Source organism: Pituophis catenifer, unplaced genomic scaffold, assembly GCF_029215685.1.
Source record: "Pituophis catenifer annectens isolate HBS135680 unplaced genomic scaffold, rPitCat1.0.hap2 SCAF_16, whole genome shotgun sequence".
NCBI lineage: Eukaryota > Metazoa > Chordata > Lepidosauria > Squamata > Colubridae > Pituophis > Pituophis catenifer.
The window spans coordinates 19,386,661-19,457,856 of NW_027256896.1; the positions used below are offsets into that span (position 1 = coordinate 19,386,661).

Here is a 71,196-nt window from a genome sequence, read left to right on the forward strand (position 1 = left end):
AAGAAACGGATGCAAACAACCACTAGACAGCCTACCGTGTTTCCCTGAAAATAAGACCCTGTCTTATATTTTTTGCCACCAAAAAAGGCACCAGGTCTTATTTTTTGGGGGGGGATGACATCCATTGTCTCACCTCACTTGCGCGCGTTGCCCCCGGCCTCCTTTTTGCTGCCCAGAGGCCTTCAGGAACGTCTTCTTCTGCAGCCGGCAAGGCTTTCCTGAAGGCCTCTGCAGCCGATAACAGGGAGATCGAATAGAGTAACAGAGTTGGAAGGGACCTTGGAGGTCTTCTAGTCCAACCCCCTGCCTAGGCAGGAAACCCTACACCACTTCAGACAAATAGTGATCCAACATCTTCTTAAAAACTTCCAGTGTTGGAGCATTTACAACTTCTGGAGGCAAGTCGTTCCATTGATTAATTGTTCTCACTGTCAGGAAATTCCTCCTTAGTTCTAAGTTGCTTCTCTCCTTGATTAGTTTCCACCCGTTGCTTCTTGTTCTACTCTCAGGTGCTTTGGAGAATAGTTTGACTCCCTCTTCTTTGGGGCAGCCCCTGAGATATTGGAAGACTGCTATCATGTCTCCCCTAGTCCTTCTCTTCATTAAACTAGACATATCCTGTTTCTGCAACCGTTCTTCATATGTTTTAGCCTCCAGCCCCCTAATCCTCTTTGTTGCTCTTCTCTGCACTCTTTCAAGAGTCTCCACATCTTTTTTACATGGTGGCGACCAAAACTGAATGCAGTATTCCATGTGTGGCCTTACCAAGGCATTATAAAGTGGTACTAACACTTCACGTGATCTTGATTCTATCCCTCTGTTGATGCAGCCTAGAACTGTGTTGGCTTTTTTGGCAGCTGCAGCACACTGGCTGGCTCATATCTAAATGGTTGTCCACTAGGATCCATCCGGAGCTCTATTAGCAGCTACAGAGGCCTTCAGGAATGCCTTGCCAGCTGCAGCAAAAGATATGGGCGGAGGTGTGCGAGGCTTGGCTGTAACTATCCGAAGGTAAGTAGTAGGGCAGCTCCACCCCTCCCCGATCCCCACCCTAGCTTAATTTTTACCTGGTCACCCTGGAGTGGGCCGGGTCTTAATTAGGGCTTATTTTGGGGATAGGGCTTATATTGGCTGCACATGTAAAAATCAAACCAGGACTTACTTTCTGAGCAGTGGTGGGTTCCTCCTGGTTTGGTCCGGTTCGGCCGAGCCGGTAGCAGTGACGATATGATGTCACCGAACCAGTTCTCCCCCCCCGCCCTCCCACCCCCCCCCACCCCCCCACGTTATTCTTACCTTTTATTTGGTTCCCACCCCCAATCTATTGCTGCCTCCTGAGTCCCAGCTGATGACTAGAGGGAAAAAAACTGTTTAAACTCTTGCCGCAGGGCTTCAAAGGGCCATCCTACTGCTGATCAGTGTTAAAAGCAAACAAATGAGTCGGGTCGTAAGTGCGAGGACTGGTTGTAAGTGCGAGGACCTTCCAGAAATGACTCTGACCAGCTAGCCACGCCCACCTAGTCACATGACCTCCAAGCCACACCCACAAAATAAGCCACGCCCACAGAACCAGTAGTAAAAAATTTAGAACCCACCCCTGTTTCTGAGTAGGTCATATTTTTGGAGAAACACAGTAGTTATTTACGGTACAATTCTCTCTGCCATCCTTTAGATAACTCCCAGAATCTCTTGTCATCATGGCCACCGGCCAGAGAGGGAGTGGCTGGGAACCATGGGCATTGGGATCCCTGGACATTTGAAAGGTTGCGATCAAAGAGGGGAAAAAAAAAACCCGACAGTCCTGAATGCCTCCCAATCAACTCACCACAACCTCCTCTTCGCTATCAGCCGCGCAGGGAACCTGCCGAGCCAAAAAAAACCACAAGAGAATATTAAAGCTTGACAAAATCTTATCAACAACGTCAGTGCAGGACTTTAATCTTCCAGCCCACGACTTCTGCAAAACATCCAGCCAGCTTCCCTGGAACCACTCCAGGGAAAATTGACTTGGCATGGCCGGCCGCAGAAGGACTGATCTATCTTTTGTTGCAAAGGTTACCTCTACAAAGCATTGTCAAAACATTACAAAGAGGCGGGTGCCGTAAATAGTTTTTTTATTATTATTTTTTAGAAGAACTGGCTCCAGAAAACCCTAACCGCCATTGCATTGTCATGAAATCAAAAGACGGGGTGGGGGGTGTCCATAAAGTCCCATTCAAACCCACCCACCCCCCTTTCTCCATTAACACAAAGCTCCGGTGTTTTGTTTTGTCGAGAACAAAAGCGGAGAGATACAAATACGATCAGGGAAGGGAGGAAAAAAACTGATTAACAGGATTGCAAACACAGAGAGGGTTGATCTCTAGGCAGCTGAGAAGTGGAATCAGGCACCGGGATATCCACTAAACTAATTAAAACAACAACAGGTGAGTTCTCGACTTACGGCCACAATTGACCCCCCCCCAACATTTCTGTCGCTCGGCGAAACAGTCGCTAAATGAATTTGGCTGCATTTTACCAGCTTCCTGGCCACCGCTGTTAAATGAATTCCTGCAGTCGTTAAGTTAGTAATGCGGTTATTAAGTGAATCCGGCTTCCCCACTGCTTGTCAGAAGGTCGCAAAAGGGGATGGCGTGACCCTGGGGGGACAATGCAACTGTCATAAATAGGAGTCAGTGGCCAAGCGTCCGAATTTTGATCACGTGTCCATGGGGATGTCGCAGCGGTCATAAGAATGAAAAAAAAAAAAACCAGTCAGAAGGGCCATGGTAACTTCGAACGGCCACTAAACGAATCGTTGTTAGGTCGAGGACTGCCTGTATTTTGGTATGGCTTTCGTTGGTGCCAAGCAGGAGGTTGGGCTTGATGACCTCAAGGGCTCTTTTCAACTCTGCTGATTGAGGAACTCTGAAAGAAATCACTTAGCACTCTATTCCCCCACCTGGGGGAATAGAGAAGAAGTAGTCCATGATCCAAAGGATTAGATCTTCTGAATAGAATAGAATAGAATAGAATAGAATAGAATAGAATAGAATAGAATAGAATAGAATAGAATAGAATAGAATAGAATAGAATAGAATAACAGAGTTGGAAGGGACCTTGGAGGTCTTCTAGTCCAACCTCCTGCTTAGGCAGGAAACCCTACACCACTTCAGACAAATGGTTATCCAACAATTTCTTAAAAACTTGCAATGTTGGAGCATTCACAACTTCTGGAGGCAAGTTGATCCACGGATTAATTCTTCTCACTGTCAGGAAATTTCTCCTTAGTTCTAAGTTGCTTCTCTCCTTGATTAGTTTCCACCCATTGCTTCTTGTCCTGCCTTCAGGTGCTCTGGAGAATAGCTTGACTCCGTCTTCTTTGGGGCAGCCCCTGAGATATTGGAAGACTGCTCTCATGTCTCCCCTAGTCCTTCTTTTCATTAAACTAGACATACCCAGTTCCTGCAACCATTCTTCATATATGTTTTATCCTCCAGTCCCCTAATCATCTTTGTTGCTCTTCTCTGCACTCTTTCTAGAATCTCAACATTTTTTTTTTTTACATCATGGCGACCAAAGCTGAATGCAGGATTCCAAGTGTGGCCTTACCAAGGCATCATAAATTGGTATCAACACTTCATGTGATCTTGATTCTATCCCTCTGTTTATGCAGCCCAGAACTGTGTTGGCTTTTTTGGCAGCTGCATCACAAGGCTGGCTCATATTTAAATGGTTGTCCACTAGGACTCCAAGATCCCTCTCAAAGTCACCACTATTGAGCGAGGTACCACATATTCTGTACCTGTGCATTTCGTTTTTCTTGCCTAAATGTAGAACCTTCCTTTTTGCACCATTGAATTTCGTTTTGTTAGATAGCGCCCAATGTTCAAGTCTGTCAAGATCCTTCTGTATCTTAAGCTTATCTTCTGGAGTGTTGGCTACTCCTGCCAGCTTGGTGTCATCTTGTTAGAACATCAAGTCCAGGGGTTTCTTGCTGGGTTCCCCAAAGACTTTGGAATTTATTGCTTTCGTTCTTATTTCATGTTGTTTTCTGCTTGAAAACTGCTGGGTCTCCTACCCCTCTCATCTGCCGTGCTAACTTCATCATCGGCAAGCCGCTAATTAAATTCCATATTTACGATTGGAGAATAAAATCATTGGACCCATTTAGAATAAATTTTTATGACTTCACACTCAGCCCGCTGACTCAGCAAGCGGAGACAATGCTCGACTATAAGACTTTATGGGAAAGATTAAATGACATTAAAAAGAAGGACCAGAGGGGACATGATAGCAGTCTTCCAATATTTCAGGGGCTGCCACAAAGAGGAGGGGGGAGGCAAGCTATTCTCCAAAGCATCTGTGGATAGAAGAAGAACGAAAGGATGGAAACTAATCCAGGAGAGAAGCAATCTAGAACTGAGGAGAAACTTCCTAAGAGTGAGGACAATTAACCCGTGGAACAGCTTGCCACCAGAAGTTGTAGGTGCTTCATCACTGGAGATTTTTAAGAAGAGACTGGACAGCCATTTGTCTGGAATGCTCTAGGGTCTCCTGCTTGAGCAGAGGGCTGGACTAGAAGACCTCCAAGGTCCCTTCCAGGTCTTTTATGATTCTGATTCTGACATAAGAAATGACAGGTCCAAAATCTCACCCTGTTTCTGTGCAGTCGTCGTCTTTTTTCCCAGTTCTGGGAAGCAACGATCAAGTGAGCATATTCTTTCGACAGTATAGGTTGTCCTCATTTAACGACCGCAGTTGGGACCTGTGTTAAGTGAAGTGGTCGCTAAGCGATTTGACCTCAGCTTTCCTTTGCTTTACAGACCTATTGCAGGCTTAAGTCACACAGGGACTTTTTCATCACCATCATCCCTGCAAACAGTCACTAAATGAAGCAAGCACTAAACGAGGACTCTGCCGTCTTGCCTAAGAGCTCGATTATTTATTTATTTTTATTTATTTGTTGGGACTTGTGTGCTGCCCTATCTCCACAGGACTCAGGGCAGCTCACAACAATTAAAACAGAACAGACAATATTGTCAGTCGTCTCCATGGGTTCGAAGCCTATTGTTATTCCAAATAAAAATGATGCAATTGGGTTGCAAGCACAACACCCAGCTTTACGGAGAACCTTTTCTCATCGGAAAGAAAAAAGAGTCAGGTTTCTAGTCCTCATGACGATCGAGAGCTGCAAGAAGATCTGAGTGATACCCAGCAAATATCTCACAATACGAAGTAGACCTGGGGAGACAATCAGCCAAGGAAAGGGTCTCTTGCTATGCCTGGTGCACTTCCTCTTTCTTCGCGATGAACAAGCGTCGAGTGAAATATGCAAATAATAAACAAAACATTGAATGGAACTTTTTTCGGCAGAATTTTTGCTCAACTTCTATTAGCATCAGATGTACGCTTGGAAACTTCTCATTCTGGGCGACAGGATGAGCCTGTTTTGCAACTGACTAGAGACCAATCAGGGACTGTCTTTTAGGAGGTTCTGAAGTTGACCTAATGCTCAAGGACAGTGTTAAATATGCTCCTTAATGTCCATCCAAGACTTGTGCCAACAGCTCTTGAACCTTCCTTTGCCAGGGTCAACAGCAAAACAGGCATCGATCCAATTGTCCCATTCCCGCTCCCCCATTGAAGTGTCTGCTGTCTCCACTTCTTGCTTGCTTGGTCCTACCAGAAGACCTGCCAACGGGTTTTGGAGTCCTTTCATCATGGATCAAGAGAAAAGGGAAGATTCTCAAAGACTAAGTGGATTTAAGCTAGCTTGGTCAACCCAACAGAGGTCTTCAGCTGGATCCTCCAAGTTTCTCCCTTTAGTTTAGAGATGGTCATCCTCCAGACATCCTTCTTCTCAACCCACAACCCATTGGCAGCGCTTGGATGTCCCCCTTAGCTCTTTTCTCCCTTAGAGGTGAGGAGAGGACTTCTACCAACACTTCCTTTCTGCTTCTCGCAGGAGGAACTGTGGTGAGAGCCGTCTCTGAGCCGAAGAGAAGGGGAAGTGAGGCAGGCTGGGCCTGCTATAAATAGGCCCCAGGTCTGCAAAGGATCGCAAGGAGAGTAGGCGGGTGTTTCCGGAATCATGCTGCATTGCCCTACGGTGTCCTGTGCCTCGGAGGGACACCCACAAGGCAGGAGGAAAGGCAGAAGTTGGCAACGCTTGCAGGAGAGATAAAGAAATCTGTGGAGCAGCTGGTGAAGGTGGCCTTCAAGTGGCCCAGAAGAAGAAGCTGGGCATCCTTGGCTTACGGGACTCAGCGATTCCCAGACTTCCAGTGGAGTTTGAAGGTAGGGTCCTTGAGTTCTTGAGTTCCTTGAGTGGCTTCTCCCCGGTGGAGATTCGGGGGGCGGGGGGGGACGGAAACACTTGATCTTCCTTGCCTCATTGTATCATGGTGAAGAGATCCGGTGACACAATTCTGGGGCCAGTGGTGCTGTCTGGATATTTTGACTTACCAACCGATCATTCTTTGGCCGTGGTCATGTTTGCTGGGGGAAACGGGAATCAAAGTCTCAAGTCCTACTCTTCAGTCTTAGCAAGATGGGAAGTTCTTCAAACCTCACCGTGGAAGGTGGGCGAGATCTTGCTGGTGTATGATCTTGCAGGCTCAGCAAGGCAGGGATCCATTGCTCTCCATGGATCTGGTCCATGTGGTGAGTAGACATGGCCGAGGGGATTTTTCTTGGCAGAGAAACCGGGGTGGGCAATCTTTGTGAAGGTGGCAATCTCCCTTGGCTTCTAAATGCAGGCAGAAGGTGTCCTTCCAAAGAGTTGGATGGCTCTGGGTCAAAGGGATTAGGCAGAACCAGATCCAAATGTGTTGCCCTTTTCATGTTAATTTCATCCACCTTCAGTTCTTTTTATTCAGTGCAGCTAATAGCTTGCTCTTCCTGTGCTTCGCTTGTTTCCTTCGCGTGTTGATAAAATGCAATCTGACCACAATTTTTGAAGAGGCTGTGATAGATGGAAATGGCAATTTAAGGGGGGTTTTTTTGGGGGGGGTCTCCTATGCGCCTTGGAGGAAAGGCGCCATCTCTGCAGGAAAGATGGACAGCCACCATCCCTGAGGTTCTTGAGATGAAGTTCCTCAAATTGATGTGTGTTTCTGATCTGGAATTGCAATGGATACCATTTAGTTTGACTCCTAGTTGGTTAGTTGGCTCCACGGAAGGTTGACTTGTCTCCTGACCTCTTGACGTTCCCATTGAGCTGTGTTGAGTCCCAAAAGAGCTGCAGAACCCAAGATCAGATCTGGGATGTGTACGGATGTCTATAGAGATTCTCAAACATCCAAGTTATGTTTGTCCCAAAGGTGCTTTTTTTCAAGAGGAAACTGGATTTCCTTTGTTTTCCCTTGAAGACAGTTTGCTTCCCATCCAAGGAGCTTCTTCAGTTCTGACTGAACTGAAGTCACAATTGAGGAAGCTTCTTGGATGAGAAGTGAAATGTCTTCAAGGAAAAACAAAGGAAGTCCAGATTTCCTCTTGAAAAAAAAGCACCTTTGGGATTTTAAATTGATTTTAAATAAATTTAAATAAATTTATAATCAATTTAAATAAATTTTAAATTGATTTTAAATTGGGTTGTTTTAATTTACGGCCAAAATATTTAATTATTTTAAATTGCTTTTAAATTTTGTATGTTCTGTTTTTTTACTCTGGCTGTTCACCGCCCTGAGTCCTATTGGAGAAGGGCGGTATAGAAATGGAAACAAACAAATAAATAAATAAATAAATTTGGGTGGATGTAGTCCTCCTGGTTGAAAGACCTATGTTGGCCAGATGGACTTACTCAAAACATGCATCAGAAGGGCACAAAAGTTGGTTTCTGCTACACAAAACAGATAGAGATGTTATAAGTGCCTTGTTAATGGTTTTTTTTAAAAAAAACTTATTTTAATTTATTAAATTTATATGACTTCCCCTCACGGACCAGGCAACTTCTGAATTCCAGAATTTGATGTTGCGTGTTCCTGCAGCAACTGGTTTTCGTTTGCTTCTGTGTTACATTAACATAGTTTGAGCTGTGCTGCATTCTCAGAGTTTTAATCTAGGGATTTCCCAAGTAAATAAGATAAGAAATTAGCTGTGAGAAAGCCAAACCTCACCATCTTGGCATCTGGCAGAAAAAAAAACTCAGAGGACGAAAGGGGAAATTAATTAATTCTAGAGTCTTGTTTCTGTATCAAATAGCATCCTTTTGGTTGGTTTTGTTTTTTCAGAAAAGTCTGCATGGATTTCAAAAGCATAATTTTCTATATACCCTTTTTACTGCTAGCATAATTCCTACACACCCCGTCCTTTTGTATGACAACAGCGAGGTTCTGTGTATGTTTGTAAGTTTACATGTGGATAGATGAAAGCTGTAATTAAATGTGAACCTTTTATCTTCTTGTTTGCAACTCCTGAAATCCCTTTAAATTGAGGCACTCAAATCTCTACAGTGAGCTATTAAAATTATTATCCTATTAGCTTAATTTGCATGCCGGAGCTAATTTTAATCTTGAAAATACCCCAGATCAGATCTGAAATCTTGCTTCTCTTTATTTCTCTGCCTGTGGCTGCACATTCTCATGTTATATTTTTCCCAGGCGCTACTTCCCATCCTGTAAAACAATTTTTCCCCCCTCTTTTCTCCTATATAGGCTTAATCGGAGCCTGAGTGGCGTAGGAGACTAATGCCTCCTACTAAGGCAGCATTTAACATCCAATTGCCTGCAATTACTGCGAGTTCAATTCTCACCAGGCTCAAGGTCGACTCAGCCTTCCATCCTTTCTAAGGTGGGTAAAATGAGGACCCGGTTTGTGGGGGCAATAAGCTGACTTTGTATAAAATATACAAAAGTATGAAGGCTATTGCTTAACGCACTGTAAGCCGCCCTGAGTCTCCGGAGAAGGGCGGCATATAAAATAAATAAATAAATCAGAAGGATTGAATTTAGAGTCTTTTAAAGGAAGGGAAGTGACATCACCGGCATCAATTAGTGTTTCTTGACCTTGGCAACTTTGAAGAGGGTGGACTTCAACTCCCAGAATTCCCAGGGAATTGCCAAGGTCGAGAAAAACTGAATTAGATCATTCTTCAAATGCAAGTTGTATAAAGAAAGAGTGCAGAGAAGACCAACAAAGACGATTAGGGGACTGGAGGCTAAAACATATGAAGAACAGTTGCAGAAACTGGGTATGTCTAGTTTAATGAAAAGAAGGACCAGAGGAGACATGATAGCAGTGTTCTGATATCTCAGAGCATTGTCACAAAGAAGAGGGAGTCAAGCTATTCTCCAAAGCCCCTGAGGGCAGGACAAGAAGCAATGAGTGGAAACTAATCAAGGAGAAAAGCAATTTAGAACTAAGGAGAAATTTCCTGACAGTGAGGACAATTAATAAATGGAACAACTTGCCTCCAGAAGTTGTGAACGCTCCAACACTGGAAGTTCTTAAGAAGATGTTGGATCATCATTTGTCTGAAGTGGTCTAGGGTTTCCTGCCTAAGCAGGAGGTTGGACTAGAAGACCTCCAAGGTCCCTTCCAACTCTTATTATTCTAAACATGCATGCTGATATTGCTTCCCCCCACATTTCATGGTAGCTTCTGCTGGATGTCTACACACATGTCGTGCGGGACACATGAATTCAGGTAGTCCTTGATTTACAACCATTCATTCAAAGTTACAACAGTACTGAAAATTGTGACTTATGTCCAGTTCTTTCATCCAGTTTCCGCTATTCTTCTTCTTTATATCCTTTCTCCAAAAACGGATGGCTTTTAAGCATCCATCAAAGCAAGCTTTCCACTGGAGAGGTTATACGGTTGGCAAATCTTCTCAGTCCATTTTCCTTCTGTTGCATTTTGAGGTGCACAATAGAAATTGTTCTGCATTCCTTCTTCCCCTTGTTCTTCAGGCATTTCACAAATTGTCTACGGAGGTCAAAATGGGCCTAATAATTTCATGGGGTTTTCAGTTCTAGGAATCCAGATTTTTTTTTCACTTGACTTGAGTTGACTTGACTTGAGTTGACTTGACTTGACTTGAGTTGACTTGACTTGTCTTGACTTGTTTTGACTTGAGTTGATCTGACTTTCCATCAATACTAACCCTAACTTTGCTGTGGCTCAACCAGGGTTTCTCAACCTTAACTATTTTAAGATGGGTGGACTTCAACTCTCAAGTCTGCCTAGGGAATTCTGGGAATTGAAGCCCACCCATCTTAACATGGCCGAGGTTGAGAAACACTGAGCTTAAACTACAGCTCCCATCCATCACAGTCAGCGGCAAATGACACTAAAAAGTTGTAGTTCAGCAAGATAGCGAAAGGCTCAGTTCCCCCAGGGGTTGGGGTGCTCACATAAACCATCATTCAGGTTTGGAATTCTATCTTTAACTGGGCCAGGCTGAGTTGAAGTTGAGTGAACCGGAGTTCAAACTGCCCTTTTTCACAGTCCAGCCTGAGGATTTCAGCTTCCATCTTAAGTAAAGCCAAGAGAATTCAGCATTTTTGTCAGAGTGGAAATCTCAAACTCGTGCGCGATAGTGGTGCCCTGTCAGTCGGCAGAGTCTTCTCATCCTGACAGGTGAAGGAATAGGCTGAAAATGGGACTTTCCAGTTGTATTATTGCTTGCTGCAGATTAGCAAGAGAGGAAGTTCAGAGCAGAAAAAGGCTGGATCCCATCTCCTCCACCGTACAATTTTCTCGGCAGCCTTTTTAATTGCTTCTCTTTCCTGCGGGCAAGGTGACAATTCTCCCTCTTCTGGAAGGAAGTTAAACGTTCAGTGCGTTTTACAGGTGGGACTTAATCCCTCAGGAAGAACAAAACCCGTTGAATTCTAGTGAACCTCCTTCTGGATAACGGCAGGTATTTTATTCTTCTCCCCCACCCCTTGAATTTTACATTTCGTTTTCAATTTGGGTTAACGGCTGGTGGGTTTATATTCGGGACATTTGCATTTTATTAGGGGAAGGCGAGCTGCTCGGAATACAGAAACCATGGAAAGTTGTGTGTGTTTGGAAAATACGTGTGCAAACACACACATACACACGGAGGGCATCGATAGAGATTATCTTTGGGGCTTAAAGTCTTTTAAAAAAAAAAATCTCCTTTGTTTTCAGTTCAATTCCTGGTCACTTATTAATAGATCTATGTTGTTTTCATAAAGAGGAGTACAGAAATGGTTTGCTCCCATTTTCCTAGTCCCTATGATGTCCCTATGAGAGATGCAGTGGCTCAGTGGCTAAGGCGCTGAGTTTGTCAATCGAAAGGTCGGCAGTTCAGCGGTTCGAATCCCTAGTGCCGCGGAACGGGGTGAGCTCCCGTGACTTGTCCCAGCTTCTGCCAACCTAGCAGTTGGAAAGCAGGTAAAAAAAAATGCAAGCAGAAAAATAGGGACCACCTTTGGTGGGAAGGGAACAGCGTTCCGTGCGCCTTTGGCGTTGAGTCATGCCGGCCACATGACCACGGAGACGTCTTCGGACAGCGCTGGCTCTTCGGCTTTGAAACGGAGATGAGCATAAACTTAAAATCATGAATTATGGCTGCATCTTTTCTTCCCAGGGGCTATAGGGGTGGCTATAGGTTCGGAGCAGAGTTTCTTGGAAGCAGCATGTGAAAAAGCTGGGATGATCTCCTATACAGGCCATGATTTCAACTTTATCTGGTTTGTGTCTCCGTGTGTGTGTTTGGTGTTGCTACTCGTGTCCCCGGTGAATGGGATCAGTCGACGATCGGAAGATTAATGTCAGAACAGAAATTTGCTTTGCTGGTTGGAACTGAAGAACAGGGCTTGGCACTCGGCTCTGGATTTTAGATTTTCTTGAGAGAAAAAACAAATAGGGGCTTTTTCACTTCCCAAATATAAATTTAGTTGCTCTGGCTGGCGGCCGTCCAACCACTCCCTTGCTTGCAAACAGAGAAGAATGGGGTGTCAGAAAGCTTGAACCACAGTGGGGGGGGGGTTGAAATCTGATGAAAAGTAGCCCATTCCTGTCTGGGATTTCTTGTCTGAATTCACGGCCTGAAAGTTTGGAGTTTTGTTATTTTTTTTTTGTTTACGACAGCTTCAACATTCTCTCCTCCTCCAAAGGTTGAACTTTCCATATGGTGGGGTTGTGGCGGGTCCTTATGTTCATTAAGAATAGCCTCCTCCAAATAGATGCTCTTCTGGTTGGTTGGTTGGTTCATGTGCAGATCTGAAGTATCCCAGGCTGAACAAGATTACTTCAACCTACCTTCTTTCCTTCCTTCCTTCCTTCCTTCCTTCCTTCCTTCCTTCCTTCCTTCCTTCCTTCCTTCCTTCCTTCCTTCCTTCCTCCCCCCTCCCTCCCCTCCTTCCTCCTTCCCTTTTCCTTCCTTCCTTCCTTCCTCCCTTCTTCCCTCCTCCCTTTTCCTTCCTTCCTTCCTTCCTCCCTCTCCTCCTTCCTTCTTCCCTTTTCCTTCCTTCCTTCCCCTCCTTCCTTCCCTCCTTCCTTCCTTCCTCCATCCCTCCCTCCTCCCCTCCTCTCTTTTCCTTCCTTCCTCCCTTCCCTCCTTCCTTCTTCCCTTTTCCTTCCTTCCTTCCTTCCTCCATCCCTCTCCCCTCCCCTCCTCCCTTTTCCTTCCTTCCTTCCTCCCTCCCCTCCTTCCTTCTTCCCTTTTCCTTCCTTCCTTCCCCTCCTTCCTTCCCTCCTTCCTTCCTTCCTCCGTCCCTCTCCCCTCTCCTCCTCCCTTTTCCTTCCTTCCTTCCCTCCCCTCCCTTTCTTTTCTTCCTTCCTTCCCTCCCTCCTCCCTTTCTTCCCTTCCTTCTCTTCCCTCCCTCCCTTTCTTTCCTTCCTCCCTTCCTTACCTTCCTCCTTCCTTCCTCCCTTCCTTCCCTCCCTCCTCCCTCCCTCCTCCCTTTCTTCCCTTCCTTCCTTCCTTCTTCCCTCCCTCCGTCCCTCCCTCCCTCCTGATTTTGCTTCTGATTTTGCCAGCCCCAGCCCTTCCACTTCAGGGGCACAAGCAGGCCAATGACATCCTTTTATTGCACGCCCAACATCTCGTGCCCACCAAGTGAGGCAACAGACCCAGTTGGTCCAAGAGCAGGACTGTCTCCTGCTGATCCTGCTTCTGTCTGATCCTTCAGAATAACATTCTTCTCTCCCCTTTAGTGACATTGAAACCTGGGGAAGGTGAAACGTGAGGATGGAACACAACCATCCAGACGTCTGTAGAGATTCTCAGTCCTCCAGGTCCTGGTTGTCCCAAAGGTGCTTTTTCAGGAGGCAACTGGACTTCCTTGGTTTTTCTTTTGAAGACATTTCGCTTCTCATCTAAGAAGCTTTTTCAGCTCTGACAAGATAGAAGCTTCTAGGATGAAAAGTGAAACGTCTTCAAAAGAAAAACCAAGGAAGTCCAATTGCCTCCTGAAAAAGCACCTTTGGGACAACCAGGACCTGGAGGACTGAGAATCTCTACAGCAGTGTTTCTCAACCTTGGTAGCTTGGAGATGGGTGGACTTCAACTCCCAGAATCCCCCAGCCAGCAACGCTGGCTGGGGGATTCTGGGAGTTGAAGTCCACCCATCTTCAAGCTTCCAAGGTTGAGAAACACTGCTCTACAGACTTCTGGATGGTTGTGTTCAGACACAGGAAGCTTCACAGCTTCATCTGTTGGTGACTTATTTGCACAGCAGTCCTCTTGCTTCCTTGTTACGAAAAACAGATAAGCAGGATTTGGGTGGCTGCCCAAACCTCCCTTCCTTTCATTCTCCTTTTTTCAAAGTCTGTGTTAGATAAACTGGAGGTGTCATTGCCTGACATTTTACTCACTTCCTCCGTCGGCTTCATTTTGCTACGGTGGCCAGTTTCCGGCAAAGGAGGAGCTTGTGAAGACCAGAGCAAAGTTATGAATGATTTCCCCAAACTTATTCATCAGCCAGAAGGTGCCGTCACAAAGCTGAGCAGGCTGGTGTTTCGTCTTTACAACAACGATTGAAAAAACCAGACACACATTTTGCAGAAAGAGATTTTTGTGCTCGTGCTGTCTTGCTTTTCTGATCTTGTGAGATCCTGTATAATTAGTCTCTGGGTACAGAACTTGGAGTGAATCCTGGTTTCCTTTAGCCACGGTTTGTTGTTATTGTTGTTGTTGTTGTTGTTGTTGTTGTTGATTTCTGACTGGCCTCTAGTATCCTCATTTGTTAAGAAAGGAAGGGACCAGGGATGGGTTCTAATTTTTTTACAACAGGTTCTGTGGGTGTGGCTTATTTTGTGGGCGTGGCTTGATGGTCATGTGACAATTATTTAGGATTTAGCAGAGGTACTGGTCTACCAGGCTTTTAACTGCTTGCAGAGCTGTACCTATCTACCCATTTATTTTTTGCAGGCACTGGTCTACTCATGTATTTTTGCAGGCACTGGTCTACTCATGTATTTTTGCAGGCACTGGTCTACTCATTCGTTTTCTTTCAACACTGATCAGCTGTAGGGCGGCCCTTTGAAGCCCCGCGGCAAGAGTTTAAACAGTTTTTTCCCTCTAGCCATCAGCTGGGACTCAGGAGGCAGCAATAGATTGGGGGTGGGGCCAAATAAAAGGTAAGAATAACGCGGGTGGGGGGTGGGGGGGCAGAACCAGTTCGGTGATATCAGATCGTCACCGCTACCGGCTTGGGAGAACCGGGCCGAACCGGGAGGAACTCACCACTGGAAGGGACGATATGAAAGCCCACGCCGAGATATAGCCAAGATCGTTAATCTGCGGCCATAAATCGGCCATTTTTGTGTGTAAACTTCCTGATAGTTGCAGACATTGCTGACCGTGATTGTTTCACACCAATACAAGTCCCTCCCTTTTGCACCTTGCAGGCAGGCAGAGCAATGCAACTGTCAGTTTTCAATCTGCCTGATTTTATGATCATTTTTGCACACGTAGCGGTCCTTAAGTGAGCCCATGGTAAACTCAACCAAATTTCTGGCAAAAAAAAAATCATAAATCACAGTCACGTGATTGCAGGATGCTGTAAACAGACATAATTGTGGGTCAGTTGCTGCCAGCATGACCATGGGGGGGCATCAGAACTTCAAATCTGGGTCATAAGTATCTTTTTTGAGGTCCATCATAACTTTGAATGGTCGCTAAAGAGCTGGTCATAAATTGGGGATCATCCATATTCCTCTTGATGGAGTAGAGTGCTTCCAATTACCAATAAAGGGGAATATTTGTAACTCAGGATTGAAATGAGGAGTCATTGATGCTCTCTGAGCTTGGTTGTTTTCTTGCAGACATTTTATTACCCAACTAGGTAATATCATCAGTGCTAGAAGGGGGTGGATTTGTGGAGAAGAGGAGGAGGAAGAAGACTGTGGGCACCTTAGTGCTCCCTGACCTTGGTTGTTCTCTTGCAGACATTTCATTACCCAACTAAGTAACATCATCAGAAGGGGGTTTGCTCTCTGTCTCCCTTCTAACTGATGATGTTACCTATTTGGGTCATGAAACATCTGCAAGAAAACAACCAAGCTCAGAGAACACCAAGGACCCCACAGTTCCTCCTCCTCCCCTCCTCTTTCTCCTTCATTGTGCAAACCTCAATCCCTTGTACCACTGATCATGTTACCTAGTCGGGTAATAAAATGTCTGCATGAAAACAACCAAACTCAGAGAGCCCCAAGGACTCCTCAGGATGCAAACTTTCCTGCAAAATTAAGATTATTTTGTACAATAATTCTGTTGTGGGGGGCGGGGAACAGTAAACTCTTTGTTGCTGCTACAATTTGAACATTTCAAAACCTGCACAGGTGAACCCTGTCCTTTGTTCCTGGTCAGCCCACATGGCTAACTTCACATCTGCAGTCAGGAAAATGGTGCCAGGAGGTTTCCATGATTCTCGGGCACTTGAGACAGTTTTGTGTCATCCCTGAAGTGGCACTCAAATCAGAGGCTGTGAGAACAAGTGTGATAAAGCCCATGTATGTTGTAGCTATTTAAAACTCTCGTTGTGGTCGGTTAAGGTGAAGGCAGGTGAGGGTTTGCAAAAGAGAAGGAGGGAGAAAAGGGGAGTGAGATGGAGACAAGTGAGGACTCGAAGCTGATCAGACGAGATGAAGATGAGCAGCAGAAGGATGAAGCTTCCCTTAAAACACTAAAGTATCTGGCTGGCATCTTCTCAAACGCTTTCATTTCTTCTCTTAAAGTGCCGAATAACAATTTTGTACTTGTTTTGATCGCCGAATGACAATTTTGTATGATTTTTTGATTGCCAAGTGACAATTTTGTATGTGTTGTGATCGCTGAATGACAATTTTGTATGATTTTTTGATCGCCGAATGACAATTTTGTATATGTTTTGATGGCCGAATAACAATTTTGTATATGTTTTGATGGCCGAATGACAATTTTGTATATGTTTTGATGGCCGAATAACAATTTTGTATATGTTTTGATGGCCGAATAACAATTTTGTATAAGTTTTGATGGCCGAATGACAATTTTGTATATGTTTTGATGGCCGAATAACAATTTTGTACAGGTTTTGATCATGTTGCTGTTCCCAGTTTGCAGGGAACTGGGGAAATTGTGAGACCACCGATTTAGCTAAGCAAGCCCTGACAAAATCATCTCCCTGCTCCAGTTTTCCTAAATTTCTGTGTAATGTGCAAACATTCACTCTATTTTCCTTGGGTTTAAGGACATTAATTTCCAGAGCCATTCCCTTTATTTGCACCATATAGGTAGTCCTTGACTTACAACTATTCATTTAGTGACTGTTCTAAATCACAACGGCCCTGATTTATGACTGTTTTGTAGGGTCTCCTCCTTGGGTGGAAGACTGGACTAGAAGACCTACAAGCAGTGGTGGGATTCAAATAATTTAACAACCGGTTCTGTGCCCTATGATTTCTTCCAACAACCAGTTTGCCAAAATGCTCAGAAAATTAACATCCGGTTCTCCCAAAGTGGTGCAAACTGGCTGAATCCCACCATGCCTACAAGGTCCCTTCCAACTCTGTTAATCAGTTAAAAAAAAAATATGCCCATGGTCGCATGATCAAAATTTGGATGCCTGGCAACTAGCTCATATTGATGACGGTTGCAGTGTCCTGGGGTCATGTGATCACTTTCTGTGAGCATCTAACAATGGGGAATCAGATTCATTTAACAGCCGAACAACCACAGTGATTCACTTAACAACAGGGGCAATGTTTAAATGTTTAATATATTATAATATTAAGTTTAGAGAAATAATGTGAATATGAATGTGAATGATGTGGCAAATGGTGAAAGATGTTGCACAGAGAGTTTGTACCAGGGATGAAATGCTCCCGATCTGGTAGCGATGGCTGCGGGAGGTTCGGAGAACCAGTAGCAAACATCCCTGCGCCCCCACCCCCCATGCCCAGCTGAGCCGCGCAATCATCAGAGGCCTTTTTTTTTATTTTTAAAAGCATTTTTTCTACAACCTCTTCGGCTGAAAAAATGCTTTTAAAAGTATTAAAAAAAAAAAGCCTCTGACGATCTCAGCTGAGTTGCCTGATCGTCAGAGGCTTTTTTTTTTTCTTTTAAAAACATTTTTTCTGCAACCTCTTCGGCCGTTTTAAAAGTAAAAGAAAAAAAGAAAAGTTGGCCACGCCCACTCAGTCACATTACCCCTCCCCCAAGCCACTCCCACAGAACCAGTAGTAACAAATTTTACATATCACCACTGGTTTGTACCCAGATGACACACTGCATAAGGAAAGATAGAATGTTTATCTTTGTCACTGAAAAATAAAAAAACTTTTTATATAAAAAACAACGACGGGGCAAGAAAGCTCATAAAATGAGGCAAAACTCACTGAACAACTGTCTCGCTTAGCAACAGAAAATTTGGGCTCAAATTGCGATTGCTTTCTGTACACTCACTACAAAACATTCTAATTTTCAAGCCCAAACGTAGTATCGTGGCATACAAACAACCCTTCCATTTACATCCCCAATCTGGCATCGCAACATTTCTTTTACATTTACCCATGACTATGTTAAACAACCATAAGGAGACATTGCACGTCTCGTCTTACTCTCTGGGACAGGTTTCTGCTAAGCCCTCACTTAGCCTCATGCCTGCATTATTTCGATCATCACAGCTTCCAGCAGCCAACATTCAACCCCCCGTGGATGCAAAAACCTTCCATAATTCATCATTCATCTAAAGCCGCAAATGGGCCGTCCTTTATTATAAGCCATGGTTTGCTGGATAAACAACAGATGGCTGGCTCTGCAGCCCTGTCGTTAGTTAACCCCTGTGTTTGTGGCTAGGACAATATAGAAGCCAATACTCAGATCCAATCAATTCTGGCTCGTTGGGGCATCGATCCAAAGAAAACAGCCGTCCTGTGGGGGAGGGGGAAAATAGCTATTAATAATTTGCAAAAAAAAAAAAAAGTGTGGTGGATTTTGTAAGATAACCAGCTGACGGTGAGATGGGCTTTCTCCTGGAATGGATGTCAGCACCAGCTATAATTACTCTGTCTTACGTTTCACTTATTTGTAACAACTACAGGGCTGGCGCGAGGCTGCTTAGCATCACCTCCCCAATGCTTATGACCACAGCTGCATCAACAGTGAATATATTTTCTTTGGCCCTCGGTGATCTTCCTTGCCTCCATTCACTTATCTTCATGATTCTTTTTTTCTCCTCTGTGTAAATGCCAACACGGTGCTCGCTGCAAGCAAGTGTGAGTTGCTGGCCTGTTTTATTTCTGGGAGGGGGGGGATTCCTGCACCTGTATATAGACAGACTGTCAGAGCGGTGCCAGGAAGAATTGACTGTGAGAGACAATTTAAGAGGAAGTTCTAATGTTCTAATATCCTTTTCACCTTCTCTACTAACCCTTCTTATTAGTATTATGATGATGATGATGATTACTCTGTTGGTTTGCATGTACACTGAGAGCTTCTGCACTAGAGACAAATTCCTTGTGTGTTTAATCATACTTGGACATCAGCGAGATGGTTGTTAAGTGAGTTTTGCCCCACCTTACACATCTTCCTTGCCACAATTATTTAGTGAATCTTTGCAGCTGTTCAGTTAGTAACGCGGGCTCAGTTGTGGTCGTACGTCGAGGACTACCTGCATTAAATTCAATGCAAGTTACGCTCGGTCAATTCTTTTTTCATAAGCCTTCTTCTGGACAAGATATTTTATTTATTTTATTTTAGTTAGTTAGTTTGTCAAACATGTACGTGATAACAGGTATAAGTATAAACATGGATATGAATACAGGAAATGGGTACGAATAAATGGGGACAGTAGGACAGGGACAGAAGGCACACTGGTGCGCTTATGCATGTCCCTTACAGACCTCTTAGGAATGGGGTGAGGTCCACAGTAGATAGTCTAAGGTTAAAGTTTTGGGGGTTTGGGGAAGAAACCAGAGTCAGGTAGTGCATTCCAGGCATTGACCACTCTGTTGATGAAGTCGTATTTTCTGCAATCAAGTTTGCAGCGGTTTACCTTGAGTTTGTATCTATTGTTTGCCCGTGTATTATCACGGTTGAAGCTGAAGTAGTCATTGACAGGAAGGACCTTCTTCTGGACCAAAACTGTCCTTCCTTTTCTCTACATCTTCTTTTAGGCAGAAGCGTGGAAAAATGGACGAGTGCCTCGAAACCCTGAAGGATGAAGAGGAAGCTCTGTGGGAGAACGTCGAATGCAATCGTCATATGTTGACCCGTTACATCAACCCCGCCAAGCTGACCCCGTACTTGCGCCAGTGCAAAGTCTTGGATGAGCAAGATGAAGATGAGGTCCTCAACTCCCCGATGCTCCTCTCCAAAATCAACCGAGCTGGTAAGACGAATCACCAAGCTCAGGGAGAGCACCAAGTAACCATTATATCAGTGATGGTTAACCTTTTTGGCACCGAGTGCCCAAAGTGTGTGCACACACGAGCCAAAGCATGCATGTGTGCTTGAACTCCCAAAATGCAATGCTAGCACCTCCCGCACATGTGCCCCGCCCTGTGCATGTGCCCTGCCCCACCACACATGCGTCCCACCCCACTGCGCCCCGTTTTGGCTTCCAGGTTGGTGCAGGTTTTCCAGACCCAAAATGGGGCGCTGGGGGGGCCTATTTTGGTTTCCAGGTTGGTGCAGGTTTTCCAGGCACAAAATGGGGCACTGGGGGGCCCTGTTTTGGCTTTGCAGGTTGGTGCAGGAGGATTTCCAGGCCCAAAACAGGGCACCGGGAGGAGACCTCGTTTTGGGCCTAGAAAGCCTCCTGCCTCAACCTGCACACACACCCCTGTGCATGTGCCCCATCCCCCATGCATGCAGAGATCCGAAGACCAGCTGGCCAGCGGGAGACGTGCGATGGAGCTCGGCTGGGGCGACGGCTGGCGTGCCTGCAGAGAGGGCTCTGCCTGCTACCTATGACACGCATGACATAGGTTTGTCATCATGGCACTATACCAAACCAGCTATCTCCAGAAATATTAGCAGCACAATGTATAATGTTGTAATCTTAACCAGCCTGGTGGGGAAAAAAACAAAACCACAAGTTGGAGAGATTGAGCTCCACAGAGTAAGAGTTTCAGACTGCTTCACCAGCCTTCCTTGGAGACCCAGTACTTATTCTCTCTTTAGCTAAGCCTTTAAAGGTCAATTAGTTTATCATTCAGGTTTTATTACAATTGCCTTTATTTTATTCTTGGAAACTGTAAAAGCCACCTTAAATGTTAATTTTTAGCAGAAGGACAGCATATCAATTTGGTGTTTAAACAAATGGTATTAAATTCCGGAAGGTTTATATGCAGAGCATCGGTTCTGCTAAATGTTATGCATAAGGCTTGTTCTGTCTTGCCTTGATATTCTTCAGAATTATTTTTTTAAAATGGTGTATTCTTTGGAGTTGTTTTGGCTAGTGTTGGGAAAGGTAATTTCGCAGCCTGCATTTCAAATATACATACATACATACATACATACATACATACATACATATTCACGTGTTATACAGCTGCAGCCATTCTTCTTGTGCCACTTTTGCGTCGTCTTATCCCGTTCGTAATTTTGGTTGTGAAAAGTGAAATTCTCAATTTTAGTAGCCAGACCAATGTTTGTCCTTGCTGTAGGTCGCCTCCTGGACATCCTCCATACAAAGGGAGAGAGGGGCTATGTGGTTTTCTTGGAGAGCCTTGAATTTTACTATCCTGAACTCTACAAGTTAGTGACAGGAAAGGAGCCTACACGGCGTTTTTCCACTATCGTTGGTAAGTGGGGTTCACTACTGGAGGAGTCTGTTGTTCCATACAATCAATATAAGACAGTGATGGCTGGGGGGCAGGGGCAGGGTGGGTGTGGCCAGCTTGACGTCACTCATTGAGGCTCCGTTTTCAGCTGTGACCACCTTCTTCAGCCCTCTGCCAGTGAAAATGGAGTCCCGGAGGGCCCCGCGCAGCCCTCACAAGCTCCATTTTTGCTGGCAGTAGGCTGCAGGAGGCCGTCACTGCTGAAAATGGAGCCTGGGAGATCCTGAGCTCTGTTTTTGTTGGCAGAGGCACTGCCGGCCAGTCCTTTCCTGTTTCCAGGGCAGTCCCGTGGGCCAGATCTAAGCACCCTGCAGGCCGGATCTGGCCCATGGGCCTTGAGTGTGACACCCCTGATCTACAGTTTGTTTAGATCAGAGTGTTTAGCCCCATGTTGATCGATTGAACCCCTACCGCTACTCACCACCATCAACCTGTTGTGATGACTTACGTTGTGCTAGTTTCTTTCTCTGTTTTCATCGTAGTAGAAGAGGGACACGAGGGTCTTACTCACTTTCTGATGAATGAGATCATAAAGCTGCAGCAGCAAGTCAAGACGAAGGACGCTCAGCGCTGTGAGCTCTTGGCCAAATCTCGTCAGATGGAAGATGAGAGGAAGCAGCTGAAGCTCAACAAGATCGAGCTGCTCACGTTCCAGGAGAGATACAACAAAATGAAAGACGAGAGGAACAATTACAACGACGAGCTGATCAAGGTGAAGGATGAGAACTACAACCTGGCGATGAGGTATGCCCAGCTCAGTGAAGAGAAGAACATGGCCGTGATGAGAAGCCGAGACCTTCAGCTCCAGGTGAGAGGAACATTGGATTCCCCCTTTGCATTAGGTGATCATTTCATTCGTGGCCCTGAGTCCATGTTTTTAACAAATCACCAGTATTTGATTCATATATCAACCTCAAACAAATAAAGCACTTTGTGATTTAAATGGCATCCTTGAATGAATGGGTTGACAGGCCAGATTTGAGGACATCATGTAGGAGGCAGTAGCAAGAAACCTGCAGCTCTCCAAATTTATAATGATGATGATGTTATTCATTTAATCATGTCCAACTCTTGGTGATTCTATCAGCCAGGTCTCTCCACATCTTCTCCCCTGTACTACTTCTTTGAGTTGTTCTACGTCCTGGCTGGGGTCAGCTTTGATGGTGTCCAGCCACCATGTTCTTTGATGGCCTGGACCAACATAATCTCAAACCAACATAACCAATGGTTAGAGATCTTCGGAAATAGTGTTCAACAGCAACTGAATAGAATACGACCTTCTAGACTAGAAACTAGAATTTTTCACAGCTGGTGGACACCCAGATGGCTTGGATTTCAGCACCTGGGAATTCTGAGAATTGTTGTCTCCGTGCTTGATTGTGAAAGTTAACTTGGAAGAACTCTAGGATGAAAAGCTTCATCTAGCTACTAATGGCGTGCTTGGGGTCTCTCCTGCATTCTTAGCCCTGTTAAGTAATGTCTGAAACAGCTTTAAATTGACTCTGTTGTTTCTCCCGCTTGCTCTTCACTAACAAAACTGTTGTTGGAGTCATTATTTCTGTCTCTGCAATATGTCTTATAGAAAATTAACCAGAGTCCTTCATTCTGGCTTGAAAGCACCGGGGATGGCTTAGGGAATTCGATTTGGAGTCCATCTCAACAGATGGAACCGAGGCTGTTGATGACACCATATGGAGCAAGGATTTCTTCTGAAGACAGGGCGTACTTGATGACTTATACCTCTTTGTTTATCTTGGCTCTCTGTGGGGCTACCTTAGATCGACAAGCTGAAACACAAGTTGAATAAAATGGAGGAAGAATGCAAGCTGGAGAGGAACCAGTCTCTGAAACTCAAAAACGATATCGAAAACCGGCCGAAGAAAGAACAAGTTTTGGAACTGGAGCATGAGAACGAGATGCTGAAGACCAAAATTCAGGAGCTGCAGTCTATAATCCAGGTGACCGTTTCTTTTTTCTGGCTAATATCTGATTATCTACGATATAGCTTTGCAACTTAGGATAGGTGAATACAGGAATTGGGAAGGACAGTCAACCTTAACCCAACCCTAACCCAGATTTCTGCTAGCTGCAAGCTACCATTGACCTGAGTGCAGAGTTTGTGTTGTCAGCAACCTGCCTATCCAGCAGCTGAATCCGATAAGGAGGTGGCGTGGAAGTCAGGGTCAGCATCAAGGCAATCTGAGAGTGGGAAGAGGGAACGGAGCTGGCAGAGAGAGAGAGAGAGACAGAGCCTGGGCCGCCCATCAGCCCTCAGATGGAGAGTCAACAGCCCCCAGGTCTGGAGGTGGCTGATGAGCAAGAGGAGGAACAGCTGGCACGCAGATGCACAGAAGGGAGAGGAGAGGAGAGCAGTGGAAATCTATGGGCTGATCCTTGGGATGGAAGAGCCACCGCTGCTAGCGAAGCCCCACCCTAGCTCTGGGGATCAAAGACAGGGGGCAGAGATGAATAGGTGTGGCAGACAACTATTCATCTCCCTGCCGGACAGACTTGTTAGCCTGCGGTGAGATAGAGAGAGACTTTTTGCTGGGGCTGCTGGCGCTTCTAATAAAGAGAACATTTATTTAACTACAGAGGGTTTGTCGTGTTTGGGAGCCGAGTCAGAACAGTTTGGCAAGAATCAGAAAGTTGGATAAGAATAGGAGAGAAGCAGAATTATTGCTTTGCTGGGCAGGACTCACAGATTCTTCTTAAGGAAAAAGAGATGGCCACATGGAGACCGCCTCCTGAGTTAGAAACAATCCCCCCCACTGATCTGAGGGTGCAGAAGTTCAACAACATCCCCGTTCCGCCATATTGTCACCAACACAGCCTTTTCACTCTCCCTTCTGCCAACTGTCAGTCTTCCCAGGAGATGCGTTGAAAATAATAATTAGGTAGATGGAAAGTGTTAGCTTGACTAACTTGAATTGAATCACTGGTTGGGTATAAAGCAGCGGAGAAATAAAGCAGGAACTAATTGGAGCAGACGTAGAAGGTCGCCCGTGGGGGCCATAAAAGATAGGATGTTGTCATTTTAGAGGTTTCCTTGAGAGTAAGTCCCGCCTTTCTATTTAAAGGTTGGACAACAGGGGTGCTATTCAGCAGGTTCTGACAGGTTCTGTAGAACCGGTAGTGGAAATTTTGAGTAGTTTGGAGAACCGGTAAATACCACCTCTGGCTGGTCCCAGAGTGGGGTGGGAATGGAAATTTTGAAGTGTCCTTCCCCCAGGCGTGGGGAGGGAATAGAGATTTTATTTATTTATTTATTTTTAAATTTGTATACCGCCCTTCTCCCTGAGGACTCAGGGTGGTGAACAGCCAAGTAAAAGCATAAACTGCAAACATTAAAATACAATTAAAAAGATATATATAAATTTGGCCCCATGATTAAAAACAATAATAATAACAATAATTTTGCCATATCCTTCAACTGGAGTGGGGTAGGAATGGGGATTTTGCAGTATACTTTCCTTTGGGAAGTATACTTCCCACTCAATCTCTACCTGTTCCTGCTTCTTTACTACAGGCTGGGAAGCCAAGATTGCCAGATTCTGACAAAGCCATTTTGGATATCCTAGAACACGACCGCAAAGAAGCTCTTGAGGATCGCCAAGAGTTGGTCAATAAGATCTTTAATCTCCAGGAAGAGATCCGTCATGCGGAAGACCTCCGAGATAAGGTAAAATGCCACAGTCTTTCGGGATGAGGCTGATAAGCACCCACCTTTATCTCCCTTGACACACTGCCAAAAACCTAATTGGCAAAGCCACACGGAGCGCAGAGTCAAAACGGAGCTTCAGAATTTAAACCGACCAGAACGAACAAAGTTGCTTCCTACAAAGGCTCATGTCCCTTTGCTCCTCCTTTATGTCTTATGGGAGGGACCAATCACCTCCAAGCCTTACTCCCGAGTCGCCCCTTTTGTCTTAACTGTTATTGCCTTCTGGCAGCTCTGCGCATGCGCACACTGGGAACAGGCTCCTCCTGTTCCTCTGCCTCACTGACGTCAGACTCTAGAGGCTCCGGAGTCTAGACATAACTCCCAGGTGGCCCTGGCCCCATCTCTGCCTCCGATGCAGAGTCCTCGTCCGAGCCTTCCCCAGACTCCAGGACTGGCCCATGTTCCTCCCCAGCCTCCTCACTGTCTGACTCTGCTGCCAGCTCCGCAGCCACTGGCGGACTAAACAGCAACATCTTCTCAAACCCTCCTCCCTTTTGCAAGCTATCAAGGTGAAACTGTAGCTTGCAGAGTGGAGTTCTACTTTTTGGGTCAGACTGGATCTCGATGGACCCTCATCTGCGTTTATTTCCTTGTAGTACCTTGAAGAGAAACAAGAACTGGAGTTAAAATGCTCGACTCTGGGGAAAGACTGTGAGATGTACAAACACCGCATGAACACGGTTATGCTACAGCTGGAAGAGGTGGAGAAGGAGCGAGATCAGGTGCTTGAAAATACCTGAGGAACCTCTGGCAGCAAATGCTGGGGAGGTTTGGGTGGCGGAAACCCAATGTTTACATTCTATTGTTTGAGCCAACTCCCTTTTCGTTCCCTAGAACACTCGTAGCAGGTCACATCTTTAAATATACACACATACAAAAGAGCAAAATGAAACAAGGCACAAATATTAAAAAATCATTAATGCCCGTGGGCCTGGGATGGGACGTAGTTGGTTCAAACCACTTGATGGATGGAGGGCTTCCTATCTGAAGGGGAAATGATGATCTTAAGTCCTTCAGCAGCTTTTTCATGGTGTTGAACTCTTGGTGTTGTTTTCTCTTTGGAGGCATTCCACTCCCGGGACGAGGCCCAAATCCAGTATTCCCAGTGCCTGATCGAGAAAGACAAACACCGGAAACAGATTCGGGAACTGGAGGAAAAAAACAATGACCTTAGGATTGAAATGGTCCGGAAGGAAGCGAGTATCATCAACCTGGAATGTAAACTCAGACGTCTTTCAAAGGACAACGGTTATGACCAGGTAGCTCTACCTCCGCTGCTGTTGCTTTATGTGTCCCAAGTCAGAAGACATCCGGTGAAAGTTGAGGAGGTCCACTTTAAAGGCTCAGTTCTTGATCAATGTCCTAGATCAGTGATGGCTAACCTTTTTGCTGTTGCGTGCCAAAAGCAGGGGGAGAGCGGGGGGATTGCGCGTGTGCGTGCCCACACCCACAATTCAACGCGTCCCCCCCGTGCATGTGTGCATGACTCCCCTGTGCTTTCCCCGCTTTTGGCATGTGATGACACGGTGGGCCAGGTAGGCCCGTTTTTTTGCCCTCCCCAGGCTCCAGAGGCTTTCTTGGAGCCTGGGGAGGGCAAAAAACAGCCTTCCCCACCCACCTGGAGACTGGAAACGGCCCATTTCCCAACTTCCAGTGGGACCGGAAGGCCTGGAAATCAGCTGGCCGGCGCACGCATGCACGCTGGAACTGAGTTAGGGCAACACTTGCGTGCCCACGGATATGGGACCGTGTGCCACCTGTGGCACGCGTGCCATAGGTTCGCCATCACCGTCCTAGATGAATTCAATTAATCAATGGGATGACTTACTTCCAGAGATTGTGGATGCTCCATCACTGGAGGTTTTCAAGAAAAGATTGGACAGTCACATGTCTGGAATGCTATAGGGTCTTGAGCAGAGGGATGGACTAGAAGATCTCTAAGGTCCCTTCCAACCCTTTTGTTCTAATGTTCTAGATGGAACTTGCCCGTTTTTAAAGCCCATCCTCTTCTTTCTTCCAGAGTTTACCACGGAATTTGCCATTCACTGTGATATCTCAGATGCTGGAAACCTCCAGACCCAAAACTAATGGCCAAGAGGCAGATGACTCTTCAACTTCTGAAGAGTCTCCTGAAGACAGCAAATTCTTCCCCTTGGATCCACCCCAGTTTAGGAGAAGATTAAACATTAAGGGCTTCCAGGTACGATCCACGTGGGGCTGGGGATGGCTGGAGGAAAGTCTTTGGATTAGATAGTCAGCTTTCATGCATGGTTCAAACGGTTTCCAGCTCACTGCAGAGGGCTGGACTGCATGATCTGGATACCACCTTCCAGTAGTCCTCAATTTAGGACCATTTGTTTAATTCCTGTTTGGACCTGAAGACCTTCAAGGTCCTATTCAGCCCTAACCTTAGTGATCCTTAGTGATCCTTAGATTTCTTGCCACGTTCGGGTGTCCCCTTAAGAGTTTTGTAAATTCTACCACATCTCTTCCTCCTATCTCATGTTTCCTTGGTGTTTTCTTCTTAAATCCGTAATAGTGCAATTAGTTTTCCAAAACACCAGAGTGATCTTATAATTAGAAGACGGATGCTCCCGTTCCAGAGGAGGGGCGCAAATTCATTGCTTACCATGGGCAAAGTGTACGAGGTGTTGTTCTATGGGGAATGTGAACACACATCCTCATTTCAGATGGATTTCTTGCTCTCTTTCAGCCTCCAAGAACAAAATCTCCCCTCGGTACGAATCGGACGCCAGATTTCCAAGGTCAGAGGAACAAAAACTCATGTTCTTGTACTTGTTGGCTTTTCAGATGCCTCCTTAACGTTTAAGTTCTTGCCTTTGTTCCAAACGAACAGTTTCCGGTTTCCCAAAAGATTTAAAAAAAAAAAAAACTCATCCTCCTCTTTCTGACAGTAAACGCTTTCAAGCAGCACTTGAAATGGGCAGGTGATTGAGACAATATTTAGTTCCCCTTCTTCTAGCTGGAAGGTTCCCATCAAAGCTGTAGATTGACCCAGTTCAGGTCTTCTCCATTGTGGGTATTTTGAAAGTCTTTCCATCGTTGTGCTTATAATAACCTTGCTGCAGAAAACAATCTTCCATAAGTCTTGTCTAGCTCATGCATGAATGCAATCACATAGATCAGGGGTGTCGAACTCAATTTCATGGAGGGCCGCATCAGAGTGCTTGACCTTGGAGGGCCAGAGGGGGGGCATGGGCGTGGCCAGGGACATGGATATGGTGGGCATGACACGGGGCTCATGTTGAGGGCACAGGTGGTGGCCAAGTGCTAAGGCCGGACTTCCCTGACACCCTCCCTCAGTCTCATTATAATCTTCCTTCCTTCCTTCCTTCCTTCCTTCCTTCCTTCCTTCCTTCCTTCCTTCCTTCCTTCCTCCCTTCTCTTCTTTTTCCCTCCCTCTTCATTCTCCTTTCTTCTTCCTTCTCCTCTTTCCTTCTTTTTCCTTCCTTGCCCTCCTTCCATCTTTCCTTCTTTTTGTCTTTCCTCTTTCCCTTTCTCCTTTCCTGTCCCTTCTTGCATGCTCAGATGCAAAAGGGGAAACATTTCTCCTTTTGTTTTGTTTTTAGTTTGTTTTGATAGCCTTCTGCCAGCGAAAATGGGGCACAGGGCGGCTGCACACAGCTCCTCCCTCCCCCCCCCCAGAGCTCCATTTTTGCTTGCAGAGGCACTGGGGACCAGTCCTTTGCTCTTTCCAGGCAGGCCCCACGAGCCAGATCTAAACACCCTGCCATCCGGATCTGGTCCACAGACCTTGAGTTTGACATAGATCTTCTCCAGGAAGCTCTGTCTACAACTGATCCTTCAGGTCTTCCAACAGTGTCCCATCACCACTGTAACTGTATCTATCTTCCTTGCTTTTGGATGTTCTCTTCATCTCTTTCCTTCCACCTTTTCCAGCATGGGAACCTTCTCCAGAGCTGGTGCTTCTTCTTCTTCTTCTTCTTCTTCTTCTTCTTCTTCTTCTTCTTCTTCTTCTTCTTCTTCTTCTTCTTCTTCTTCTTCTTCTTCTTCTTCTTCTTCTTCTTCTTCTTCTTCTTCTTCTTCTTCTTCTTCTCCTTCTCCTTCTCCTTCTCCTCCTCCTCCTTCTCCTTCTCCTTCTTCTTCACGTAAGGTGTCCAAAGTAGGATAATTTGAGCTGGGTTATTTGTGCCTCGTGTGACAACTTGGGGGCGATTTGTCCAACGAGCCAATTGTGGGGGTTTTTTTTGGCCTCCCTGGCATTCTCAGAAGTCTTCTCCAACACCAAAAAAAAAAAAAAAACCCCTAAGCAAACTTTTGTTTACAATTCAAGCCGAGGATCATAGGAGGGTAACGAAGATGCCCACGGAGACCAAGAGAATCCACAAAAGTTAAATAAAAATTAACATTTAAACCTTTGGGGCGGGGGTGTAAAAAAAATCTCATGATCTTGACTGAGTTACCGAGCAACACGGAGAAAATCCCACCAGATACCAGTCATGTTTTTAATGCCTGAAAGAGGTTGCTGATAAACAGATTAAAGGCTTTATAGGAAGAGAATGCAAGCAGGTTTAAAGAGCAACAGAAATAACTTTCGAAAACAAGGTTTCATTTTCAGTGAATTCCGGAAGGACTTGTATATTTTTCGACTCAGATGTGTCTCAAATCCTCAGTCTCTGAATTTAAAAAAAAAAAGAGGTAGATAAGAAATTGGAAGAGATTTCCTCGGTTATATGATAGGAAAACATCAACAAAGGAAGGGACCCAATTACAGGTAGTCCTCAACGTACGACCGTAATTGAGCCCCCACCTTTCTGTTGCTAAGCGAAACATTTGTGAAGTGAAGTTGTTAAGTGAATCACTGCAGAGGTTAAGTTAGTAATACTGTTGTTAAGTGAACCCAGCTTCCCCATCGACTTTGCTTCTGAGAAGGTCGCAAAAGGGGATCACGTGATGCCAAGGGTCTGAATTTTGATCGTGTGACGGTGGGGATCGTGCAAGTGTTGTCAACATCAAGGCAACCTGGGAGCTCCGAGGGGGAAGAGGGAATGGAGCTGGCAGAGAGAGCGAGAGACAGAGTCAGAGCCTGGGCTGGCCATCAGCCCTCAGATGGAGAGTCAACAGCCCCCAGGTCTGGAGGTAGCTGATGAGGAGGAGGAGGAACAGCTGGGTCCAGTGCCTGATGCTCGGATGCGCAGAAGGCAGAGGAGAGGAGAGCAGTGGAAATCTATGGCCTGGTCCTCGGGACAGAAGAGCCACTGCTGCTAGCGAAGCCCCACTCTAGCTCTGGCAATAAAAGGCAGAGAGCGGAGATGAATAGACGTGGCAGACAGCTATTCATCTCCCTGCCAGACAGACTTGTTAGCCTGCAGTGAGAGAGAGAGAGAGAGAGAGAGAGAGAGAGAGAGAGGGAGAGAGAGAGACTTTTTGCCGGGGCTGCTGCTGCTCCTAATAAAGGAATTGTTGATTGATTACAGAGGGTTTATCGTGTTTGGGGAGCTGGGTCAGAACAGTGCCGTAGTAACTCTGTATGGTCTCTAAAAGAACTGTTGTAAGTTCAGGACTGCCCATAAAAAGGCAGAAGGTATTGCAAGTCTTCTTCGCATAAAATGATGTGTACGGCACAACTCAAAAGCCAACAACTCGGTTGCTTGTCTTTCTCTCTGACTATCTCCGCTTTTGCTGTTGGATGACCCAGTTCTTCAAGGCCACGGTGAAGAGAAGATTGAGACCAGCCACTCTGAAGCATCTTCTCAACCGGTATCCATCAACAGCTCCACGGGCAGCTGCGAAGTTAGCAAAATTGTAAGGAATTTGAAAGCCTGGTCTTTCCTTGTTACCCAGTTATGGGGTGCCTTCTTCCTCTGTTTGCAATTCCAGAAATGGAAGGGGTTGTTTTCCCCCAACCTGCTGTGTAAATTCTTGAATATGATTTCTTTCCCCCTGCATGAATGTTAATAGTTTGCTCTGTTTAACACATACACAATTGCTATATCACCAGGGGCGGGCTGCTGAAGGTTTGCAGGGGTTCGGGAGAACCTCTAGCTAAGATTCTGTGCAGTTCTGTGCCCCGCCCACCCTGCCCCATCCCTCCCAAGAGTCCCCACGTGGCCTGTTTTGGATGCAGGTAAGTGCAAGGCATGCACGGAGGCTCAGGGAGGGTGAAAAATGGGTCTACTGGAAGTTCGGCCCCCAGAGGGCCTCCGGAGCCTGGGGAGGCCGTTTTTGCCCTCCCGGAGGCTCGAAGAAAACCTCTGGAGCCCAGGGAGGGCAAAAACGCTTCCCTCCTCCCTCCGCCGCCATGGTACAGGAGGCCGATTAGGCCACACCCACCATGGCCACAACCACCCAGCAACTGGGCAGAGAACCCCTTGCTAAAATTTTCGAAGCCCGCCCATCCCTGGCTATCACCTTTCCAACTTCTAAATTTGTATTTCCCTGAAGATATTCCCAGGAATCTTTCCCGATTTTATTTCCCCACTGCAACAGAGGTTCACGAGGAGACAAAACGGGAAAGGTTTCGTTATCTGGTTGCATTGCAAAGGTTGGACATTTCCTGAAAAGAAAAGAAAGAAAAACATCGTAGGCTTTTGGCAGTTGTCTGTGAGATTTCATTGCCCAAGAATGTGTTTCTTCAAGATCAGTAAAGTAGAGGGAAAAAAAGGTGTTAATAATAATAAAAAAAAACCTAGGCGAAGAATAAAAGACACCTTCGGCCAAAGGCTTTCTAAGCAGGTGCTTCTGGCAGCGAAATGAACTATTTTTCACTTGGTTGTGTGATGATGACCCGAAGCCATCCAGATTTCTGCTCTGAATTGATGCTGCTGAGAAGTCCACGATTCATGGTTTCTTCAGGCAGCTGGGTCACACAAAAAAAAAAAATCAAGATGGCAGCTTTGACTCCAAATCAAAGCCCCGCCCAAGGCTAGACAAGACTTAGGGACACCCAATCTAAACCAAAGTTTCTTCTTAACCGTAGCAACTTTAAGATGGGTGGACTTCAACTCCCAGAATTCCCAGGTAACATGCTGGGGGGGTCTCTGATGGAATGTTGTCTGGATTCCCAGGAGGGCGGGGCTGCATTCCAGAGGAACAAGAGGCAACGCAGCTTAAATAGTTGGTGTGAAAGAAAGAGGGTGAGAACGGTTCCTCCCTAATAGTTCCCAGAGTACATTTTTATGGCACAAGTCATCTGCTTTAGTTTGGCAAGATTGATGTCAGCTTCCCAAAACCAAGAAAGACACATTGAGGTTCTTTGAAGCAGATTTCTTTACTATTTCTCACCGGTAGATGGAACTCTTGCCAAACTAAAGCAGACAACTTGCACCATAGACACCTATTCTGGGAACCATTGAGGAGGGGCTGTCTTCATCCTTTTTCTCTCACACAAACTATCTAAACTACGTTGCCTTTTCCTCCTCTGGAATTCACTCCCTCCCTCCCGGGAAATCCAGGGGAAAAAAATTCCATCACAATAACCACCTTCCAAATTTGCTTTTTCCCCCCCAATGACCCTCTCCACCCCCTTTCTATAGCTCCCTAAGATAAAGGTAAAGGTTTCCCTGCACATGTGTGCTAGTCATTTCCAGCTCTAGGGGTGATGCTCATCTCCATTTCTAAGCCGAAGAGCCAGCGCTGTCCGAAGACGTCTCCGTGGTCATGTGGCCGGCATGACTAAACGCCAAAGGCGCACGGAACGCTGTTCCCTTCCCACCAAAAGTGGTCCCTATTTTTCTACTTGCATTTTTGACATGCTTTCGAACTGCTAGGTTGGCAGAAGCTGGGACAAATCACTGGAGCTCACCCCGTTACGCGGCACTAGGGGTTCGAACTGCTGAACTGCTGACCTTCTGATCAACAAGCTCAGCATCTTAACCACTGAGCCACTGCGTCCCTAGCAATGTTCCCTAACGTCCATTATTTTTAAGTCGACTTTCTCAGTTTGGGACACAGAGTTGCCAAGCTGACCCTGCTTCATATCCAACTTTCTGGACTGAGAAAAGATCTCGTGAATTCTTCTTGTAAATATCACCAAGGACACCAGGCTCAGTCTTTCTGCAAGAGCTCACACATGTTTGCAGACTGGTGTCAACAGCAGGAGGGACACTTAAAATCACTCCCCAAAGTCTCGGTCCAGAAAAAAAATCTATTTCTATGAATCAGCTCCACTCAATGGCTGCAGATTTGATGACAACGGAAGTCTTTGCAAATATCACACAGTTGCCTTCGTGTATATTTCTTTTCACAACACTTTTAATTATACATGCCCCATATTTGCTTGTTGTGTTTTCCGATTGATTTTTTTTTTTTCTCCATTCCAGGGAGCCTTTCTTAGTGTGCGTGGCGATTGCTCAAATTGTTTTGATAGACTTGTTCCATTTCTTCGTCTGTTTGTAATGTTTGACAGGCCTTGTCTGTTTGTTTTCCTTGCTCGGTGCTGCTGTAAACCGTCTTAAGCTGCCTCTCTTGTAGACGGCAGAGCCTTGCAATCCTATTAAATAAATATAAATTAAAATAATCTTTTCCCCCTCCCCCCCATTCTAGGGCGAACCCGAGAAACTGATTTCATGTCTTAAATTGAAGTCGTTGGGGGAGAAGGAGGAAGGGGGAAAAAATCCCCCCACCCATTAGTTATTATGTAAATCACTGCTCAGAGATGAATAGACTGCCATATTCCGCGTAACAGATACGATATCACAAGCTTGCCATTGCTGGAAAAGAATTGAAATAGGAAGCTGTTGAAATATTCAACTCTGCCTAATGTGCAAACTGCACACACAACTTGGGTGCAGTGGAAACAGCTACCGTATCACTCTGGGCTTCTTGCAGATATATTTGGAATGCATTTATGCATCCGTGCTCCTCCATACATTCATTCCCACGTTCACCGACCCCCCCCCCCTTTTGCTCCGTATGATTTCTTTCCTACTTCCCTTATAAAGCGGGTTATCAGCTTTTCATTACAGCCCCCATTCTAAATTCTGTTCCTAATTCCGAATGGAATGAAAGGACTCGGTGGATGAAAGCCGTAACAGTGGGACAACTATCGGGGGTCCAAAAAAACCAAGAAAGATATGTTGCGATTCTTCTGAATAGATTTCTTTATTGTTCCTCGCCTTCAGGCAGGAATCTTGCCAGACTAAAGCAGACTATTTGCCCCGTTAAACGTATACTGTGGGAACCATTGAGGAGGAGCTGTCTTCATCCTCTTTCTCCCACACAAACTGTGTTGTCTCTTGCTCCTCTGGAGTACAGCCCCTCCCTCCCTCCCTCCCTCCTGGGAATCCAGACTGCATTCCACGACAACCATAGAATGAAGTGTTAAAGCTAGTAGATGCAGAAGCACTGATTTGTTTACAAACAAGTGTGTTTTCTTCTGAGGCAGGAAACTCATCAAGATGGGTGTGATTATTGCACCATTGATGATTTCTGTTTATTTCTCTTTCTTTCTTTCTTTCTTTCTTTCTTTCTTTCTTTCTTTCTTTCTTTCTTTCTTTTTTTTGGCCTTCCCTTCTGAAACCCAGCAAACCCTGCGATATCGCTGCGCCAGCATTATGTCCACCACTCCAGAGCCTCCAGGAAATGATTCCATCCTCCGAAGGAACAAAGATGTCCCTCACTCAAGGTAAATGTCCCTTGGCCAACGGGGGAGAAAGGAAGGGCCTATGTGAACCAGGAAACTTGGGCAAAAATTAAAATGTTGGGAGAACAGAGTTAGTTCAGGGTCCAGAAGAGTTGTCCCACTGAATGCATTTTCATAGTGGTGAGCAGTGGAAGGAATAATGGTACTTCTGAAGAAGAATAGAATAGAATAGAATAGAATAGAATAGAATAGAATAGAATAGAATAGAATAGAATAGAATAGAATAGAATAGAATAGAATAGAATAGAATAGAATAGGACTCAATAATTCCTCTGTAGAACTGGTTCAGCAGCTCCTTGGAGTAACTGGAGGAGTTACTCCAGTTACTCCAGTAACTGGAGTAACAGAGTATGGACTCACCCCCAATGTAGGAACCATCTCATGAATCCATCGTTGGGAGAGGACAGGAAGAGGTTAGAACCGTATTTCTCAACCTCAGTGACTTTAAGATGTAAGACGTATGGACTTCTTTTCCAAGGAGTCCCAGAGAAGAACCCACATTGACCTATGACCCAATTCCTGTCATTCTGATCACCTCCAAGAAAAAAAAAAGGATATTCCCCCTCATTCCTCTAAGATAACGAGGATGGATTAGCATGTTTAGGGAAAGGAGGAGTCTAAATCAGGGGTAGGGGATTATGGCCTCTTATGACCTATGGACTTTAACTCCAAGAATTCCTGAGCCAGCCTGGCTCAGGAATTCTGGGAGCTGAAGTCCACAGCTTGCCAAATTCTAGGAATTGAAGTCCACAGCTTGTAAAAGGAATTCTGGGAGTTGAAGTCCATAGGTTATAAAATTCTAGGAGTTGAAGTCCACAGCTTGTAAATTTCGAGCACAGTTGCCCACTGCTGCTCCAAATAAATAATCAGGTTTGCCCTTGACATTTTTAGCCCAATACAGTTGCTGGAACCCCATACAGCTCATTTCAGGGAAAGTAAGAGATAAATAAATGCTGAGGGTATATTGGTACAGACCAAAAATTGGGGGATGATGCTTGCCAAGGTTTGTTTGGGGGTCACCATCATGTATGAGAGTTCTTTCAGCTTTCTTTACTTACCACTGTGCAATCTCTTCTCCACCTACTGTCATTCTGCTTTTGAGTCATCTTCCCTTTCCAGGGTTCTGTCTAAAACCGATAGTCCCCACCCAGGTCAAATACTGGGTTATATAAATAAACCATCCAGATTTATCCTCCAAGCAGGAGTGGGCTTCAAAAATATTAGCAAGGAGTTCTCTGCCAGGTTGCTGGGTGGACGTGGGCCTGGGTGTTTTTGCCCTCCCCGGTCTCCAGAGGCTTTTCTTGAGCCTCCGGGAGGGGCAAAAACAGCCTCCCCAGGCTCCGGGGGCCCTCTGGAGGCTGGAAATGGGCCCATTTCCGGCCTCCCCAAACTTCTGATAGGCCCGTTTCTCACCCTCCCTGAGCCTCCACATATGCCCTGCACTTACCTGCATCCAAAATGGGCCACGTGGGGATTCTGGGAGGGGCGGGGTGAGCGAGGCCATCCAGGAGTGGGATTTGGGGGTTCTCCGAACTGCACGGAATCTTAGCTAGAGGTTCTCCTGAACCCCTCCGAACCCCCATCAGCCCCCTCCTGCCTCCAGGCAGACAAATGTTGAGCCTTATTTCCCTGGATCCTTTCCCCCAACCCAGTTCCTACCTCCTGAAACTATCTTGGTCTGATTGAGGAGGAACTCAAATGCGAGATGCTGTGGTGTCATTTCTCCACTCCGCCCTGAAGGCAATTACAACCTTTCTCAGTTCCATTACCTTGAGCCAATTTAAAACCCCTGTAGCTGATGTTAAACTTTCCTTTAAAAAAAAAAAAATCAGGAAATTCAATCACAAGTAACTTAGGTGAAGTTTGATAACCAGGAGGATGACACAGGAGAGAGTGGCCATGCTCGACCCATTCCAGACAGTATGTAACTACGGTGGGCTGTCAAACGTGCCTATAGGGATTGTAAGTTTTTATTCATCCGAAATGAAAATATGCAATGGAAACCCTTTCCCTCATCATGCAAGAGGAAAACATTTATTATATGATTTTACTGATGATATAACATGATCCAAGGCAAGCAAGATCATTTATTCCATATTTTCCTACCTCCGTGGAGCGTTCCTTGATCTGATTTACTGGGACAATTTTAAGAGCTGAATTAGACCTTTCTTCACAAGCGCAGGTAACATTCATCTGATGTTTGGAAATAAAAAGCAGCCAGTTTCAGGTGGCCGTGACTGGAAGAGGACACCGAATGTGTTGGTATATAATACTCAACTCCTACAGCAGTAATCCATCTTCTCTGTGGGGAGTTATGATCCCTGCAGGAGCCATTCCGAGTACAAAAAGTGAACCCAAAAAGATTTAATATACATCCCTTCTCCTTTCCTTCCAGTCACAGCCTCTAGAAGCTTCTTTTCCTTTCAAAAAAATTGGGAGCGTTGCGTGTAACATGTAGTTCGGCCTCCTCCAACGTCATAAAGGAAGCGGTCGCTCGGGAGGTCCCTTCATTTTTTTTCCTACTGCCTCCAAAGGTGGTGTTTAGGAACAGTAACAGAGTTGGAAGGGACCTTGGAGGTCATTTAGTCCAACCACCTGCTCACGCAGGAGACTTGTACTAGGGATTCAAACCGCCAAACTGCCGACTTTTCTGATCGATAAGCTCAGTGTCTTAGCCACTGAGCCACATAGTCAGGCATTCCTCCCTTGCCATGCTAGAAAATCTAGTGCAGATGCTAACATTAGCAAAAAGAAACACACACACACACTTGTGGCAGAGGTATATGGCTGGGAGTGTGGAATAAAATGTCCCAGTGGGTTAGCTTGCATTTGGTAAAAAGTGATCAATGCAAGTTTACTGTTGCAATCATCTGAAAACCCTTCTCCTTTTTGAATAATAATGGTAATAATAACAGCAACATAGCTCCAAAATAATATTAGGGGCCATCTGTGCAGCAAATTTAATATTTCATAGGCAAGAGCTGGAAATTATAAGAAGAGCCAGGTTTTCTTTTTTTGGAAAACATCATTAACACCTTCCCAGGGCCTGATGTCTCCTTTTCTTAGGAAATGTTTTGTGACCCGGTTGTGTCCCACTCGTGGTGGCACCTTTTCCAATCTTTGTCTCCTTCCCTTCACCTACCATCTGTCTCTCTTGGCGCCTGCTCACTCTTCTGTGGCCACCTCTGGCCACTTCCTACATCAGAGATGTTCTGACTCCAAGATTTGGAGTTACCTGCTGAGGGATATTAAGATGTGCAAACGAGACATCGTGGCGAGAGAGAAAGAGAGAGAGAGAGATCAGTATGTATTTCTTCATTCCAGTTTGACCGAAGAAGATGACAGTTTTGGCTGTGATGCTCTGGAATTAGAAGGTAAGAGGTTTGGAAGAGGTTCTTCTTTTTAAAGACCAGCATTCTGAGTACAGTAACATCATCTGGTGGATGGAGATGAACTTCTGGACCTTATGATTTTATGAAGAATCTCTGTTTGAAATGCTGCCCACTCATACTCCAATTTAAAGGTAAAGACCTATCAGAAGAATAACAAATTGTCCATCCACAGTCCCTACCTGATGGGATATTCCTGGTCATTTGGGACATCCTCATGTAAGATTTTGTCAACAGTAGAGAAGTAGCATGCCAACTGCTTTCTTCCAGAAGGTCTTTCAACTTCTGAACCCAGACAAGGTCAGCCAGAAGTTTGCTGCTGTCTAGAAAGGAACATGGATGGATCCATAAAGTTCATGAGAAGATCACCAAGAGACAAACTGATTTACCATTTTTTTTTAATAACCCAAAGATAATCCATCCAGGCAAATGTATGAAGTCCTGTCTATATTTCAATCCATTTCCCCCCCCCCTTGGTTATTCTTTCTTTAAGAAAGATATTTTTCTTTCCTCCATATCCATCCATCCATGTCATAAATTTATTTATTCCACACTTCCTTTTCCAGATGATGTCCCTGACAGGTATTCCTCATTACCTTCCTCCTCCTCTTCCCACCATTCTGAAGGGCTGGATCTGGAGCAAGTCAATTCTATTTTCAGAAAGTTCTCTCTGGAAAGGTATGGTGTTACTTTTAGTCTGCTTTAGGTACTCAGTAAAATGGAATTGTAAAACTGCTGCGGTGAAATGCTACCAGTTCGCTCTGGTTCAGGTGAACCGATAGTGATAAAAACTACCAGTTCAAGCGAATCGGTAGTTTAAAAAAAAAAAAGCTACCAGTTCCTCTGAACCGGTATTTTCAACGATCAGCTGTGCCGCGCGGTTTAGCTTTGCTAGAAAGCAGGAAATCCTAAATCGCGTGGCACAACTGATCCCCCCACCTCACTGTTCTACTTAAATTCCCAAGCCTCCTTTTGGTGTTCACTGCGCATTCACACTCAGCACGTGTTTGGCACGCACACAGCACGCATGTGTGGCCAGCGAACCGGTAGCAAACCGGTTCAAATTTCACCACTGGATTGTACCATTGCTGGGGGATGTTGTGGTTCGCCAGCAGCCTGCAGAGCTGGCAGCGGAGTCGGACAGTGAGGAGGCTGGGGAGGACAAGGGGCCAGTCCTGGAGGCTGGGGAAGGCCCGGATGAGGGCTCTGCGTCGGAGGCAGAGATGGGTCCAGGGCCATCGGGGAGTGAGGTGCAGACTTCAGAGTCTCCAGAGGCTGACAGTAGAGAGGCAGGGGAACAGGATGAGCCTGTTCCTAGTGCACGTATGAGAAGGGCTGCCAGAAGGCAGGAGCAGATAAAGCAAAAGGGACGACTCGGGAGTAAGGCCAAGAGATGATTGGCCCCTCCCATAAGGCTTAAAACAGACCAGCAACAGCGTTTGGGCTTTGCCGGAAAACAACATTGGTAGCTTTGTCTTCTTCTTCGTCTACGTCTTGTATTTATTTTTGTATCTGGGACTTCTGAACGTTTGTCAAGAAAGCCCTTTGGCAGTTTGGACCAAGGTTTGCGATAGGACTGAGGAATTTGTGTTGGGAGGAATTTGCTTTAATTTAGCTGAATGACGCTGGGAATGAAGTAATTCTCAGATGTTCAAATAAAGTGTTTGTTGCACTGGCTGATTTTCCTACTACTTACTTGGGCCTGGGGGATTACTGTAAAATGCACACAAAAGGTTGTCACATAGGGAATGTGGTACCCCCTCATTATCATCCGTGGTAGCATCCGGAAAAACTGTACTTCGATTCTTCCGAAGAATACAATAGTTCATATAAATTCATGTTAGCTCAGAAAGATAGAGAGAAATAAAGCTTGGAGCAGAGGTCTTCAAACTTGGCAGCTTTAAGACTTGCATAGCTGGCTGGAGAATTCTGGGAGTTGAAGTCCACAAGTCTTAAAGCTGCCAAGTTTGGGGACCCTTGGCTTGGAGGGAAAAGAAATGAAATGATTTGCAAGTTCCCGATGCTGATATCCAAGCTAAATTTTGAAAGGTCATAAAGCTTTTTTGCACACACCAGATATTTCAGAAGTCCGTTGCCATTGTTTCGTTTCCTGCTGTATGTTATCCTGAGTCTGACTTAATACTGTGCCAAATTCTATTTGTGATTGCATTAACTTTTTTTTTGCTGTTCAAGTCCCAGCTGCTTTAAGAATTGTTCTGAATTTTTCTTGTGGCTCTTTTTGAAGCAGCCTTGTGACGGGTGGGGTTCCAAAGAGCAGCATCTAATGTAGCTTTCAGTCCCACGCATCTTTCTAAATTTCCCGCTGTCTCTCTTGACTTTGGCAAAAAGACCCTCAGATGCAACGTTGGGTTAGGCGAGACGCAGCATTGCTGTCAAGAATGAAACTGTGAACGTAGCAGATGGATTGCTGGTTGCATGCAAAGAAGTCAGGGCCTTCCTCCATAGCTATGTTCCAAAATTTAAACCCTTGAATTTTTCCTCCTACTCTTCTAAATGAGCGAATACTTGGCTAATCTCTTGATGGCCTTGGCAAGCATCTGAGATACATTGGTGCAACTGTTCTCTTTAGCCTAGGAACTGCTGGTTCTCCCCCTCACCAATCTCAGCCCTTTCTCCGAGCCATCTGAGAAGCCAAGAAGGACTTGTCCCTCTTTTGTTGACACAGGCCATTCCGTCCCTCGGTGACCTCCGTTGTACGCCTCCACAACGTCTTCCATGCCGTCCAGCAGATTGTCGTTAACGGGGACACTCTGAGCGCAGAGATCAGTTTGCTGGGAGGGAACATCAAAGGAAGCTTTGTCCACTCCGTGAAGGTCAACTCCACAGCGGAGAAAGCTGGCCTCCGGGAAGGGTACCAACTGCTTCTGGTGAGGCGCCCGTAATTTCCTAGTCATTCCTGCAAACATCCCTAAGGATGCTCCTTCACATTTCCTTGAAGTGATGAATGAGTGAACTCTTCTTATTTTTCTTCCTTGCTTGCTGTAACCAAGGTCTAAGTTGCCCGGGGCAGAGTTTTCAACTTTAAAAAAACCACCTTTTAAGGAAGGTTCATATTGGAGGCATCAACTGTCCCTTCATTCTGTGCCCTTCAAGGAGGGGAAAAAATCTATACAACAAATCACATTATACTGTGGTTGAAGACCAGGGTGGAGGTGTTAGCTGTGTAATTTAGTAAGTAGAATTAATTGCCTGGAGGGAGAATAAAGCCCTGCTCCTATCAACAGGTGGAGGGCTGCATCCGAGGAGAAAATATGAGCGTTCCCCTGGATACTTGCACCAAGGAGGAAATTCACTGGACAATTCAGCGATGTAGTGGACCAGTTACATTGCACTGCAAACCAAATCATGAAGGTGAGATACCACATTTTTAAACCTTCGGACGAGAAGGTCTATTTATCTTTAGGATCTGGGGGGGGGATAAAAGGACAGGAGGATTAATCGATTTTTGGAAGCCAGAATAATCCATTACACTTTTTTTAAAAAAAAACAACAACAATCTGAGTTCTTGTTTATTTTCATGATCACTCCTAAAAGTTGGAGGTGCAGAATTGGTAGTAGAGATGGTTTCCAGAGTTGATCCCTCTGCCCCCCAATTCATAATTGTGCAATGGGGAATTGGATGTTTCCTAGAACTAAGGAGAAATTTTTCTGACAGTGAGGACAATTAAGCACCGGAACAGTTTGCCTGTGGGTGCTCCACAGTGGTGGGATTCAAATTTTTTTACTATCGGTTCTGTGGGCATGGCTTGGTGGGCGTGGCAGGGGAAGGATACTGCAAAATCTCCATTCCCTCCTGATCAGCTGGATCAGATGAGGGCGGGGCCAGCCAGAGGTGGTATTTACCAGTTCTCTGAACTACTCAAAATTTCCGCTACCAGTTCTCCAGAACCTGCTAAATACCACCTCCGGTGCTTCATCCCTGGAGATTTTTAAGAAGAGATTGGACAACTATTTGTCTGAAATGGAATGGGATCTCCTGCTTGGGGGTTGGACTAGAAGACCTCCAAAATCCCTTCCAACTCTGTAATTCTATTCCTCTGATGTTGAGTTGACAAGATGGAGGGGCACAATTGTACCTGTGGAACAATCACAGTAGGAATTCAACCAGTGTTTCTCAAACTTGGCAATTTTAAGATGGGTGAAGCTTCTACCCAATGAGGGGGACCTAAGGACCAAGCAGTTTCATGGAACCGGTTGTGGTTGTGTTCCTTCCGCTCTAGGTTATCGGAAGCTGCTTTCAGAAATGGAAGAAGGTCTGATCACCTCCGGTGACTCCTTCTACATCCGACTGAACCTCAGCATCTCCAGCCACCTGGACTGCTGCTCCCTGTCCGTGAGATGCGATGAGATCTTGCACGTCCTTGACACCATGTACCAGGGGAAGTGTGAGTGGTTTTGTGCCAGAGTCCATCCCGTCACCAACAAAGATGAGGAAACGGGGACAGTCCCCAATTACAGCAGGTGAGTAACCCCTTGTGAGCACAAGGGGCAGGGGATGCAAATGGGATACGGGCTCATAACTCAAGATACCGGTAGCAGCCGTGATGAAATGTCATGGAAAGCTGGTGCGCTGAAAACTCAAACACAATTCTCGATGATTGTCTGTGTGGCAAGTCTGTCTCATGCCTCCTGGGACATTCTTCAGATGCCAATGAGATGAGGCTGAAGCCAAGTTTGGTGCAGGAGATCTGACACATGTAGAAAAAGGAGAAGGCTTGCATTGTATGTTTGTGGTGGTCATCTTCACTTTTTGGAGCTACCTGTGGATGCCTCCGTGGCAATGAGGTTCTTCTTGCATACTTCTTAAAGTACTCCAAGAGTTCAGAGTTGAGTCAAATATTGTCCATCCCACGGCATGATAGGCAGGCAAGCGCTTCTTGGCTTCCCTAGAGCTTGGTCCAAATTTCTTGGCCATCCAAAGGGAGCAAGCAGGGCCCCGGCTGAGGATGGTCAGGCTGAAAGCCTTCCTTGGCACCACCTCTGATTCTTCCCAACTCTTCTTTTCAGAGCCCAGCAGCTTCTCCTAGTAAAACTCCAGCGACTTATGAACAAAGGAAGCAAAGAAGATACAGACAGTGTCTATGGGATATCACGAGTAAGTTCTCCCTGGCTTGGGATGGTTGTCCTCTTCACCCATCCCTCATCTATCCCTTTGTGAGCTGTTTTAGGCAGTTTTGCCTTTTGGGTAATTCCCATCCATTCTAGAAGAGGTATTCTGTCTACATTCGTTATGGATGGTTGATTTTGCTGTCGTCAAGTCAACCTTCCCCATCTTGAGAGCCTCCAAGCATGGTGGGCCTCTCTTCTCAATATTCCTGCTTCTACATCCCATAAATTTGTTTTGGCGTTATGGGATTCTGACCTATATATCATCTTCTCCTTCTCCTTCTCCTTCTCCTGCTCCTGCTCCTTCCTCCTCCTCCTCCTCCTCCCACTTCCTCCTCCTCCTCCTCTTCTTCTTTTTCTTCTTCTTCTTCTTCTTCTCCTCCTCCTCCTCCTCCTTCTCCTTCTCCTTCTCCTTCTCCTCCTCCTCCTCCTTCTCCTTCTCCCTCTTCCTCTTCTTTTTCTTCTTCTTCTTCTTCTTCTCCTCCCCCTCCTTCTCCTCCTCCTTCTCCTTCTCCTTCTCCTTCTCCTTCTCCTTCTCCTTCTCCTCCTCCTCCTCCTCCTTCTCCTTCTCCCTCTTCCTCTTCTTCTTCCTCTTCCTCCTCCTCCTCCTTCTCCTTCTCCCTCTTCCTCTTCTTCTTCTTCCTCTTCCTCCTCTTCTTCTTCTTTTTCTTCTTCTTCTTCTCCTCCTCCTCCTCCTCCTCCTCCTTCTCCTCTTCCTTCTCCTTCTCCTCCTCCTCCCTTCTTTTTTCTTCTTTTTTTCTTCTTTTTTCTTCCTTCTTCCTTCTCTCTGTTGCTGCACTCTTAGACTACGCTGCAACCAGATGAAGCCGCATCTCCCAGTGAACCCAAAACCAGCCCTCGTCTCTCCAGAGCCAGTTTCCTTTTGGGCCAGATCTTGCAGGTAACAACAACAATCAGGGCCACAAAGTCAAATTAAAAGAGTAAGTGCAGCTCTCTGATCGCTAGCCTTACGAGGTTACGCCAGATAGGAAATATGGCCTTGAATCGCCCAACCTGAATCTCCACTTCCAGTTTGTCAGCAGGTCCGAAAACAAATACAAGCGCATGAATAGCAATGAACGGGTGCGCATCGTCACTTCGAAAGACAGCCGGGTCAAATCAGAAGTGCATCCGGTGACCAAGGCACTCCTTGAAAGATTTGAAGGTACAGTGGGTTGTGGGGTGAAGTGGAGGGAACCTCTTTTTCTTAGATTGCAAAGCTGAAGGACTAATCGCTCAAGGAGGCTGTTCCTTAACACCTTGAAACTCATCATCATCTTCTTTTAACGACCTCATAATCCCTTGCGGGGTGGAGTCTGGGCAACTGAATGGAGCTAGCAGAGTGTTTTATTGGCCGGATGCCTTTCCTGTTGCCAGTGTGGAGTTTTGTTCAGCAGATATATTCTCAGTGTGGCCAGAGAGAGAAATATCTGCCTCTACCTAGGATCGAACTCACAGCCTCCTGATCGTGAGGCGAGAGCTCCACCTCTAGGCCATCGCAATACTCCTCCTTAACACCTTGAAACTGGCTTGGAATAGTTCCAGCAAGATGGTCACAGGGGTTTTCTAACCAGGTTGTCATCTGACCTCTGGTTCTCCGATGTTCATTTGATGGAATTTCAGCCTTTCGTTGGGGTGCCCACTCATTCTAGGATGGTCTATATGGAGTCAATTTTCTCCCCCCAGAGTTTGATTCCGTGACGGAGATCAATAAGAGCTTCAGCCTGATCCCATACAGCTTGGTGAAATCCACCCACTGTGATTGCCGGCGTCCCGTCCTCTTCAGCCCCACGATGCTGGCCAAGGCCCTGATCCAGAAACTTCTCAACTCAGGAGGAGCCCTGGAGTTCAATTTATGCAAACCAGGTAATCCTGGAGGCCTTGTCTAAAGCCACTGTCTTCTTCTAACTCAACGTTTCTCAAACTTTTAAGATATGTGAACTTCAACTCCCAGAATTCCCCAGAACTCAGAAGTGTCTTTTTTTCTATTTTTCATTTTTGCTTCTTTCTTTTCTCCTTTTGCTTGCCTTCCTTCCATCTTTCCTTGTTTCCTTCCCCTCCTCCCTTCTTCCTTGCCTTTCTTGCCTTCTTTCTTCCTTCCTTTCTTCTTCCCTCCTTTCTTTCCTGCTGCTGCTTTTTATTAGTTTCTGCTGCTTTTTATGTGTTTTGTCAGACATCAATAGAAAAATTACACATACTGTATAAAAAACGCAGAAAGTTCACATTTGGGCCAATGGCTCAAAAAAAAAAAAAAAAGCCCATTGAATTCCAGAATCCTAATTTTTGCACATGCCTTCCATGCCTCCCCCTCCCCACTCCTCCTTCCTTTTCAATCCTTTCACTTTTGTGAAATCTGGGGCCATTGTTTTTGCTGGAGCTTCTTTTCCCTACAAACGGTCCTGCAATCCACAAGAGAGAGAGGCTTTTTTTTTTTCAGAAGGAACATGGATAGAACTCCACATAATGCCCACATTACAAAAAAGATGTTGAGACTTTGGAAAAAAGTGCAAAGATGATTAAAAGGCCTGGAGATAAAACAGTTGAAGAGCGGTTGTAGGAATTGGGTATGGCCAGTCTAGAGAAAATAAAGTCTAGGGGTGACATGATAGCAGCAGGGGTTGGGCTGCTGGGGGTTCGCAGGGGTTCGGGAGAACCTCTAGCTAAGATTCTGTGCAGTTCAGAGAACCCCCAAATCCCACTCCTAGATGGCTCCACCCACCCCGCCCTTCCCCTCCCAGGAGTCCCCACGCAGCCCATTTTGGATGCAGGTAAGTGCAGGGTACATATGGAAGCTCAGGTAGGGCGAAAAACGGGCCTACTGGAAGTTTGGGAAGGCCGGAAATGGGCCTAGAGGGCCTCCGGAGCCTGGGGAGGCTATTTTTGTCCTCCCGGAGGCTTGAGGAAAGTCTCTGGAGCCTGGGGAGGGCAAAAACGCCCCCGCACCGCCATGTTGCAGGAGACCAACTAGGCCATAGCCACGCCCACCTAACAACCAGGCAGAGAACCCCTTGCTAAAATTTTTGAAGCCCACCCCTGGATAACAGTCTTCCAATATTCGAGGGGCTGCCCCAAAGAAAAGGGAGGGGGGTCAACCTACTCTCCAAAGCACCAGAAGGCAGGACAAGAAACAATGGATGGAAACTCATCAAGGAGAGGAGCAACCTGGAATGGAGGAGAAATTTCCTAATAGTGAGGACAATTAACCAGTAGAACAGAAGTTGGCTCTAGAAGTTGTGGGTGCTTCATCACTGGAGGCTTTCAAGAGGAGCCACTTGTCTAAAATCATATAGAGCAGTGGTTCTCAACCTTTGGGTCAGGACCCCTTTGGGGGTCGAACGACCCTTTCACAGGGGTCGCCTAAGACCATCGGAAAACACATATTTTCAGTGGTCTTAGGGATAATTTTATGGTTGGGGGTCACCACAACTTGAGGAACTGTATTAAAGGGTCGCGGCATTAGGAAGGTTGAGACCCACTGGTATAGAGTCTCCTGTTTGGGCAGGGGGCTGGACTAGAAGACCTCCAAGGTCCCTTCCAGCTCTATTCAAATTGATTAATTGTGGTTAATAAACTGGCTCTGAGGAAGACAGCGAGGGGTCCGCGTTTGTGTGGTTAAGTCTCCGTCTTGTGAAAGGGGCTAAATACAGTCTTAATACTGGGAACGTGCTTCGGGAACCAGCCATTATCTCCCTGTTTCCTTTCTAAAACTCCCCGAAACATGTTCCTGCCTGCTGCTAAGAAGGAGGCCGCTGAAAAAAGAAAAGTCTTTTGCTCTGATCTAATTCCTGTGCGATTACTGCCTTTTATATGTCCACCGTTGATTCCAGCCCCTCGCAGGTCTTGTACGCCTCTTTGTTGAAACCGTGTCTCTCTCCGAAGAATCTTGACACCACAACACGGGCTAGCAATTACACCAGACACCGCTGCTTCTTCTGCTTCTTCTTCTTCCCAACCTGTCCCGGCGTCCCTTGTTCCTCGAAATAGGTCATGCTTAAGTTCACCAGATTTAACTAGCTCCAGCATAAACACCTTCTCCGCCAGCGAAAGCCTGCAGCTGGCGGATCCGAGGATAATAAGGACCACAATCCTTTGTCTCATCTTTTGTCGATGGGGTCCCGTTCATGCCACTTGTGGCTGGTCCTGACGGCCTCCCTCCCCTCCTCTGCCCCTCCCTTTGGCAGGTAGGGTGACCTCCCCCCCGCCCCCGAAGCCCTCCAGCTTCAAAATATTTCTAATTTCGTTCTTGCAATCGGAAAGGCATTGGAATTTATCCTTCGGGAGACGTGGAGGACCCATCACGCTAGGCTCGTTGAGGGCTGAATGGGACTCTGAGAATCTCCTAGCTTTGGCGAATTGAATAACCCGCAGCATTGATTGTATGCCTGTAGATGGCTTTGGGTTCCCCCGTGATCTCTTATCAGCAGTAATGTCAGCAATCGCAGCATCCTTTTGTTTATTTTTTATTTTATATCCAATTTATATACCGCCCTTCTCCCTGAGGACTCAGGGCAGTGTACAGCCAAATAAAAACATAAATTGCAAACATTAAAATAGTATTAAAAGGATATATATAAATTTGGCCCCGTAATTAAAACAATAACAAACCAATTTAAAACATTTAAAAGAGTTAAGCCAGCCCGGCTTGCTGGAAAAAGAAGGTTTTAAGGGCACGGCGGAAGGCACCGAGGTCTTGGATTCTCCTTATCTCTGGGGGCAGTTGGCTCCAGAGGGTGGGTGCCCCCACAGAGAAGGCCCTCCCCCTGGGGGTCACCAGCCTACATTGTTTGGCTGATGGCACCCCGAGGAGGCCCTCTCTGTGGGAGCGCACTTTTGGCTCCTTCTGTTGCATCCTGGGGTCTGCGTCCTCTTACCTGTGTTGTTTGTTTCCCTCACATAAACAGACAGCAAACAGCACTGAGAATGTTACCTAGTTAGGTAATTAAATGTCTACAAAAAAATAAGCAAGATCAGAGAGCACCAAGGACCCTACAGTTCCTCCTCCACCTCCTCCTCCTCTTCCTCCTCCTCCTCCTCCTCCTCCTCCTTCTTCTCCTCCTCTCTGCAAACACCATTCCCTTCTAGCACTGATGATGTTCTCTAGTTGGGTCAAGAAACATCAGCAAGAAAACCAGAAAGCTCAGAGAGCACCGAGGCCCCCACATTTCAATCCTGAGCTATAAATATTCCCCTTTATTCGTTTCCCTCATTCTATAAACGTCTTACTTTGGGGCATTGTGTATTTTTTTTTTCCTGGTGAAATACATTTTTAAAAATGATTTCAAAGATTTGGCCTGCCTCGTAGCGTTTTGGCTCCCTGATGCTCCAAGGACTAACCTTTTGAGATTTTTTTTTTTTTCAAAATTAAATTCAGCTGTCCATAGGATAGTCTCAAAGTGACCCATATTTGCACCTCTTATGGGAATAAAAGGCATTTTTGATTGATGGTTTTAATGATTAGTCAGGATAGATTATAAAAAGGAGAAGTTATGATGTAATTTGAGAGGGAGAGGTTAGGATATAATCGTGCTTATAACTGTTGTGAAGAATATTGGAAGCTGCTTCTTTATATCTTTCTCTTTTTTTCCTCTTTTCTCTTTTTTATTGCATTTGTAGCTTTTCCTGTTATTTCTCTTTTTCACTTTCTCAGTTTTAATTTTGCTTGTATTAGGTCATTATTATTTTAAAAACTTTTTATAAAAGATTAGATAGATAGATAGATAGATAGATAGATAGATAGATAGATAGATGATAGATAGATAGATAGATAGATAGATAGATAGATATTAGATAGATAGATAGATAGATAGATAGATAGATAGATAGATAGATAGATGATAGACAGATAGATAGATAGATAGATAGATATTAGATAGATAGATAGATAGATAGATAGATATTAGATAGATAGATAGATAGATGATAGATAGATAGATAGATAGATAGATAGATATTAGATAGATAGATAGATAGATAGATAGATAGATGATAGATAGATAGATAGATAGATAGATAGATAGATAGATATTAGATAGATAGTTTAGATAGATAGATAGATAGATAGATAGATAGATAGATAGATAGATAGAGGATGGATGGATATTAGAGAGAGAGAGAGAGAGAGAGAGAGAGAGAGAGAGAGAGAGAGAGAGAGAGAGAGAGAGATAAGGATATGGATGGACGGACAGACAGACAGACAGATCTGGGCTTGCAAAACCTCCTTTTAGCAATACAGGTAGCCCTCGCCTTACAGCAGTTCATTTAGTGACCATTCGAAGTTACAATAACAGAACTGAAAAAAGGGACTTATGACCGTTTTTCACACTTACGACCGTTGTGGAAATTTTGAGTAGCTCGGAGAACCGGTAGTAAAAATTCTGACTGGCCCCGCCTCCATCTATTCTCTGCCTCCCAAGTCCCAGCTGATCGGGAGGAAATGGGGATTTTGCAGTAACCTTCCCCTGCCACGCCCACCAAGCCACACCCACAGAACCGGTAGTAAAAAAATTTGAAACCCACCACTGATCCAAAGGCATCATAAGTGCCCTTCCAGCTTTCTCTTTCACCTTTTCTTTTTCCCTTCCTTCTCTCCCAGATATTATAACCAAGGAAGAATTCTTCAGGAGGCACTCCACGGAGGCAATCATCTATTCACGGGAAAAAAATCCGCACACTTACGAATGTATTTTCCCAGCAAATCTTGAGGCCGTGGCTGCCAAGGTAAGTTTTCCAATCCTTTTGCAACGTAGGTCACACAATACGTACAGTTGGCATCCAATGGAAGGGAAGAACATTTATTCCCCCTGTGTGGTTTCTTTGTTAGTTGTTCTCCTTTTCTTGGGTGCAAAAATCATCACGGCCCATGTTGTGTAGTCCCCTGTCCCCATGTTGTGTAGTCCCCTGTTCTGTTATCCAGGAGTGGGCTTCAAAACTTTTAGCAAGGGGTTCGCTGCCCGGTTGCTGGGTGGCTGTGGCCATGGTGGGTGTGGCCTAGTCAGCCTCCTGCACCACGGGGGGGCGTTTTTTGCCCTCCCCGGGCTCCAAAGGCTTTCCTCGGGCCTCCAGGAGGGTGAAAGCGGCCTCCCCAGGCTTCAGAGGCCCTCGGGAGGCGGGAAATGGCCCATATCCGGCCTTCCCAAACTTCCAGCAGGCCCATTTTTTGCCCTCTCTGAGCCTCCGCACGTGCCTTGCGCTTACCTGCATCCAAAACAGGCTGCGTGGGGATTCCTGGGAGGGGAGGGGTAGGCAGGGCAGGGCAGGGCCCGCCGACAGTGGGATTTGAGGGTTCTCCGAACTGCATAGAATAGAATAAACAGACTTGGAAAGGATCTTGGAGGTCCAACCCGCTGCTCAAGCAGGAGATCCTATACCAGTAATGGTTAACCTTTTTACCGTCGCGTGCCAAAAGCGGGGGGGGAGCAGGGGCTGTCGCGCACATGCGTGCCTAATAATTCTATGCGTCCCACCCCGTGCCTGCACACATACACGACCCTCCCCCTCATGCGACCCCCGCTTTTGGCACGCAATGGCACGGTGGGCCCAGTAGGCCTGTTTTTCGCCCTCTCCAGGCTCTAGAGGCTTTTTAGGAGCCTGGGGAGGGCAAAAACAGCCTTCCCCACTCCCCCGGACACCCTCCGGAGGCTGGAAACGGCCTGTTTGCCAACTTCTGCTGGGACCGGAAGGCCTGAAAATCAGCTGGCCGGCACATGCATGTGTGCCAGAGCTGAGTTCGCATGCCCACCGATATGGCTCCATGTGCCACCTGTGGCACGTATGCCATAGATTCGCCATCACGGCCCTCTCCCATTTCAGACAAGTGGCTGTGCAGTCTCTTCTTAAAAACTTCCAGTGTTGGAGCACCCACAACTTCAGGAGGCAAGTTGTTCCACCGATTAATTGTTCTAAATATCAGGAAATTTCTCCTTCGTTCTAGGCTGCTTCCCTCCTTGATTAGTTTCCATCCGTTGCTTCTTGTCCTGCCCTCAGGCGCTGACAAGGGGAAAATACTTTCCAAATATGCCTGTTAACGTAAATTTACAACAACAAAAAAGACAGAACTAGTATTCCTGCCCATGCATCTTGTCTGGACTACCTCGCAGGGCTAACTTCGGACCTGGACTAGGAACAGGGAGAGGCAGGTTCAGATTTTCCCCAGTCGTGAAGCACATAGATGGTCTCGGGGAGGGTGAAAGGAAGTCCTTGCTGGTGCCACAGTGCTACTTAAGAGAAGATTTCTAAAATCTTTTTGACAATCTGGAAGGCCATCGTCTGCCCTTGATGAAAAACCAGCTGTATCAGAGGCACAAATCAAGGGATTCCAATTTATCTGATCCTGTTGGAGATGGTGTGGGCCTAAATCCGCCCCCCCCGCCCCACATACATGATGTACTTAACCGAAGTCCTTTTCCTGACTTTGTGTTTACAGAACAAACACTGCCTGCTCGAACTCGGCATCGGCTGCACCAAAGATTTAATCAAAGCCAAGATATATCCCATTGTTCTCTTTATTAAAGTCTCCGAAAAAAATATCAAGAAATTCAGGTACGTCGGTCGCACCGAAAAGAGGGACAGGCGAGAGGAAGTGCCGAAATACAGGGCTCTCAAAACGGCTGCATCGGGGTGAAATCCAGCAGGTTCTGACAGGTTCTACAGAACTGGTAGCGGAAATTTTGAATAGTTCAGAGAACCGGCAAATGCTACCTCAGGCTGGCCCCAAAGTGGGGAGGGAATGGGGATTTTGCAATATCCTTCCCCCTGGAGTGGGGAGGGAATAGGGATTTTGCAGTATCCTTCCCCCAGGAGTGGGGAGGGAATGGAGATTTTGCAGTATCCTTCACCCTGGAGTGGGGAGGAAATGGGGATTTTGCAATATCCTTCCCCCAGGAAGTTTCCTAGTATGGTTTGATCGCTTATTTAGTATCCTCTGACTATCACTAAGTCTTGCATCTTATGATTCTTGACGAACGTATCTTTTCTTTGATGTACACTGAGAGCGTATGCACCAAAGACAAATTCCTTGTGTGTCCAATCACACTTGGCCAATAAAGAATTCTATTCTATTCTGTTTTGGGGAGAGAGAAAAAAATATGATGTGAAGATGAATTTGAGGAAGAAACAGGGGTGAAATGCTCCCGGTTCGGACCGGTTCGGAGAACCGGGAGTGATGGCGGGCCGAGGCTCCGCCCACCCGCCCAGTTGTTGTTACTTCCTGGTTTTAACCAGGAAGTAACCTGTTTTTTACCCTCTGCGCATGTGCAGAGGTCCGCACACACGGCGCGTGTACTTCCAAACCGGTTGGGAAGGTAAGTAGATTTCACTCCTGTGAAGAAGGCCAAAAAAACCACCCACAACCCTTGTTGCAATTGATGATTTAAAATCCGGGCTGGCAGTCGGTGCCAATGCTGGGAAACGAGACCTTTTGTGTGTTGTGGCTGGCAGATCTATAATCAGCAACACATCTGGAAGGCACAGGGTAGGTAAGGCTGCCATATGTTCCCGGCCTTTCAGATGTTATGCTTGGCTTGGATGACTCAGAATCAACATTTGGCAAGGAATTCCTTTTTCTACCTGTTGGCCCTTGGAGGAGGGAAGTTTGCATGATAATCATTCAAATAAAATTACAAGCTAGAAACCTTTGAGAGAACAAAATCTTGTGGAGAAAAATGAAAACTAGAAAGCTCTTTGTTTGTTTGTTTTTTTCTTTGTTTCTTTGTTTCTTTCTTTTTCTTTTTCTTTCTCTCTTTCTTTCTCTCTCTCTCTCTCCTACCCTCTTTCTTCTTTCTTTCTTTCTTTCTTTTTCTTTTTCTTTCTCTCTTTCTTTCTCTCTCTCTCTCACTTCTACCCTCTTTCTTCTTTCTTTCTTTCTTACTCTTTCTTTCTTTCTTTCTTTCTTTCTCTTTCTTTCTTTCTTTCTTTCTTTCTTTGTTTGTTTCTTTTTTCTTTCTCTCTCTTTCTTTCTCTCTCACTCTCACTCCTACCCTCTTTCTTCTTTCTTTCTTTCTTTCTTTCTTTTTCTTTCTTTCTCTCTCTCTCTCTCTCTCACTCCTACCCTCTTTCTTCTTTCTTTCTTTCTTTTCCTTCCTTCCTTCCTTCCTTCCTTCCTTCCTTCCTTCCTTCCTTCCTTCCTTCCTTCCTTCCTTCCTTGCTGAATTGCAATCCTATGAACTGAAACCGATGCAATTTGTAAGCACGGGACAAAAATTTAAATGTGTAAATGGGATGGTTGCACTCACAGGTAGTCTGGATTTATGACCATTCATTTAACAAGGGTTCACACAGTTATGACAGTCTTGGAAAATGTGATTTACGATCTAGACTCACACTTGAAACCATCATACCTCCCCCACAATGTGACTGCCATTCAGGCACGTGGCCACTGTCTCGCAGTTACAACTGGCTGCAGCGCCCTGCCGGCATGTGATTGCAATTTGTTTGCCTATTTTGGCCAAAAATCCCTTGGGGATGCTGGATTCACTTAATGACTATGTGATTCGCTTAACAACCATCATGTGGTTGTTCTGCCCCAGCTACGGACCCCAAAGAACGCAGCACACACAAAGTCCGTTCAAACCTTAATTTACTGAATAAACCAATCTTTTACAACAACGGCTGTTAATTAACTGCATTAACAGCCGCCAAGAATTCAAAGAATAATAACTGAAAGCTAACTATGGTTGGCAGAATGCCCAGAAGCAATTTGCAGGAAGCTGATAAGATAAGCAAGACAAGACACGAAGGTATGTGAACGAAGTTGTTCCCTGCAAATTGCTTCTGTCAGCGTTCCTCCTTAAATAGGCTAAGGGAGTGGCCAATTAGCCCCAAGCCTTACTCTCGAGGAGACCTCCTCCTGAGGAGCCATTCCTGCCTTTTGGCAGCTCTGCGCACCCGTGCATCGAGAAGGGGCTCCTCCTCTTCGTCTTCTTCACCCATGGAAGCTTCTGGAGGTTCTGAAGGCCCTGGTTGAATCCCCGCCCCTGGCACCACATCTTCTCCAGCCTCCTCATTGTCCGACTTGAGTGCCAGCTGCACAGGATGCTGGCGCAGCACCACACCAGCCTCCTCGCTGTCCGAATCAGCTACTAGCTGAACAATCATGCTGACTTGCTTAATGACCTTTGTAAAAATGTCACGAAATCAGCTCCGACTTGACTTAACAATTGCAAGGATTTACAACGGGAACTTCTATCCCAACTGCGGTCATAATTCGAGGACTATCCATATCCCTCTTTCCTCTCTTTCCTGGCCTTCTGGAAATCTGGCTTTTCTTCCTCCTTCCTTCTGTCCAGCTTTACTTTTTTCCAAAATGGTCAGCGGTCATAAAATTTTATGTTGTAAAAACAACAAATTGGATAAGTAGAAAGAGACTTGAACTCTCCAATTTCAGGAAACAAATGGAAGTGTCTCCAGAACATGACAATGAAAACCAGCCAAAGTGTAAACATAATAGAAAATCAATAGCAAATTATTACTCAGTCATGCTCTACCCCATGGAAGATTGAAAGGATCTCTAAGTTATCTGTAAATAAACTCTGGAGAACCATAAACAATACGTGGTGGACGGGTTTAGTTAGATTGCATTTCTTGTGGCAACGGAGGCGCCCAGGGTGAGCAAGCCATGAAATGCTGTTTTTCAGTTCAGAAATACACCATTTGATTGATCAAATTCAAGCCGCAGTTATTTGGTTTAGTTTATTAGCTGTAGCATCCATGCTGCTTGCCCCAAAAACTGAAAATCGATTGTCCGTCATGCGTTGTTTGCATGCATGTTAAAAGAGCCACATTTTTAATAGTGCAGAACTTACAACAGTTTGGAATAGAATAGAATAGAATAGAATAGAATAGAATAGAATAGAATAGAATAGAATAGAATAGAATAGAATAGAATAGAATAGAATAGAATAGAATAGAAAATATGGAGTGGAGTGGAGTGGAGTGGAATGGAATGGAATGGAATGGAATGGAATGGAATAGAATAGAATAGAATAGAATAGAATAGAATAGAATAGAATAGAATAGAATAGAATAGAATAGAATAGAATAGAAAATATGGAGTGGAGTGGAATAGAATAGAATAGAATAGAATAGAATAGAATAGAATAGAATAGAATAGAATAGAATAGAATAGATGGCACAGGTGGCACACGTAGCCATATTAGTGGGCATGCCAGCTCAGTTCTGGCGTGCATGCATGCACCGGCCAGCTGATTTTCAGGCCTTCTGGGCCCACCAGAAGTAGGGAAACAGGCTGTTTCCTGCCTCCGGAGGGCCTGGGGTGGGGTGGGGAAGGCCCATTTTTCTTTCTCACCTGGCACCAGATCCTCTCTATGCATCTGGGGAGGGCAAAAACAGCCTTCCCCACTCCCTCGGAGGCCTGAACAGTCCATTCCCAACTCCCGGTTGGACAGGAAGTGATGTTTTTGCTGTCCCCAGCCTCCAGAGACTCCGAGAGAGGCAGGGTGGGGTTCATAGAATTATCGGTGTGGGCACACACGCGCGTGGACCTCCCGTGCCCCCCCTCCTTCTTAGCCATCACTGCTATATGGCATTGGGAGAGAATGAAGCATTTTTAAGGAAAAGGCGACTAATGGGTTAAGATTTCTTTGTCTTGGAATGGATGGCTGATCTGTGTCTTAGGGGCTCCCACTGTTAAAATTACTGTTCCCGATCCAAGGAAAAGTTCACGGTGATTATGTCAGAAATTAATGAGACATGTATAAGTTGAAACTAATTGGTCCCATCGATTTTAGTCATATCTCCTCGACCCTCCTTTCTCTCAACTTGAACTTTCTAATCTGAGAATGTATTTACAACAATTCCTTGCACACTGCATACCCTTTCACGGGGAAGGAAATATATTCCAGCCTCCATCATTTTCTTGGAGGGGGTAGGGAGAAACCGAAATAAGGATTCTTCATTTCTGGATGGGGAAACATAAATACTACCCAGATTTCAATAATTCCTGAAATTCAGAATAACAGAGTTGGAAGGTACCTTGGAGGTCTTCTAGTCCAGCCCCCTACTCAGGCAAGAAACTCTGTACCATTTCAGACAAACGGCTGTCCAATCTCTTCTTGAAAGCCTCCAGTGATGGAGGAGCCACAATTTCTGGTGGCAAGTCGTTCCACTGATGAATTGTTCTCACTGTCAGGAAGTTTCTCCTTCATTCCAGGTTGCTTCTCTGCTTGATTAGTTTCCATCCATTCCTTCTTGTCCTGTCTTCAGGTGCTTTGGAGAATAGGTTGACCTCCCCTCTTCTTGGGGGCAACCCCTCCAATATTGGAAGACTGCTATCATGTCCCCCCAAGTCCTGCTTTTCATTAAACTAGATATACCCAATTCTTGCAACTGTTTTATAACTGAGTCTACTTTTCTGGGTGTAAGGAAAGACTCATAACTAACCAGCAGCTCCACGTTTTTGAAAATCTCCCCTTCAAAATGTAGCATCTTTTATTTATTTATTTATATCCTGCATTTATTGTTTTTATAAATAACTCAAGGCGGCAAACATACCTAATACTCCTTCCTCCTCCTATTTTCCACACAGCAACAACCCTGTTAGATGGGATAGGCAGAAAGAGAGAGAGAGAGACAAACAGACAGAGAGAGAGACAGAGAGAGACAGAGACAGAGACAGAAAGAGACAGACAGAGAGACAGAGAGAGACAGAGACAGAGAGAGAGAGAGACAGAGACAGAGAGAGAGAGAGAGAGAGACAGAGAGAGAGACAGAAACAGAGAGACAGAGACAGACAGACAGAGACAGAGACAGAAAGAGAGACAGAGACAGAGAGAGACAGACAGACAGAGAGAGACAGAGAGAGACAGAGAGAGAGACAGAGAGAGAGACAGAAACAGAGAGACAGAGACAGACAGAAAGAGACAGACAGAGAGACAGAGAGAGACAGAGACAGAGAGAGAGAGAGACAGAGACAGAGAGAGAGAGAGAGAGAGACAGAGAGAGAGACAGAAACAGAGAGACAGAGACAGACAGACAGAGACAGAGACAGAAAGAGAGACAGAGACAGAGAGAGACAGACAGACAGAGAGAGACAGAGAGAGACAGAGAGAGAGACAGAGAGAGAGACAGAAACAGAGAGACAGAGACAGACAGAAAGAGACAGACAGAGAGAGAGACAGAGACAGAGAGAGACAGAGACAGAGACAGAAAGAGACAGAGAGAGAGAGAGAGAGAGAGACAGAGACAGAGACAGAGAGACACAGAGAGAGAGACAGACAGACAGAGACAGAGAGAGAGAGAGAGACAGAGAGAGAGAGACAGAGACAGAGAGAGACAGAGAGAGAGGGACTCATATTCTTCAATGTTCAGATGAGCAACAGTTATTTGTGGGTGTTTCTCTTTGCTTATGTTTCTATGGGTACACATCTGTTTAACAGCTGTTTTTTTGGGGGGGGGATGTCTCTTCTTCGGTACTGTAGAAAGCTGCTACCGAAACCAGAATTGGAGGAGGAATTACTGAAGACGTGTCGTCAGAACGAGAAGGAACTGGAGGGCTTACCTTGCCTTTACGCCTCGTTGGAGACGGATTCATGGAGCAGCTTGGAAGATCTTCTCCGGATCATCAAGGATAAAGTCTGGGAAGAGCAGCAGAAAACCATCTGGGTTGACGAGGAGCAGTTGTGAAGCACAGATCCCACTGGGGATCTGGGGATCCCTCTAATGAAGCTGAGAAATAAAGACTTCGGTGAAGATGGCAGACTTTGTTCTGTCTTCATGAGATGGTAGCAGGTAGAACGTTGAGGGTGAGAGAACGTCCTGAAGAAAGGAAGGATAGAAGAGTGACATGTCCAAAGGGGGTTGAACGATGAGACTTCCAAAGGATACTTTGGGGTACGGAAGTGGGTTGTTGTTCTCCCTGGCAGTCTGACTCCTGCTGTCCACACCATCAGCCACTTGTAGGCCAGATGTTTCCAAAGAGACCTTTTGAAGCCTAAACGTGGAACTTGCAGAATCCAAAAATGGACAGCGGGAGGGTCACGGAGAAGCATTTTTAATAGTCATCATCGCCCAGAGTCGCTCTGTGAGTGAGATGGGCGGTCTCTACATTTGATAAGTAAATAAAAAATAAATAAATAGCAGCCGGGGAAGGCCTCAACGTTCCTCATGATCCATCCCTTGGAGAGATGGGTCCAACTGTCCTCAGATCGGGGTGAAATCCAGCAGGTTCTGACAGGTTCTGGAGAACCGGTAGAGGAAATTTTGAGTAGTTCGGAGAACCGGCAAATACCACCTCTAGCTGGCCCCAGAGTGGGGTGGGAATAGAGATTTTGCAATATCCTTCCCCCAGGAGTGGGGTGGGAATGAGGATTTTGTGGTATCCTTTCCCTGCCACACCCACCAAGCCACACCATGCCCACAAGCCACACCCACAGAACTGGTAGTAAAAAAATTTGAATTTCACCACTGCCTCAGATCGACCAAAATGTTTTGTCTCGGCCCGCTTAATACTGTGTTTCCCCAAAAATAAGACCAGGTTTTATTTTCTTTTGGGCTCCAAAATAAACACTTTTGGAGGGTGTGTTATTTTTTTCCGCATGTACAAGAGGCCTACTTCTTCTGCTTGCTCGCAGCGGGGCAGGAGGGCACATGGTGGACCGGTACCGCCACCATGAGGTGGGAGGTGGAGCTGCCCCATGCTCCCTGCAGCAGCTTACCCGAGGACCCTGCAACCAGGCCATCCACGCCCCGACACCTGCCTCACCTCGTGGCGGCGGTTCCAGTGTGCCGCTCGGCCCCCCTGCTCCATTGCGGCTGCACGCAACCAGAAGTGTGCTGGCGGCCACGTGGGCTCCTGCTTCACTTGGCTGGCGGTGCTGCTACAGTGAGACAGATGTCAGGGCGTGGATGGCTGTGGGGGTCCTGAGGTAAGCTGGTGTGGGGCACGTGGGGCAACTCCACCAGTACCCTCGCCTTACCTCATAGCTGTGGCACCAGGAGTAACCAGATGGAATGGCTGGCCAGCTGGGGGGGAATAAGAAGAGAGGGAGGGAGGGGGGGGAGGGAGGGAGGGAGAGAGAGGATGGGGATGGGGATGGACTACGAGACCTCTAAGGTCCCTTCCAGCCCTAGGATGCAATGTTCTAAGCATGGTTGAAGGAAGAGATGGCCTCCTTTTTTTATTATTTATTTTTTATTTTGTCGCATTTCTATGCCGCCCAACTCCCAAGGGACTCTCGTGAAGCCAGCTCCAAGTCCACTGAGTAGCTCCGTCCTTCGCCATCTGGAGCAGGAAAGACCAAACGTCCCTGCCAGGCGTTTCCGTGCACCCCTGGGCCTCCATGGGGGCTCACATGGGGCGAAAATAAATAGAGGTTGCACAGCTGTGCTGGCAGATTGTGTCCTCCGCCTGCCGCCACTGAGCGTTTTTCGTATCTTCCAGCCCTTTGAAGAACGAAGATCGCCGAAGGCTCCGGAGTTGGCGCTGGCCACAGGTCCCCAATTTCGACATCTTCAATTAAGTGGCAATTTTTCTCCTGGTGCAAATGGCCTTGTCACTTGACATCTATTTTTTTTTTCTGTAGAGATGTTGAAAGCACATGAAAATTCTCTTTCTCTCCCTCCCTCCCTCCCTCTCTCTCTCTCTCTCTCTCTCTCTCTCTCTTCCTCCCTCCCTCTCTTTCTCTCTCTTTCTGTCTCTTTCTCCTTCCCTCCCTCTCCTTCCCTCTCTCTCTCTTCCTCTTTCTCTCTCTTCTTTCTTTCTCTTTCTCCCTCCCTCTCTGTCCTCCTCCCTCCCTCTCTTTCTTTCTCTCTTTCTCTTTTTTCTTTCTCTCTCTCTCTCTCTCTCACTCACTCACTCTTTCTTTCTCTCCTCTCTCTCTCTTTCTCCCTCCATCCCTCTCTCTTTCTCCCTCTTTTCTTTCTTTCTCTTTCTCTTTCTCTCTCTTTCTTTCTCTCTCTCTCACTCTCCCACTCACTCTTTCTCTCCTCTCTCTCTTTTTCTCCCTCCCTCTCTTTTTCTCCCTCTTTTTGTCTTTCTCCTTCCCTCCCTCTCCCTCCCTCCCTCCCTCTTTTCTTTCTCTCTCTCTTTCTCCCTCCCCTCTCTCCTTTTCTCTCTCTCTGTCCCTCCCTCTCTCTTTCTTCCTCCCTCTCTTTCTTTCTTTCTCTCTTTTTTCTTTCTCTCTTTCTTTCTCTCTTACTCACTCCCTCTCTCTCTCTCTTTCTCTTTCCTTCTCTCTCTCTCGTGCTTTGTCCCTCCCTCCCTCTCTCTCTCCCTCTCTATTTCCATGCCTCCATGAGCATCTATCAAATATGGCAAATACTCTTAATGTCTGCTCTCTGCATTGATTGCAACAGGCTGCAGAGAGGGAGGGGAGGGGACATTTTTTTCAGAGCCGTTAAGTCCAAAGAGGAGGGGTGGGAGGCTTGTGCTGGGTCCAGGGTCGTGTTAAAAGACAACCAGCCCAGGATTTTCAGAGGAAAACCTGGCCTGAAATGTCCTAGATCGCGAGTGAATGTGAGGCTTGGATTTTAAGATGGGTTGGAGGCTGCTTCTAATTTTAAAAAAACCCTAAGCAAATGGGATTGCATTTCCCTTCTCCAGTTGTGTTGGACTCTGATATTTTCCAATGTTTTGCGACATTTGAGAAAAAAAGCACCGAAAGGATTTTGCTGCCTGTAAAGGATTTTCAACTATGTCATAGTGTTTGATTTTTCTTTTTTCAGCCAAGGAACGGAAGTCCACCTCGTCCATCAGTTTCATTCCCCCACCTCTGCTACGACACCCAGCTTGCTGTAGTGGGGAAGACGGCATGGAAGCTTTGAACGGGGGGTGGGGGGTGGGGGTGGGGGTGAGAGGAAGAGACAGCAGGGTTCTGTCCTCCCCCCTCCCCCCCCCCAGGGATTTAAAATGGAGATTAACCCCGGCTGGTCGTAAATGCCTCAGTAGACTTCTGAGCTGTTTCTCAGGCCAGGTTCTGTTGGGTGTTGACCAGGACTTTAAGCTCCCAGAATGTGTTACAAGAAGCAGTGAGCAGAATAAATGTAGTGAGCCTGGCCAAAATTATTAGGGAAAAAAGAAAAAAAAAGAGGGCAGAGAAGCATCACAAACATGATTGTCTGGTATAAAAGCTCCAGAAAAGGCAAATGGTAGGAAGAATGATATATGGGCCCCTTTGACACATCCGTTCCAGAGATGGTTCTAGACTAGGAATCTCCAACCTTGACAACTTTAAGCCTGGTGGACTTCAACTCCCAGAATTAAGCTGGCTGGGGAATTCTGGGAGTTGAAGTCCACCAGGCTTAAAGTTGGCCAAGGTTGGAGACCCCTTGTCTAGACCGAGTCTGATTTCCCCAAACCATCTCCAACAAACCATAATCGAAACTAAATTAAACTGATGGTTGGTTTTCTTAAAAAAAATTAACTAACAAAACAAACAAACAGGAGATGTGGGGACTGGGATCATCCTTCGTGTTAAACCAAGGTTTGCTGGAAGTAACGAGACAAAACCAAAGGAAAGATGGTGTAGCTTGAGGTAATCAGAGGTGTGAATTTACCTGTATCTCCTTCTGTCCTCACATCTGCATGGACATCTGTCAGGAGTGTCATTTCTGGGGAAGTATGGTCAGTTTTCTCTCTGAGATCACAGAATTAGAATAGAATAGAATAGAATAGAATAGAATAGAATAGAATAGAATAGAATAGAATAGAATAGAATAGAATAGAATAGAATAGAATAGAATAGGGTAGGGTAGGGTAGGGTAGGGTAGGGTAGGGTAGGGTAGGGTAGGGTAGGGTAGAGTAGAGTAGAATAGAGGAGAGGAATAGAGAAAGGAGAAGAGAGAATAGAGAGATGAGAGATAGATGATAGATAGATAGATAGATAGATAGATAGATAGATAGATAGATAGAAGAATGGAATGGAATGGAATGGAATTGTGGAATAGAATAGAATAGAATAGAATAGAATAGAATAGAATAGAATAGAATAGAATAGAATAGAATAGAATAGAATAGAATAGAATAGAATAGAATAGAATAGAACACAACACAACACAATACAACACAACAGAATACAATAGAATAACAGAGTTTGAAAGGGAGCTTGGAGGTCTTCTAGTCCAACCCCCTGCTTAGGCAGGATACCCTACACCGCTTCAGACAAATAGCTATCCAATCTCTTCTTAAAAACTTCCAGTGTTGGAGCATTCACAACTTCTGGAGGCAAGTTGTTCCACTGATTTAATTATTCTCACTGTCAGGAAATTTCTCCTTAGTTCTTGAGTTTCCTTCACCCCCAATGCACATTCACACCTAATTGTCTTTTTTAAACAAGTAGCTTCATTGGTGTGTGAGATTGGCTGTGGGTTCTACCATGCACGAGTCACACTCAGGCCCTAGAAAGAGTGCAGAGAAGACCAACACAGAAGATAAAGGTCTGGAGATTCCATGCGATGAAAACAGCTGGACGAACCAGATGTATTTTGCTTAACAAGGAGAAGATTGAGAGGAGATATCACCGCAGTCTTCCAATATTTGAAGGGCTATCATAGGAAAGAGGGGGTCGATTTCCTTTCCGTAGGACCCGAGGACAGGACAAGAAGCAATGGATGGAAACCTATCAGAAGAAGATCTAGGCTGGATATATGGAGGAATTTCTTGACAGTGAGAACAATTAATCAATGGAATAGCTTGCCTCATGGAGTTGTGGATGCTCCATCATTGGAGGTTTTGAAAGAAAAAATTGGACAACCATTTGTTTCAGATGGTATGAGGACTCCTCTGCCTTGGGCAGGAGATTGGACTAGAAGACCTCTAAGGTCCCTTCCAATCCTATGGTTCTAACCCAGAACTTCAGAAACACAACATCTCAGTTCATGGGAGGATGGATGGAAGACTCTAAAATGGATCCATGATTAGTGATCAAGACCCCACCATTTGACTGAGTCCAGGGGTAAGTTACAGAGTGGTCGGCCTCGAAGGCAGCTTTTAATAGCCTTGATCGAAGCAGCGAGTTTAGTCAATCAACTGTTAAAATCAAAACACTTAAAACCTAATCAAGACCGCTAAATCCTTTAATTGGATGGCAATCCTCAGAGAAAACACTCAACAGCTCCTATGTCAGCAATGATTCAAAGCAACGTTTGGGGTCTTTAACTCTTCCGTATTTCCACCGAAGCAGCCGAAGATCTCCGTCCACCGGCTGAGCACCGTGTCCCTTGATCGAAGCCCTGGTGAAATGGAAGCCCACCAGAGATGGAGGACCTCCTACTTCAAACGTCAAGGGAGAGGTGGTGGATTTCCAATTCAGGGGTATTGACCTCTTGCTGCTGACCAGAAGTACATTCCACACATACCTTGTCAAGGTCGCAGCCTAGGTTACCACAGCCAGTCAGAGAGGTGTGTTCTCTACAGCCCGCGAAAGTGCTCCATTGGAGAATGTGATTTATGACACACCCTGGGAGGAGTAGGGGAACAGGGTCATAGGTGGGACGTAAACTACATCGGGCAGAGCTGACTCCACTTGGGTATGTACCGATATGTTGTTCCTAATAAATAACTGGATTTCTTTTGAAATTTGGCTCGAGGCTCATGAATTAATTGGGGCATTTGTCAGAACCTTGACATGGACATACACGTGTCTGGAGCGATGTCTCTCTCAATCTTGGCAGGTTGAGTATTTCCGAACCTTGTTCCATGGGGAATTCTGGGAATTGAAGTCGTCACAAAAGTTGAGAGACACAAATCTGGAGAAAACGAGAAATGATCCATTGGTTTAAGAAGGTGACCTATTTCCACTGAAACTGCATTTCTAGAGGAAGATCTAACCCATGTGAAGATCTCTAGTCATTCCTGCTAGCAGCATTTTTAGATTTTAGCATCTCCAGAAGGTCACTTTAGAGAGAGATGAACCCCCACAGAACAATAGCCACTCAATGACACAGTGGAGGGTTTGAAATTCTCCCAGTGGGGGGGTGGGGGCGGAGAGGTTGGCCACCCAATTGCCAAAGGGGACATGGGATCTCATCTTTCATGTACAAGTTTGTTTTTAAAAGACACAACTTTATTTATTTATTTATTTATTTATTTATTTATTTATTTATTTATTTATTTATTTATTAGTCCAATTTATATGCCACCCTTCTCCGTAGACTCAGGATGGCTTACAATGCATTATAGCAATAGCCTGCATACTTTTATGTATATAGCTGCTTATTAGGGCTTTCGCCCCCCCCCCAAAGCGGTGTTGTTCTATACAAAGCTGGCTTATTGCCCCCACAATCCGGGTCCTCAATTTACCTACCTCGAAAGAATGGAAGGCTGAGTCAACCTTGAGCCTGGTGAGATTCGAACTTGCACTAATTGCAGGCAGCTGGCAGCTAAGTGCTAGCACTTAACAGCACTTTAGTCCGCTGCACCACTGAGGCTCTGTCGAGGAGAAGGAGAAGGAGGGGCAGAACCTGGGGCGGGGGCGGAGTCAAAAGAGGAATCAGCCTAGAATCCCTACATAGTCACCAGTAAACTAAGTCCAACCTCCCTGGAGTTCCATTTCCCCTTATCTAACTCCAAGCAGAGGCTCAGCCCTAGGTGAGAAGACTCCCGTACATCTGACGTTAGAGCAATAAATCACTTTAATTGGGCCTTCATGCGCGCACCTGATCTTTCACACCTGACAAACCGTGGTGTGAATGAAAGAACCTTAGATGCTGGTCAGCATTAAGTAAGGGCTGCAATTTCAGATCCTACAATATATATATATATATATATATTTTGACCTGAAGGTTCACAGGAATGTCAAGAGGTCAGCCACCGCCATGCATTCAAAATCCTGTCCATTTTTGCAGGCATTAGGGCCTCTCTTTAAAAGGGGGGGCTCGATTCCATAGTCGCGGTCAACGTCTTATTTATTTATTTATTTATTTATTTATTTATTTATTTATTTATTTGTTCAATTTATATGCCACCCTCCTCCGAAGACTCAGGGCGGCTTAAAATGCACTTATAGCAATAGCCTTCATTCTTTTGTATATACCTGCTTATTAGGGCCTTTGGCCCCCCCATAAGCAGTGTTTCTACAAAGTCAGCTTATTGCCCCCACAATCCGGGTCCTCAATTTACCTACCTCGGAAGGATGGGAAGGCTGAGTCAACCTTGAGCCTGGTGAGATTTGAACTCGCACTAATTGCAGGCAGCTGGAAGCTAAGTGCTACATAACAGCACTTAGTCCGCTGCACCACCAAGGCTCTTGTCTTAAGTTTTTTACCTCTCCACCCTCCCTCCCCGACTGCCCACAGACCCCCTTCGGTGTTGCCGACCGCGCAGACAAACACAGTGATTCTGAAGTAAGCTGGAACAATTGCAGGTGGAGGTTAGGATCAGGGCAGGCAGCCGAACGCGTCTGTGGCTCCAGGCGTTGTTCTTGTTATGATTTTTAATTTACAAGGATGTTAACCTTTCCTGCAAGAAAGATGCTTATGCCACGGCAATATATCATGTGTTGTGTCAGCAGAAGCAAACGTGGATTTTGTGTGTGTGTGTCCCCTCCACTCATTTTTTATTATTATTATTATTATTATTATTATTATTATTATTATTATTATTATTATTATTATTTTGTAGTTCGGGAGGCAGCACTGTGGCTTCCGTGATTAGTTTAGGCAAATCTGCATGGGTTCAAGAAGATCACTGCATCAAGATTGGTAGCTGATGTGTCTTTGGAAGCAAGGGGCTTTATCTAATCCGGAGCTGCTCAGTGCCAGATGGAGAGAGAAGGCAGATTGGACCTCTGGTAAAAGCATCAGGGCAGTGAAGCCATGAAAATCCTCAAATGCCATTTTGGTGGGATGTTGAGATCCTAGAACAGTGTTTCTCAACCTTGGTAGCTTGAAGAAGGGTGGACTTCAACTCCCAGTTCTCCAAACTACTCAAAATTTCCGCTACTGGTTCTCCAGAACCTGTTAGAACCTGCTGGATTTCACCCCTGACTTCCACAGTCCTCCAGAAATTCAACCTAGAAATAAAAAAATTTCTGACCTTGAGAACAATCAACCGATGGAACAGAAGTTGCCTTCAGAAGTTGTGGGAGCTTCATCCCTGGAGGCTTTCAAGAAGAGACTGGACTGCCATCTGTCAGAAGTGGTGTAGGGTCTCCTGCTTGGGCAGGGGGTTGGACTAGATGACCTCCAAGGTCCCTTCCTTCTCTATTCATCTATCTAAAAAAATAGCACTCCTCCCCGTGGCCCTTGGAGCTCACGGCTTGTGATCCGACGGTCCGTCATTTATCAAAGCCCCAACGATGAGATGGCCGGCAAAAAAATACGGCGTTAGCCGGTGCTTCATTTGTCGTCATTGATTTTCCCATCGCTGTTTATTACCCGTATTTGCTTTGTAAGCCTCCAAAAATAAACTCCACGGCCTGGCAGGACACGTTCAGAAAGGCCTGTGCTAAACCGTCTGCATGCCAGCTTCTTTTCCCCCCACGGAGGAGACCAGCAAAATAGAGGTCGTGATCTTTGCAACGGGGAGGAAAACATCACGCTCCATGTAAAAGAGGCTGTTGTTTAGCGAAAGCTATGCGTAGCCCAGGGCTACAGATGCCCAGCAATACAGATTCCCCTCTCCCGATTCCCCCTTTCTCTCCGGCACGCGCACACCCGTGCCCAAGTTTCTAGTCCTTAATATTCTGAGGATGCTTTTCAGGGCTGTCCTGGGAGACTGCTCCTGTAGGTCGCAACCAGAGCCAATTGCACAAACCGGAGGACAATTATAAAAGTAATTGACCATTTTTCATTTGGGCCATTTAACCAGGCAGCAAAAGCCTAGCTTTCCTTGGTAGGGAATTTTAATGTTTTCGTGTAGATTATGTGTCTTGGCTCAAGAGCGCCGGATAACCAATAGAGCCGTCACTCAGTGAATGAAAGATTAGTCAATTATTGGTCTGAGTCTTAGTCAATCAATTTAATTTTTTTTTTCAATTATATATGCCTGCGTTTGCAGGAGCTCAACCCACAATAAGTTGCTGCTTGAAGCAAAGGATGAAATGGCACCACTTTCCTTCCTCTTTCCAGGAATAAAAATCAGACTGGAAGAAGGGATGGATTTTAATTCAGAAGGGGTGAAGGTGGCGGCGGGGCAAACGCCTCCCCAAAGATCCTGCATCTAATTGTTGGAAAAAATATCCTTCTGGGTTCAGCTCCAAGTGGGGAAAAAGACCCTAGAAACATGGAGACTGCTTGGAAAGATAGTTTAATGGTGGACAGGATCACGTGGTTTGAGTTCCTGAACAGAAAAGAGGGGCGAGATACAGCGAGTCCCCGAGTTTTATGCCCTCTCTGGTTTTGAACTTCCTGGGGCCCCAAAAGAGTATCCTGATTGGTTGTCAGACTCCCAGGGGATGGGGGTCTTAGCTAGCCTTGCTGGCTGATGTAATCTTCCCAGGTGCCATATGGTGAGTTTCTGTTGCTAGATGGGTCCCATCTAGGATTCAAGTAATTTAACAACCAGTTCTCTGCCCTAATGATTTCTTCCAACAACCAGTTTGCCAAACTGCTCAGAAAATTAACAACCGGTTCTCCTGAAGTGGTGCGAACTGGCTGAATCCCATCACTGGACCCATTGTGTTAGTTTCTGTTCCTAGATGGGTTCTATTGTATTGCAGATGATGGTCCTTTGACAAAGGATTGGGTTTCTGCCTCTGGCCCATTGACAAAGGGTGGGGGCAGGAAGATGGGAGCTGCTTCGTACCTTTAAAACATGCTTCTCCATTTCTCATCCAGGGAAACATAACTTTCTGCCTTTTTAATATTTCCCAAAATATTTCATTCCTCTAGGAAAGGGGTAGGTGCTAACTTCCTACATAAGCATTCGGTGCCGTGGTTGCACAAGAAAGCTGGACTTGCTTAACGTCCATGCGATTTGCTTAATCGCCTCACGATTCACTGAACAACGGTGGCTCGCTTCATAAACGCTGTAAAAATTGTCGTGACATGAGATCCGACTCAATTTACAACAGGAAGCGTGGGCTTAAGTCAAAGACTGCCTATAGAACTGCACCATGGAGGCTACATTTTGAATACTGCATCCGGCTTTGGCAGGGGTGAAATATAAAATGTGTTACTACCGGTTCTGTGGGCGTGGCTTGGTGGGGGGGGAGGTAATGTGACTGGGTGGGCGTGGCCAACTTTTTTTTTTTTTTAACTTTTCCAAGCATTTTTTCTAATGCTTTGAAAAGCCTCTCTACCGATCAGGCAGCTCAGCTGGGATCGTCAGAGAGGCTTTTAAAAATATGCTTTGAAAAGCCTCTCTGCCGATCAGGCAACTCAGCTGGGATCGTCAGAGAGGCTTTTTTAAAAATGCTTTGAAAAGCCTCTCTACTGATCAGGCAACTCAGCTGGGATCGTCAGAGAGGCTTTTAAAAAAATGCTTTGAAAAGCCTCTCTGCCGATCAGGCAACTCAGCTGGGATCGTCAGAGAGGCTTTTTTAAAAATGCTTTGAAAAGCCTCTCTGCTGATCAGGCAACTCAGCTGGGATCGTCAGAGAGGCTTTTTTAAAAATGCTTTGAAAAGCCTCTCTACTGATCAGGCAACTCAGCTGGGATCGTCAGAGAGGCTTTTTTAAAAATGCTTTGAAAAGCCTCTCTGCTGATCAGGCAACTCAGCTGGGATCGTCAGAGAGGCTTTTTTAAAAATGCTTTGAAAAGCCTCTCTGCTGATCAGGCAACTCAGCTGGGATCGTCAGAGAGGCTTTTTTAAAAATGCTTTGAAAAGCCTCTCTACTGATCAGGCAACTCAGCTGGGATCGTCAGAGAGGCTTTTTTAAAAATGCTTTGAAAAGCCTCTCTGCTGATCAGGCAACTCAGCTGGGATCATCAGAGAGGCTTTTAAAAAAATGCTTTGAAAAGCCTCTCTGCCGATCAGGCAACTCAGCTGGGATCGTAAAAGACTTTTCAAAGCATTTTGTTTACCACCTCTTCGGCCAAGAGGTTGCAGAAAAAAATGCTTTGAAAAGCCTCTGATGATCCCAGCTGAGCCGCGGGATCATCAGAGGCTTTTTTTTTTTTTTACTTTTAAAAGCATTTTTTCGTCGGAAGAGGTTGTAGGAAAAATGCTTTTAAAAGTAAAAAAAAAAAAAAGCCTCTGATGATCGTGCAACTCTAACTGAGCATGGGGGGGGAGTTTGCAGGGATTTTTGCTACCGATTCTCTGAACCACCCGCCTCCATCACTACCGATCCGGTCCGAACCGGGAGCATTTCACCCTAGGCTCTGGTCACCAAAATATTTTTTTTAAAAATCATCCTTCGGCAGGGGGTTGGACTATAAGACCTCCAAAGTCCCTTCCAGCCCTAGGATTCTATGAAAGGTTTGGTTTCCTAGGGATTCTGCTCTTGAATAAAGCAACATTATAAACAGAAAACATTATTTAAAAAAAAAAAAACAAATTCTGTGGAACCTCTTTCTGATTTGCCCCCTTTCCAAGTTGGTTCTTTCTTTCTTTATTTTTCCCCAAGAAAATACGGTCACTCCAGGGGTGGGGCTGCTGGGGGTTCGCAGGGGTTCGGGAGAACCTCTAGCTAAGATTCTGTGCAGTTCGGAGAACCCCCAAATCCCACTCCTGGCTGGCCCCGCCCACCCCTCCCCACCCCTCCCAGGAGTCCCCACGCGGCCCCTTCTGGATGCAGGAAAGTGCAGGGCCCATGTGGAGGCTCGGGGAGGGTGAAAAACAGGCCTACCAGAATATCGGGAAGGCTGGAAATGGGCCCGTTTCTGGCCTCCAGAGGGCCTCCAGAGCCTGGGGAGGCCGTTTTTCACCCTCCAAGAGGCTCAAGGAAAGCCTCCGGAGCCTGGGGAGGGCAAACACACACCACTGTGGTGCAGGAGGCAAACTAGGCCATGCCCACCATGGCCACGCCCACCCAGCAACCGGGCTTGCTAAAATTTTTGAAGCCCACCCCTGCCCGCTAGCACACGCAACCTCTCTCCCTCCGAGGTCCAATCCAGAGGTACTTCAGATTCCTTTGGAGGAAGGCTGCAGGGAGCAGAAGGACAAAAGGAATATTGAGATAATTCTCCCTCGGCCTTCGTTCATCATCTTTTCAACCTGCCACCAGCAGAAGAGTGGCGGGCATATAGGATCTCTGAGTTAGAGGACAGCTGGGAAAACTCCGAAGAGGTAGGAATATCAATAGCTATTAACTAAGGTGCTCTGGGAATGCAGAGCTCATAATGAGTATCTGGCAGCTTGCTGTAAGTCAATAACTGGGAGCAAGCTATTAAGTGACTCCAGCTGGAACTACGTACCAAGAGGCCACTGCGTCAACCGTGGGGCGACGTTTCCGCTCAGATTGTGCCTCTGTATTGGTGTCCCCCCCAAAGTCACCAAGGGCTAAGAGAACGAAGACGTGGGAGGGAGAGAACAAGCCAATCGGGGTCCAGCGAGAGCCAGACGGACACTGGAAGTCTTCTTCGGGGAAGGCTCTGGTGGATCAGCCATGGTGGGAAACATTGAGGGTGGGTCCTTCCTGCTTTTTGCAGAGCAAGCTTGGCAACTGGTGGGGCAGCAGACCCCCCCAAAGGGTGTCTTCCTGTGCATTCCTTGGTCCCACACCCAATGATACATGGGGCCGGATCCAACTTTTGAAAGCTTGGCGAGAACTCTATTCAATGTTATTGACTGCAGCCTTCGGTATCTTTCAATTCAAGCAGAAAAGAGCTGGAAGGGACTTTGAGGTCTTCTAATCCAACCCCCTGCTATCCTATCCCATTTCAGACAAATGACTGTCCAGCCCCTTCTTAAAAAACCTCCAGTGATGGAGCCCCCACAACTTCTGGAGGCAACTTCTGTTCCACTGGTTAATTGTCCTCACTGTTAGGACGTTTCTTCTCAATTCCAGGTTGCTTCTCTCCTTGGTTAGCTTCCATCCGTTGCTTCTTGTCCTGCCTTTGGTGCTTTGGAAAATAAGTTGACCCTCCCCCTCTTCTTTGTGGCAGCCCCTCAAATACTGGAAGACTTCTATCATGCCATCCTCCTCCTCCTCTTCCCCAGCCCTTCTTTTCTCTAGACTGGTGAAACCTTCATTAATCCTCCCTCCTTTTCTTATTGTGAGTCTTGTTATTAGGAGAAGCAATTGTTGACTCCAGTTAATTTAGAAGAC

The 71,196-nt window shown here is 45.8% G+C and overlaps 1 protein-coding gene across 1 annotated transcript; it reads left to right on the top strand.

Moving 5' to 3' along the window:
• The first annotated feature begins 18,557 nt into the window (after positions 1-18,557).
• On the top strand, positions 18,558-58,146 carry CARD11 (caspase recruitment domain family member 11). The gene is made up of 24 exons (XM_070954840.1): positions 18,558-18,657; positions 19,558-19,772; positions 21,052-21,189; positions 21,711-22,036; positions 23,007-23,186; positions 24,758-24,910; positions 25,549-25,674; positions 26,017-26,211; positions 26,973-27,152; positions 27,666-27,717; positions 30,633-30,739; positions 34,459-34,559; positions 37,902-37,951; positions 38,533-38,644; positions 40,653-40,854; positions 41,212-41,338; positions 42,208-42,448; positions 42,995-43,082; positions 43,899-43,994; positions 44,126-44,258; positions 44,780-44,959; positions 49,686-49,810; positions 51,516-51,631; positions 57,526-58,146. The coding sequence occupies exons 2-24, from the start codon at positions 19,574-19,576 to the stop codon at positions 57,728-57,730; spliced, it is 3,432 nt and encodes a 1,143-aa protein (XP_070810941.1). The 5' UTR covers positions 18,558-18,657; positions 19,558-19,573; the 3' UTR covers positions 57,731-58,146.
• The last annotated feature ends 13,050 nt before the right edge of the window (positions 58,147-71,196 follow it).

Bases quoted from the DNA above. Each gene is read 5' to 3' on its own strand.
- CARD11 (XM_070954840.1), top strand. From the start codon at position 19,574: ATGGACGAGTGCCTCGAAACCCTGAAGGATGAAGAGGAAGCTCTGTGG. The intron at 44,960-49,685 runs GTAATCCTGGAG...CTTCTCTCCCAG, and splicing joins GTTCAATTTATGCAAACCAG to ATATTATAACCAAGGAAGAA. The intron at 51,632-57,525 runs GTACGTCGGTCG...TCGGTACTGTAG, and splicing joins AAAAATATCAAGAAATTCAG to AAAGCTGCTACCGAAACCAG.